At 34.4% G+C, this 72,089-nt stretch overlaps 5 protein-coding genes and 3 pseudogenes across 7 annotated transcripts; 4 read left to right on the top strand and 4 right to left on the bottom strand.

Moving 5' to 3' along the window:
• Positions 1-22,654: 22,654 nt before the first annotated feature.
• Positions 22,655-23,818, top strand: LOC143534395 (nudix hydrolase 17, mitochondrial-like). Of its 2 annotated transcripts, none has more exons than XM_077028897.1 (4): positions 22,655-22,749; positions 23,070-23,175; positions 23,310-23,393; positions 23,567-23,818. In XM_077028897.1, exons 1-4 carry the CDS (start codon positions 22,679-22,681, stop codon positions 23,789-23,791), a joined length of 486 nt encoding a protein of 161 aa, XP_076885012.1. In that variant the 5' UTR covers positions 22,655-22,678; the 3' UTR covers positions 23,792-23,818. The 2 variants fall into 2 exon arrangements, with proteins under 2 accessions (XP_076885012.1, XP_076885013.1); XM_077028898.1 differs by having other exon boundaries at positions 23,310-23,397; positions 23,571-23,818.
• A 9,149-nt stretch (positions 23,819-32,967) lies between these two features.
• On the top strand, positions 32,968-39,816 carry LOC143534394 (uncharacterized). The gene is made up of 7 exons (XM_077028896.1): positions 32,968-33,415; positions 34,958-35,095; positions 36,044-36,375; positions 38,406-39,150; positions 39,230-39,326; positions 39,412-39,466; positions 39,631-39,816. Exons 1-7 carry the CDS (start codon positions 32,968-32,970, stop codon positions 39,694-39,696), a joined length of 1,881 nt encoding a protein of 626 aa, XP_076885011.1. The 3' UTR covers positions 39,697-39,816.
• A 3,472-nt stretch (positions 39,817-43,288) lies between these two features.
• On the bottom strand, positions 43,289-46,010 carry LOC143534407 (light-inducible protein CPRF2 pseudogene; annotated as a pseudogene). Its single transcript, XR_013135546.1, has 4 exons — positions 45,739-46,010; positions 45,557-45,632; positions 45,352-45,477; positions 43,289-43,693 (listed from the first exon to the last, which is right to left on the bottom strand). The product of XR_013135546.1 is annotated as a light-inducible protein CPRF2 pseudogene (transcript).
• LOC143534406 (light-inducible protein CPRF2 pseudogene) lies at positions 45,735-46,796 on the bottom strand (annotated as a pseudogene).
• A 3,356-nt stretch (positions 46,797-50,152) lies between these two features.
• LOC143534404 (uncharacterized) lies at positions 50,153-52,163 on the top strand. The gene is made up of 5 exons (XM_077028906.1): positions 50,153-50,219; positions 51,024-51,193; positions 51,323-51,409; positions 51,544-51,702; positions 51,938-52,163. Exons 1-5 carry the CDS (start codon positions 50,153-50,155, stop codon positions 52,022-52,024), a joined length of 570 nt encoding a protein of 189 aa, XP_076885021.1. The 3' UTR covers positions 52,025-52,163.
• Positions 52,164-53,409: 1,246 nt separating this feature from the next.
• Positions 53,410-55,089, top strand: LOC143534393 (UPF0603 protein At1g54780, chloroplastic-like). The gene is made up of 3 exons (XM_077028895.1): positions 53,410-53,923; positions 54,054-54,246; positions 54,655-55,089. Exons 1-3 carry the CDS (start codon positions 53,510-53,512, stop codon positions 54,900-54,902), a joined length of 855 nt encoding a protein of 284 aa, XP_076885010.1. The 5' UTR covers positions 53,410-53,509; the 3' UTR covers positions 54,903-55,089.
• A 1,999-nt stretch (positions 55,090-57,088) lies between these two features.
• Positions 57,089-62,059, bottom strand: LOC143534403 (solute carrier family 40 member 3, chloroplastic-like). The gene is made up of 13 exons (XM_077028905.1): positions 61,914-62,059; positions 61,185-61,401; positions 61,047-61,110; positions 60,852-60,976; positions 60,653-60,742; positions 59,973-60,149; positions 59,791-59,865; positions 59,026-59,127; positions 58,840-58,945; positions 58,616-58,762; positions 58,055-58,161; positions 57,836-57,949; positions 57,089-57,406 (listed from the first exon to the last, which is right to left on the bottom strand). Exons 1-13 carry the CDS (start codon positions 62,057-62,059, stop codon positions 57,125-57,127), a joined length of 1,752 nt encoding a protein of 583 aa, XP_076885020.1. The 3' UTR covers positions 57,089-57,124.
• A 1,711-nt stretch (positions 62,060-63,770) lies between these two features.
• LOC143534392 (CENP-B homolog protein 2-like) lies at positions 63,771-65,638 on the bottom strand (annotated as a pseudogene).
• Positions 65,639-72,089: the final 6,451 nt, after the last annotated feature.

Below are 72,089 nucleotides of genomic sequence, written 5' to 3'. Positions count from 1 at the left end.
TGTGGTATTCACCCACCACAAGAGTCTTCAACACATTTTTGACCAAAAGGATTTGAGCTTGCGGTAACGACGATGGGCCGAATTACTTAGTGATCACAACTGCAAAATTCGCTACCACCCAGGTAAAGCGAATGTTGTTGCTGATGCCCATAGTCGAAAGACCTAGGTGAAATCTATCTTGCTTCATAGTGTGACCGTTCAAACCGATCTCCAAATCCGAATGTTTGAATCCCAACATGTCTCGGTCACCGAGGGTAAGATGCACGACGAAATGTCTTGTGGCGCTGAGCTTCAACTCGAAACTAAGCGTGATGGTTTGTTGTATTACCTTAATCGTTTGTGGGTTCCCAATCGTGACGATCTTCGTACTTTCATCATGGACGAAGCTCATAAATTGCGATATTCCATCTATCCCGGTGCAGATAAGATGTCTTTCGACTTACGATCCACATTTTGGTGGCTCGGTATGAAGAAAGACATTGCATTGTACGTCGCAAAGTGCCTTACTTCCGCTAAAGTTAAGGCCGAGCATCAGCGACCATCTGGTTTACTCATGCAACCGCATCCCGATTTGGAAATGGGAAGATGTGACCATGGATTTCGTGTTTAAACTCCCAACCACTCGAAACCGCCACGACGGAATTTGGGTTATTGTTGACTGTTTGACTAAGTCCGCGCACTTCATTCCGATCAACGAAAAGTTCTCGATCAATCATCGCGCCCAGCTATATGTTCAGCGTATTGTTTGTCGTCATGGGGTACCCTTGCCTATCATTTATAACCGTGATAATTTTTTTACTTCTCGCTTTTGGTCTTCTCTGCAAACCGCATTGGGAACTCGTTTGGACATTAGCACCGTGTATCATCCTCAAACCGATAGGCAATCCGAGCGAACGATTCAAACGCTTGAGGATATGCTTAGGTCTTGTGTTTTCGATTTAGGTGGAAACTGGGATTCTCATCTCCATTTGATTGAGTTCTCCTACAATAACAGTTTTCATATAAGCATCGGTATGGCTCCTGTCACAGCCCCCACCCCTGTACTCCGGGAGGGGAGCCGTGAACGTTGAGTGGTGGTATCAATGTTTATTAAAATAATTTGCAGTAGAATATTTCATCAGAACCGTAGTTAGGAAAATTAATTAGAGTTATAAAAACACCATAATTCTTATTTCATAAACTGGGATAAAAACCCATTTTTTTTATACAAACATAAGTTTTATGGGGATAAACCCTAATTTACAAAACACGTTTCTTTATTCTGGTGACAAGCCACTTATTTAAGCTGGAAGCCCGCAGGCATCATTCCTTTGTCTCTAACTAGTCACCTGAAACATGTTTAAAAATATTTGAATAGCAGGAAATACTAGTGAGTACATTCATTTAAATGACACATTTTACAGTTACAGCATTAAGATGTTTTTACATCTGCCTGCTTACAAATTACCGAAAGGTATTTGTCACTCGACCGTATCTGTGACTATGGTCATATTACTTATTGGCTAACACTTGTCCAATAAGTAACGTGTAATAGCCCAGTAGGCAAGCCTTGCATACAAAACCCCACAATACCATTAGTAGCCATCCCGTAAGTCTATAGAGACTTAATCACTGTAATGTAGTTTAAATCTTTTGAAAATATTTAAACTATCCGTCATGAGTTTGATGGTTTTGGAAAAGCATCATGACAGTGTTGGAAAATCAATTGTCTCACGCAAATGTGAGTTATGCAAAAATTTCGAATGTCTCACCTTGCAAGTTTATATTTAACAAGCCTTCTGATGTTAAGCACCTAGATTAAGCACAATGTAGTATATCTATATTAGTATAAACCCATAATTATAACGATAATCACGAGACATGAAACTTTACACGATGACACAACGTCATACGTTGTTAAGGTAGAGCTTTTGGATTCGTGTATAAGTTCCTTTCGATCGGAGAGGTACCATTACAACTACTCGGGTATAATATCAACCTTATGTAAGAAATATGAGAGAAAGTATGATTTTTGGGACGAGTTTGTGAAGTCCAGATTGCTGCCCTATTTATGCTTGAATTTGAGCATCTTAGCGTATCGCGAAGGAATTTTCGCGTATCGCGAAGCTACAGTAGGGTTGCCGAGTCAGCCCTAGCTATGCCACGTGGCTCGACACGTGTCAGGCTACGTGTTAATGTTGCGTAGCTTTTACGTCACAACTTCGCGTATCGCGAAGAAGCTTAAGCATTCTTCTTCGCGTATCGCGAAGGTTCAAAAACACTTAGGCGGTTTTACATCACATCTTTGCGTATCGCAAAGAAGCTTATGCATACTTCTTCGCGTATCGTGAAGGTGCAAAAACACTAGGGCGGCCCTTAAGCGGCTCACGGCGATGCAAGCGTGCGAAGTGCAAAGTGCGCCATTAAAGCACCACATTGTTTTACCCATCGCACTTCGCCCGAACCCGTGCTCATACCCATGTCCGAAGCCCGTGTGCGTGCGCGTCGGGTGCTTCGCACCGTCCGCTAGGACTACTGGGTGTGATTTGGCACATAAGAATATTATCATGTAAACTCTCTTCCTTATAAAGAGCTTACAAGTTTTCTAATCTAGCGATGTGTTACAAGAGTTAGAAATCCTATTTATACCCGATGAGATTGATATTCAAATATTTCACACCCCGACTAGCACAATGCGGAAGCGTAAAACGGGAATGTAACAGACATCTCTGGTATCAACACATTGTTTATTAAGAAACATTACAAACTAATTTACAATATATTACATCTCTTTGTTCTATCATTGTTTTACAGTCTAGGTGATACAAACAAAACTAGTTCGTTAACTATACATCCTTACTACTAACGCCCTTGCTTCTATTCACATAGCATCGACCACACACCTCAGGCAGTAATAGATCACTAAATCATTCCGATTTAGGTACACCTGAAAAGCAGTTTAAAACGGGTCAACTACTAGAGTTGGTGAGTTTCACGAGTTTCAAGAAATCAATAATGAGTATTCACAAGTCAACACTTGTAATCATGAAATAAGTATGTATGTATGTAAATGATGTAATTATGCTAAGCTACAGTGTAGCCTTGACTGTATGTGCTGCGTGCATCCATTTCCCACGCTCCATCAACCACTGTGGCCCCTTTCCGCCCACAACATGCCCCGGTAGCTATGTCTAACACTACATCGCCTGTTTGTATAAATATGGTCATGTGCAAACGAAGCTATGTGACACGACAACCAGGCCGATTCCGTTTGGGTTTGTCAAACCAATGGTACTATTCACAAGCCACCGACTCGAAGTTAATCACTGTGATCGTGGGGAATTTCGTGTGTTAGCACTTAGATAATTAACATCAGTACATGTTTCAGGTATGTATATGTAATCAAACATGCTTTTCATCCCAAAAGTTCGTAAAACAGTTTAAAAGTGGGGACATAAAACTCACGGTTTAGTCGACAATCAGTACTGTATCAGCTCGTGGTTTGTTTGGTCTACTATTAGTAGTTCCTATAATCAATATTATAATAATATTAATATTTTAATATTATTATAATCTCAATACTAAACTGGGCTGTATAACTAATCTGGGTGTAGCTGGAACGCCCAGAAAGTGGCAATAGGCTTAGGTTGTGATGTTGTTCAATGTCTAATACTTAAAACCGAACTTGGCTCACATTCTCGTTTTCCTAGCTGGGCCAAGTTGTTCGTTTACGCGTTCAGAAAACAGTTACGGGAAAATAAGCTTGGGTAAATGTATTGGTTAAAAAAATGATTAAGTTATAAATAAAAAGATCACATACTGGGGTCCCGGATTAGCCACGGGGCCCGTTTTCATTTACTCAGTTTGATTTAAGAAGAAACGCGCATAATCCACCCGGATTGTCCAGGTTTCTCATAGAAAAGTTCGTTTTCACTTAATTAGTCCAAAAATATGATTTTTGATCACTCTTGGTGTTTTGATGTTCCCGCAGGTTCGTTAGTCGCAAACTTGCCGGTTTTTATAAAAACTGAATTTGTTTAATATTCAAATTAGCATAATTAATTAACCGTTAATTATTAAATTATGAAAATATAACCACTTATCAATTAAAATATGTAGATTTTTATAAAAATATTTCTGGAATTTATTTACTGATTTATTAATTTATAAAAATTCATTTTATCAGCTATATTTCGCCTGAAAATCGTCCATTTACCCCCAAAAAATTTCCAAAAATTCCTGAATGCTAAAATCATGTCCCAAATCAACCTTTATCAATTCCAAAATGTAAAAAGCTCGTGCGATATTCTTTTCGGCCCAAATTTGGCTATAAAAATTCACACGAACGCAAATAAACAAAACATCTTTAAAATTCTCCAAATGATCCCAAAATTCATATGTGATCAAAATACATCAAATCTGAGTTCCCAGAAAAATTTCATAATTTTTGAAGTATTTTAGCTATTTTTCCCAAATAAACGTCCCAATTCGGTAATAAATTTGCCAAATATTCTCCGATGGTCACAAAATTACCAAATTTGAACAGGGACTTAATGACATGGTCCCTGATGTCCCTGAAAAATTTCAAGGCCTAAAAATATGTACATCACAACCTTAACCTAAACAGCCCGTAAGCGAGTGTTTCGGCATTACCTTAGCGGGTTTGGCTCGTTTCCGACTTTTTAATCAAGTTTTCAGGTTCTTGTGCTTCTAAGAAAGCTAGGTACAAGTCCTATATCACAAAACAAGCAATTTTTCATCAACATAACAGCCCTTAACTTAGGGTTTCGGTTAGTGCACAAAAACGAACTTTTGAACCGTAAAAACGTCGTTTCAACCCTTTAATCCGTGTTTTTGGCAAAAAAAAAACTATCAAAACAGGTTCCTTACCATGTTATTGATCAAAACATGTTTATGGACCATTGTTAGGATTTTTACACGGTTAGGAATGATTTTTAGTAACCAAGTCATGTTTTTATGATATTAATCAAGGTTAAACAAGTACAAAAGCTACTTATTTAAGCTCCTTACCTTAGGGTTTGAAGGTTTTCTGGAAAATCAGCTTGCAGCTTCTTGGAACTCAAATCTTATAAACCAAAATGAATAAACAAGCTTCCAAAACAAGTTTTATAAAAAGAATGGGGGTGGGTTGGGCTGGCCGATCGGAACATCATTGTGGCCCATGATGGGCTGTTTTGGCCCAATAATCTGGTTTCTCAAGCCCAAATACGAAATGCCCGGTCCAAATTTAGTTCGGGTTTGGTTTTTGGAGCGAAAAACTTATCGGGTGCGTTAAACAGCGTGAAAACGAGTGTTTTTCAGCTAGTTTTGTGTAAAATTATAAAAACATACTATATGTTTGTAAAAATCAAAAATATTTTCACGGATCACTTGAAACATTTCAAATAAGTGTTTAGTAAGTCTTTTTCGGCTTAACGGATGATACAATGCTTGGTTTGTAACCATCTTTCGCGTTTAAATCTATAGCGGGTAGTTAAACGAGCATATTTTCGTTTAACTTGTTTGCTATCAAACTAAGGCCATATTTCTAATATTTTAGCTTGTATAGATCGTATATCACTTATAGATGGCCCCCCGAGATATCTGGGTCATAACCCGACCTGTTCGGTTAATCGTTCGTTTGTTACGCAAAAGGCGTTTATTTGCTTAATCGGTAAATACGTACTGAGGTGTACCTTGTTTTGGCTCAAATGTCACAAAATATTTCTTCCATTTTCTCTGAAACACGGAAAAAAATCGTTGGCCTTCCATTTTCTTTCCTCCACCAATGTGGGATGGAAATTTTCCTTTATATTTCTTCTCTTTTCTTTCTCATTTATTCATTTCCTTCTTTGATTATTTTATTCCTTATTATGGTTTGTTATAGCTCCATTCGATGCACTCTATGGTCGTAAGTTTCGTTCTCCTATTTGTTGGAGTGATATTGGTGAAACCCAAATCACCGGTCCCAAACTTGTCCAAGAGACCACTGATCGAATCACGCAAATTCGACAAAATCTATTAGCCGCGCGTAGTCGTCAAAAGAGCTATGCGGATAACCGTCAACGACCTCTTGAGTTCAATGTTGGTGATCGCGCCCTTCTCAAGGTATCCCCTTGGAAAGGCGTTATTCGTTTCGGTAAGAAAGGTAAACTATCTCCTCGATATGTTGGACCCTTCAAAATCCTCGATCGTGTTGGAAGCGTGGCCTATACACTTGAACTTCCACAAGAACTCGCGAATGCTCATCCGACGTTTCATGTGTCTAATCTTAAGAAATGCTTATCCGAGGAAAACCTCTACATACCACTTGACGAAGTGCGCATCGATGAATCTATGCACTTTGTTGAGAAACCAGTGGAAATTATGGATCGCAAGGACAAAGAGACCAAACGTAGCCGTATACCTTTGGTAAAGGTTCGTTGGGAATCTAAACGAGGCGCTGAATTCACTTGGGAGCAAGAATACCAAATGCGAACTAAGTATCCCCATTTGTTTGATACGGATTCTTTTGCCTAATTTCGAGACAAAATTTTCAAAAGTAGGGAATGCTGTGATATTCGTCAAATTTCTGACTCGTATTTGTTAACCCGACCCGTTGGGTCGTCTCGATGTATTATCATTATTATTAATAAAGTATTCCCGACGTTTAATGTTCAACGTTGTTTATTTATTACTATATTTGATTGGTTACAAAATCCAGAGTCTTATCGTTAGTCGAGCCTTACGGGTTAATTGCGTAATTATCCAAAATCATAAGCATTCAACATAAATTATAATCTCTAAAAGTACAAGGACCATTCCTGTTCTTTAGAGTTTAAGTTAGGATTAAATGAAGTTATAAACTCCAGGGACTAAACTGAAACTTTTTAATTCAAATTATATTAATTTAATAAAAATTTCCCAACCCTTTCCCCCTGCCCTCCCCCCCCCCTCGTTTTTCCGGCCCAGCTTTCCGGCCACCGGAAAACATTTCCGGCCACCGCTAACACCTCTAAAATATCATTCTTTGACCCGTTTAATTTTAATAATGTCTTTAACTGTTAAGATCGTAATATAATCAACACATTAATTGTGAATTAAGAAACGCTAGAACATCGTATCCGGCGTACGACTTGCTAGATCATCCGCCGCTATTAAATCAAAGCAATTAACGCTTATACGCTCCACCAACTAGTATAAACACGACTCTAATCTCAAATTAAAATCGTTCACAAGTTTCTTTCTCCCTAAAATACTCTAACTTGGTCGTAGTCAAGTCCAAAGGCTTCGGCTCCGGCGAGGTCTCTTTCTCCGTCCAAATAACCTGTCACCAGGTAATTAAATCATGCATAATAATGTTTTTCGTTCAACAATTCAAACCCCTAAACTTAATCAATCAAACAAATAACAGAATCCGCAAATTAAAGATCTATGGTTTCAATGGAGATGATGATCCAGAGCTAATAGTTATAAATAATAGTTTTCATAATATCAATGAATTGCTTTGATAGTTCAATGGTTAAGTCATGGTTTGTTAACGGCGAGACCCGGGTTCGAAACCCGGGTCACTCATTTTAATTGTTTTTATTATGGTTAACTGTTGTATCTTAATCTGTTAGTATATAAAATATATCTCACCTTTTTACACTTAAAAACCAAAAATTTCCGTTTTCGTAAACTGTAATTAAAAATCATTTGTTAATGATAAAAGTAAACTTTAATTCTTTAATAATCATTTCGCTTAAACAATAATTTTAATACCAACTTATAAGGTTAGGTTATAATAAGAAGTATAGTTTTTGTAGGAAGAATAAGAAGTAATCTTATTCATTGATTTTGAACATGGAGGGTTGAGATTAGTTTAGGAGGAAATCAAGTGTGAAAATAAGGAGAAGGCATAAAAGGAATAACACATTTGTTGACTTTTTCTCTCTACATGCAAGGCACATGCTAAATTCCCCTATCATTTTAAAACGTCCATAACTTTCTTTACGACATTTTTATTGACAAACAAATTCACCATAATAACGAGTGTCTTTTTATCTTTTATATGAGTACTATATTGTTATATAAAATTAAAAAAAAATTAGTTGGTTTTTACATATTGTATTTACCAAAATTGTGTTTTACAAAATTGTGTTATACAATTGTATTTTGTATTATGTTTTTTTTTCATAGTGTTTTTTTCCATTGTGTTTTTTACATTGTGTCATATAATTGTGTTTTTTATTATGTTTTGTCATTGTGTTTTTTTTATAGTGTTTTCTCCACTATGTTTTTTTCATAGTGTTTATTGTGTTTTTTTCATAGTATTTTCCATTGTGTTTTTTTCGGCGACCGTTTTCCGGTGACTTTTTTTCGGCGACTTTTCGGTGAATTTTTCGTCGAAATTTTTCCGGCGGCGATTTTTATATTGTGTTTTACCAAATTGTGTTTTAAGATTGTGTTATTTCATTGTTGTGTTTTAATCAATTTTTTTATTATTATTTTTAGTCCGTTGTATTTTAATAAAATCATTTCAAAATTCCATTGTCTTTCAAGATCCTTTCCTCATCTTAATCTCATTGTCCCCAACCTAATCTCCATGACCACCATAGCCACTACAGTTCACCATCACACCCAATATTCCACAGCCGCCATTACCGTAGGTCACCACATCAAGCACATTTTTCCGTTAGTGGAACCACCATCAAAACAAATCTGACAACCGAAGCTTGTTGTAGGTCGTTTTTCTGGCGAGTAGGAGGTGGGTAAAGATGGTGGATGTTAGTGGTTGGTGCAACAAGCTAGTGGTGGGTGCGGCGGTGGTTGGATGTGTTTTTCGACGAGAAGGAGATACGTTTTTCCGGCAAGCAGGAGGTTTTTACGTTTTTCCAGGTTTTCCGGCTAGCAGGAGGTGGGTACGTTTTTCCGGCAAGCAGGAGGTGGGTGTGGCGATAGGAAACGGGTTGTGGTTGTGGTGGCGGTGGTGTTCTTTTTTTCATTTTTTGAGACCTAGGGTTTTAGGATGTAGGTGGCAATTGAAGTAAGTGGGTTTTTGAAATATATTTTGTGGACTAAATTACCCTCCTTCCTAGCCTTCTTAGGAAAATTAAACTTCCTATTTGAACCTAACCCCAAACTTATAACCTTAGTTCAAGTAATTCGAACATGCAAACCTTCTACCTTTTTCGTTTAAATATATATACCATAATATTAATCAATTTGCTGTTAAAACATAACTAATAATATTATAATTGAAAGATATAAAATATTAACAAACTCCCAATATAAGTTTACACCGTAAATAACCCCGTAAAATTAGCGAATAAGTATCGTATTTCTTTATCATAGTTAGTGCGGATCGCTCATCTCGGAGTTCGTGAAGCGTTTGGTTCTTTTGTCGTTATTAATCTTATCAACGCTTTCGGGTTCCCGTTTTTACCTCAATTAATAAGGTGAGTTTCTCACACCCCCTTTTTAACGCTTTTACTTTTGGGGGTATCATATATATCCTATTAAACGAAATTGATTTTATACTTAGCTATGAAACTGCAATTCATATCGTGGACTTGTGTGTTATATGTGCTTACTTGATTATGTGCTCAGCAAGTGGTTGCCTCAATAAGTATGATCATACGCCCCCCTTTGCACTCAGGACCATTTTGTTATGAGTGGAAAGGGATCCCCGATCTGAGTACGTTGGTTGTCACCGACTGGAAAGGACATTGCATGCGAAGTAGTTTAATTATTACAAATTTCATGGAATTGTATGGTTTTTATGTATTTGTACAAAAACTTGTGGGAACTCACCAACTATTAAATTAGTTGACCGTATTTTATATATGCTACAGGTACCATTGTTAAAGGCTGAAGATGAGAAGACACTTAGAACATTTAAGTTATTTAATAAACAAAATTATCATTATGATTGTAATTTGGATTTGTATTGTTACTTTCAAACATTGTGTTACATGTTGCTTGAAATGAATAAATGTTATTATTGCCACCCAATAATATTACGTGTGTTTGAACAATCTGTACGTCACACTTGGGCGTTTCTGGTTAAGCCGGGATGTTACACACACACATACATACATATATATATATATATATATATATATATATAGGATTATGTTCATTTCAGAAGTTTTCCTATTCTGAGAAGTGCGAGAAGTCCTTCTAGCCAATCATATAATTTCCTTTTTATTTTATATTTAATTAATTACTAGGGCATATTAGTAAAATTTTCATGATTTGTTTTTGGTAAATAATAAATAAGCTAGGAGTTTCAAACATGATTTTCTTTTTATCATTTTTTATATTATATTGATTGTTTTTTTATTATTTTGAATTTCTTTTCACAAATTCAGTTTTTTATATTAAAACAACTCATCATCATCATCATCGTACTCAGTATATCCCACCAATAGCAAAGCTATGGTAGGGTCTGAGGAGGGTAAGATGTAGACAGCCTTACCTCTACCCTATAAGGATAGAGAGGCTGCTTTCGGCGAGACCCCCGGCTCGATAGTAGTTTTGCATCAAGCCTTGGACATAAGGCACATAGCACTCAATCATCGGGACACCGACTGATCGGTGCATGTACCCTTGTCTTTCGGCTATCAACGTCACTACATGATGCCTGATTAACTGTCCGTCACTTTTAACGTTATTTTCACGAGATTAGTAAAATAACGTCAAAATTAGTGCAATTTCACTTTTGCCCACCCGAGGGTTCACACATATATACATCATATGTGCGCACCACAAGCAGGGCTAATATTAAAACAACTCATTCCTAATAATTATCCCTAGACATTAAAAATACACACTACACGTCAATGCTAATAACATATCCTATACACATAATACAACATATCATACACATTAAAAATACATGCTACACATCAATCTTAACAATATATCCTACACATCATATAGCATATCCTACACATCCTAAAGCATATCCTTTACATTAAGCAACACATCTTACACATCATACAGCATATCCTACGCATAAACCTATTTACATCTTATTTACAGTTTATCAGCAAACAAATCTACATCTTTTTTATTTTATGTATAATTTCAAGATTTTTATATAAATTATACACACACACTTCAAAATACCACATACACAATATATAAATGAACCAACACACGATAAATTAATTACACATACACAATTCAAAGTATCACCTACACAGTACATATATGAACCTACACATTACTTAAATGAACCTACATGTGATAAAAGATACACATACATAATTCAAAAATACCACATATAAAGTACATATATGAACCTACAAAGTACATAATTGAGCCTACACACGATAAAAATTAGAACTACCCTATTCGAAATACCACCTACACTGTACATATATGAACTTACATATTACATAAATGAACCTACATGATAAAAATTACACTTACACAATTCAAAATACCATAAATATAATACATGTATGAACCTACATAGTACATAAATGAACATACACATGAAAAAAAAATACACATACATAATTTGAAATACCACATACACTAACAAAATAAATAATGTAACTTTTAAGATAACATTTTTAAATTATGAATTTAATTAGTGAATTAATTAATTGTGAACAAATTAATTCCTAAATAATGTAACTTTAACATATTGTTGGTCAACGTTTTTTTTATGAATATTGAAGAATGTGTTAGCTTGTATAAACTAAAAAACGTGTGGTGAAACCCACAAATTTATTTGGTAATAAAAAGTTTTGGTAATATAGATTATATGATTTTTTTTTTTGCAGGTTGTGATAATTTCTTGAGAGCTTAAATTATTAGAATATTTTATTTGAGAGATGATATAGTTAAAATTTAGGAATGTAATAACGAAATGTAAGTTACAAATGTGGCTTTTACAAAGGAAAATACCAACATACCCTTTTTGTTTGAAACTCCATTAATTTCCAATAAGATGTTGAAACTCATAATTACACTATTACCATTTTAATTGTAGACCTTAGATCAATCATCATCAATGGTTATGATTAACTTCTCGCACTTCTCGCTATAAAATTACTTCTCGCAAGATCCATCCCCTATATATATATATATATATACTAATTAATAAATAAATGTTTCCTTATGCCACATGTCCTCTTTTTAGCCCATCATTCATTTCAATTTCCCGCCTCCCACCACATTCCTTTTACAAACCCGGTTCATATCCTTACCCGACCCAATTAACTATTTATAACCCGAATAAACACATTGGCGATTTTCCAGAAACCCTATTTCTTGTCGCTTTCCTAATGTTTAACATTCAAATCTCTCCTCTCATTGATTTGTCAAATCGATCCCAAATTCCAAAATTACTGGTGGCAATACTTTGAATTCATCTCCAGAAAACCTAAATCCGAAAGTTCTAATTTCATCTTCAAAATCACTGGCGACTAGAACTAATGGCTTTCTTCGATTTTTCACATATCATATCAAAAACCCTAAATCATTTTTCTGGAGTTTGGTAATGTTTCTTCGAGAGTGTAAATCAATCTTTAATTACAAGAAATGAATCTGAATCATCACCTACCCATTCATCATTTTTCTTGTGTCTAAGGTATCATATATAATAAATTCGTAATCTTTCTGAATTTTTAATTGCATTTATATTATAATTTAATCTATCTTATACAGGTTTAGCCAATTTTGATTACCGTGCTTACAAATATGTATCTGTACTAGGATTTTTTTATATGAAATTATAGTCAAAAAAATAGTTATGAAAAAACCATAGCGCCGCCATGTTCTTGACTGTGTAACAAAAATGAAACTATATTTACAAACTTTTTTTTGTCCGCAGGCCTATAAATCTTCTTTTCTTTTGACCTAATTTTTTTAGGCTCCTCAAACACTTTCACTGCAAATATTTTATGTTATACCTAAGCGTAAACACTTGCATAACTATTTGATGTTTGTTTTGTAATTTTAAATAAAATGTTCTTTTTCAATTTTATATATGATTTTGTACGATTTTGTATTCATATGACATATGATACCTATTCAATGTTCTTTTTCCAAAATTTATAAAATGCTTTTTCTTCTTAAAATAATAGTCAAGATGATGATTAAGTGATTTTGGAATAAATAAACCATATCTTATGTAATGTTTACTATAAATAACTTGTTATCACTTCTTATACGGTACAAAAATATGTTTCGGGGTTGATCTAACCCGTTTTGACTCACTGGTAAGTTTTCTATGATTGAATATATCATTTATGAATAGACATTATAATTAATTTATTATAGTATTTTTCGCATTTTACTCCCTAATTACAGTCCTCTAAAAACGTTTTCAAATATCAAAACTTGTCAAACTATTTGAATCACGTTTTGCTGTGTGAAATTCAAATTATTCAAATTACGACTTTACAATGACTCTATCTAATTTTGCAAGTTGACTGTGTTATTTAATTTTTGTGCGAACTTAGATGTCAGCCTAAGTTACATCTAATCCTTCAATTCAATTACAAACATATTTATATCAACAATAAATTTCGTGTTTTATTGCACAAATTATGGAAATTTGATTAATAATCAAAATAATTATTCTGTTTCCAAAGCAAACGATTAATTCATTAACAGCTTGCTAATTTTATAGTGTTATAAATAGCAAAACGTGATGACATTTTTATACCATATTAATTCATTAACAACTTGGTAATTCTGTAGTGTTATAATAGCAAAATGTGATAACATTATAATGGATGGGGTGGTAAATTTTCAACATCATTTTTATTTTTTTATATTCATCAATCACAACTTAATTAAACTTTCAGGGAATGAAGATGCAAGTAAGCCGGGTTTAAAACTTACTTTCCTAACTTTGAATCAGTATTTTTTAATAGGCATACACTTGCTGAAAATGTGCTAAAAGACAAGCATGTCTAGAATACCCAGAAAATCTCATTTCATTGGAAAACATCACTGATTTGCCGATTTATGATCAATGTATTAGTCACAAGAATTTTATTTATCTAATAATTGTAATGTTTGTTTGTACCTTTTTGTTTAATAAGCAAATTTATCTATCATGACTTTTCGTTATTAATATTTCAAACGGTTTGGAGTTATAAAATTAATTTCTTAAACCCGTGTTGTACACAGGTAGCTAACCTAGTATATATACATATAGGAGGGATATTTTGAAAACCATGTTGAGTTTAAAGAACTTAAGAACTTCATTCTTGACCACACATTTAATTAAATAGATTAGATTATATGGTTGAGAGTAAATGCGATTAAAAAATTAAAGTAGGAAAGACAATAAAGATGTATATTGATTACACAACTTTAAACGCCCGTTAACATATGTAATAAATCGACTCGGTGCGTAAAAAATTCTGTAATTTTTTTACGTATATGTAACCTACTTATATTACGTACATGTAAAAAAATTTCAAAAAAAAAATTGTTACGTTGAGTTCTTTTGAGTTCTTAAAACTCAAAGTGGTTCTCATTTCAAATCTCCCATACATATATATATATATATATATAGGGTGGAGTTATAATAAGAAGCAGAATATGTCTAAAAAGTGTAAGAAATAATCTGGTGCGTTAGATTTGATTATCTGATGGTTTAGATGGAAAGTGTGCTTTATAGACAGTGTGTTTTATTTTAATACTTGTTTTATAACACGCTAGGGGCATAATGGTCCAGCGTGTTATATTATATATGGAGACATTATCAATCTATAATTATCATTTTTTAAAACACATCACCAACAACATCACAAGATACATAACATTGTGTTTTAAATCAAAATAATCAAAATTCAAAAAAAAAAACACCATATTTTTATCCAAATTTAAAACACAATACTAAGAGCACCAAGAACTAAAACACACTAATGAATATAATTTCCTGATGATATAGCGTGTTATGTGTTAATTACAGAATATAATTAAATTTTATCCCCATGGCAGCCACCTCACCACCACCAGAAACCACCATCACCACCGCCGAAACTCTCTTTATTCAACCCTGAACCGATGCCACCACATTCGACCGCCACTTCTCTGGTCGTCCACCATCTCTGCCCGCCGCCACCTTCCCCAGACATACCTGTAACAATCTAGGGTTCTCCAAAACACAAACTGTTGGTGTTGAATTCTTGGACGCGAGGAACGGCGATGAGGTAGCGGTTACGGCGAGGGTTTTGTAGATCGATCGGGCGCAGATGAGTGTTTGGGTGACTTTAGGGTTATGGAGTGTAGATATTCGGATGAGATTGAAGGAAATGAAGATATAAATCTGGAGACATGAAACCAGTGTCACCGTCTTCGGCCGACACTTCTCTGGTCTTCCACCATCTCCACCCGCCGCCACCATCCCCACACATACATGCAACATTCTAGGATTCTCAATACACAAAGCATTGGGGTTGAATTTTCGGACGTGAGGGCGTCGGTGAGGCATAGGAGGAGGACTCCTTTGTCTGCCAGTGAAGGAGGTCATGAGAGAAGGACTCCATGAATAATTGATTTGATTTGATTTGATTTGATTAATAATAATTAGTTTCCAAATAAAAGAAATTTTGTGACGATTCTACCCTCGTGTGTTTGATTTAATCCAATAGTCAGAATCACTTCCTACACTTCTTAGGAAATTGTAACTTCTTATTGTAACCTTGCTTTCTCTCTCTCTCTCTCCCCCCCCCCCCTCTCTCTCTATATATATATATATATTAATTTTGAACATTTTGCACTCTAGCCTTGGAGTTAAATCAGTTAAACGAGTTAGGTTAAAACATAGACAAGGGTGGTTTTTGCAATAGTTTATTAGTTTAAAATTCGATTAACAAACAAAATTTAAAGTCGAGTGACAGGTAATGAAATAAATGATCAAAGATCAATTAAAATAATACATTATTGATTTTTTATTAAATAATAAACGCTCAAATAATATAGTACAAATTAAACGGGCCGGGCCGGGTTTTCAAGTCAAAAATTACGATTGTTACAAAGATGACATCTGCAAAAGGGCTTTCAAGATTCCAAATCTTGACCAAAATCAAAGATGATTGAAATTTGGGATTGATGGTTTATTGATTTGGTCTTCAAATACGGAAAAGACTGTGGTGATGATTTAGGTCACAAGTATGCGTTTCAGTCTGGAAATTCAACGTTCCTTAAAATTGAAGATGGTGAAGGAGACAATCAGTGATGGAGGAGAGAGAGAGAGAGAGAGGGGGGGGGGTTAATATATAAAATTTATTTATATTCTTTTAGTTTAATTTTTAAAATGTACTTTTTTAGTAAACTATTAAATTACCAATTTGTCCTCATGTGCAAGTTACATGACCTAACTTAACGATAGAATCTAACTGTGCTAGGATCAAATGACAAAAGCTATTGGATTTGTAAACGTAAAGGATAAAACATATCATTTTAAAGATAAAAAGATAATGAATGAAATTAGGTACAAACATAAAAGATAATATCTGTAATTCCGTTTCGATTTTTCTTTATCATGTACACCCACTTAGTGTCAATAACACTAGATTTTAGAGCATGACGCTAAAAGTGTCCAAGTACCATTTTTTACAGGTGTTAAATATTCCTTGGCCATGGGTTGACACCATTTTAGATATTGATTTGTAATGGTAAAGGTGGTTGGTTCAATGGTTATTTGGGAACAAATAAAAGCATGATTAGCAAACCCACTATACCTAATATAAGGTTTTGGATTTTGACGATGGTTTAAATGATGAGGACTTGGAGGAGATGGTGGTAGAGGGTATTAAGTTTGGAAGATGTGGATTGAGTGGTGTTTCTTTAATCAAGGTTTGGTGGAGAAGAATTTGCCCCGACATGTAAAGAACTTTCATAAACCTAAGGGTTTTTGTCTACTTGCTTGTTTCCTTTTGGTTTTCCTTTGGTTTTTCACCAATAACTTGGATTTGGAAAATTTCTGTTGTTAACAAGTTTTGTTCTACAACACACTCTGAATTTTGTCCTAATGGTGCTTCTTAGTGAAGCTAAAATGATGAGAATTGAGAAACATCATTATTAGATGTGGTATTTGGACCTCAAATAAATTGATTGATTCATGTTTATATCTCCAATGCATAATAATTGTGCTAACTTCTCAAATCATTTTATTCACAAAATGTTATAACATGATGTAACAATTTAAGTTCTAAAATAATAAAGCTAGATTTTATGTGCATTGGGTCAACCCAACCTTTGCCATTCTGCATGTTGTTAATTCCAATGCAAATTTTTCTTCTTCTGAGTTGATGTTAGATACAAAGTCTGCTTGTAAAACACTTATGCAAATTGTGGCCTTGCCATTGGTAAAACTGAAGATTCATTTTTGATATCATGTTGCATAATGCACTGCTCAACTTTATAAAAGCACCCACTTACGTAACGGTACTATATAAATCAATCTATATTTCATTTAGGATATTTCATTCTTTTATCTTTTCTACCTTTTAAGAATATCGCACGACTATATAGTATTTTTTTTTTCAAATTTAAATGTGTATCTATACGTTTGTAAATTGTAAATGTAACATCAATACATAAATTGCAAATGTAAAATATTCTAATATAAATAAAATGTAATTATTCATTATCAAATTTTCTTAGTTTTAGAATATTTTGTACTCAACCTATGTATCACACGGGTTTATAGCTTATGAATTTTGCATTTTCAACTTTTGATTATGTTTCTAAACATTGTACTTTGAATGCTATTTTTATTTAACTTTATGTTTGACAATCATTTGATTTCTTACCAATATTATTTACAACTAAATATCATGTTCCTGTCCCAAAAAACATATTACAGCTTATGTTGTCCTTTCAATTACATGTGTTTTTAAGACAATTTCAATATTTTCACCCGTACTATACACGCGTCAATAACCTAGTTAACTTGTAAAGTTGAATAAAATGTTATGTTTTAAATCAGGGATTTACACATACTTGTCTTTACAAAACATTATTTAAATATTACATCATTTTCTTTTCAAAATCTCGTACAAGGATTTCCAAAATATACAGCCACAATGTTTTATTGATACCTAGGGGGTCGTCATCGTTTCAGCATTCTGCCCTTGATATTTCTTATCCTTGTGTACGATTATCTGAAATTGTTTTTTCAAAAAACGTACGAATATATGAACATAAAATTCATTTGATCATAATTACTTTAGTACGTTTGCATACTTAGTGTGACTATTTCACCCGAGGGCACAACCATCGAGCACACTGGTATTTCCGTTCAATTTCACGTATGACTACCATTGAACACGCACTAGTCATGGTGTCTTTTATCCGTAACACGTGTATACTTTGGATCCAACTATACAAGCATTTATAGCCTAAATGCTTTTATAAATATTGATGGAATGATATATATGCATGCAATTAATGAAAAGCAACAAATCAATTTAAAATTAATAATACTGACTAAAACATTTACTAAAATGAAGGATACAACTCATAACATACATGAGTACCTAACAAGTTGGTTAGCGATGGTGCCGTTCAAAAAGAAAAGTTAGTTGGTGATGGCTACATCTTTTTATAATCTAAACAAATCGGAAATGATTATTGTTTTTCACTGTTCTCATTTAAAATTAAAAGCAAATGGTATGTTTGGTAAAACTAGCTGGAAGCTGGTTCTTTTTAGATATATTTAAATGTTTAATAGGGTAGATGGAGCTTTTAACAAAATGTATAAAATAATCAAAATAGGCATAACTAAAACAATAATATTGAATATACTTATTTTGGAAGGTTATTTAAGTAATTAAAATATTAAAAGATTGTAGCTTTTTCTAAGCGCTACTAGTAGGAGCTTCAAGCTTTCAGTTTATTCTCATGACCTAAAAGTTTCAAGCTCCTTCAACCAAACAAAAGTTTTAATTGAGTATGAGCTTTTTCTGAAAAGCTTGAAGCCCTAGAAAACTCCTAAAAGCTTCTTGCCAAGCATACCCAAAATATGAACAAATCGGTTTATTATTTGTGTGCAAGAATCACAAAATATAAATAATATGAAACTGTCAAGGATATAACTCATAATATATAGCATAAAGGAGCACCTAAGTAGTTACCTACCAAAATCCGAATCAACCATGAACGGTGGCTCGTCGAAAACTCTTAACTCTATCCACCACCACATCCATCACATCATCAGTATTAGATCCACACACTATCCCGTGTCGCCGCCAACCCCAGGTATGCTTCTTACCGATTCTTTTACTCTTTGTTTCCTTGGACACCATACTCCGGCCACCACCGTCTACTAACCTAGACCGATGAGCAACCCTACTAGACTCCATGTAACAATTAAGTTCCCTTGATATTCTCTCTATTTCATACATGTCCAAAAGTGAGTTAACAACCTTTGACTCATGGTACGGTTTTTGTGTTTGCTTCATAGCTTCTATCTTGTATCTTGTCGGCCTATGTTTGTAATCTTGTGGTCTTCGAAAATCGGTCTCTTTAATTGTTTTGTGTTCGAACCATGATCCACGTTCGTACCATGCCCAAGCCGCGGCCTTTATGATATCGTTTTGGTCGGAGCTTTCCTTTCGGCTTACTTGAATCACCATGATTAAACTAGAGCGTTTTTGCTGCTAATATCCGGTTACTTCAAATCTAATTTTTTGAAATTGATATTCCGCCAGATGTGTATATATTAAAGAAAAGCTCAACGAACATATGTATGGGCATTTAATATCATGGATGTAACATTAAATGAAATGTTGTTGGTTTAGACTTTTAGAAGGCCAAATTTTGGAACAACCTGTTGGTTGTGTTGGCCCTTGCTAGGCCACAACTAATAATAATGGTTACAGGGAAAACGTGTAATTCCTAGGCTTCAGAATAAATATGGTATATTTTTTAAGTAAAATTTAAATCATTTATTAAGTTTATTCTACCAATTAATACGAATTTTCTTTTGTTTCTATTATTTTTTTTTTTGTTATTCGAGTTTTCAGTTGAAATTGATATTTATGATTTTAAACCACTAGGTTTGTTTTTTTTATTGTGTTTTTTATTATTATGATTTAAAGTAAAAAAATTCAAAATCAACACCGTAAATCATAGAAATTTGATAGCCAACGAAATTCGTTGTTATATGTGGGTGAAGATACGTACAATGATCTTTTGTGAGAAAAGGGATGTGGGGGTAAAGGTTATTACCAACATATCACTCACTGAGTGTCGCATCCCGATCATGATCAACATAATATATATATATTCACTGATGGATCTTACCGATGAACCATTTTGACCATATCACTAACGAAGACGAATCGTGACGACTTTCTCACTGATAGATCATTGTTGGCTTGTCAATTTCAACCCTCTAATCCGTGTTTATGGCCAAAAAAACTATCAAACCAGGTTCCTCACCATGTCTATGATCAAAACATGTTTATGGACCATTTTTAGGGTTTTTACATGGTTAGGAATGATTTTTGGTAATCAAACTATGTTTATTTGGTATAAATCAATGTTAAACAAGTGTAAAAGTAGCTTATTTAAGTTGTTTACCTTAGGGTTTACAAAGTTTCCTGATGAAGAAAGGTTTTTCCAGAATTTGCTTGTGGATGAATGTGCAAAAATATCCTTGAACTAGTTTACATGTGAAAGAAATCAAAAAAGGGGGGGGGGTCCAATATTGCGGCCGCAAGGTTGTATGGGCCCCCTTGGGGGGCGATTGTTTCACTACATATCACCGAACATATACCACTGATGGATCACTGAGTGTTTACCAATTGAATACCAACCAACATTACCAATTACTGATCAACCGATATAGCCAACATGGCCACTAAATCACTATAATTTAAAGAAGAATTTTCACTAAAAGATTGTCTAAGGTATTTTCACCTATGCATGATCATCATTCTGCCACATAAAATTGTGTGTAATTCATCTTTTATTGTTGGTTTAATAAAATAAATAGACAAGCAATATTTATAGTTGGTTTAATAAAAAAATAGCATACCATGTGTTGTTCGGTAAAATAATTTCCATGTCTAGCACAAGTGCCATGTGTTGTTCGGTACTTCATCATTTGTTAATAAATCAGTCTTTTTTTAGTAAGCTTATAATAAGACTCAATGTCTTTTTATGTATACATGTAAAGTGAATACATGACGGCTACAAGATTAATCACTTTAGCTTAAGTAAAAAAACGAGTTTTGAGGATAACATCTACATAAATTATTATCGGTTGCCATGAAAGGTCGAAGACAGGTACAACAATTCATCAGTTCTTACGTGATTTGACAAATTTCCTACAAATTGTTTTTTGATTTTTGGAATAAATGTTCAACAATTTTTGAAGTATATACATCACGAAAAGATATGGAAGATAAATTCAAATCATCGAAGACATATATATATTGTGTCCAAAGATAAAAGATTATAGTGAAAAACTACTTACGGGAGAGATAACATAGTTTACTTATTCTAAAGAAACAAATATTGAGTTTTCAGTTTAACGAAATAACAATTGAAGAATATATTTCATCTGTAAAAGAAGTTCCTCTACATTACCAAACAAGCATTGGTCAATACAAGATGTATAGTTTAGACGCATATTCATCGTAACAAAATTGTTTTTTTGATATTTAATTTAAAGACACTACGTAGTTTGTCCTAAGGTATTCTTTTTTACAATGATTTTGTTCTAGTTTAGTGGTTTTTAAACTTATAATGGCTTTTCATCCCTTGTAAAAATTTTCGCCATGATTAGTAACTCAGAAAAAATATTCAGTATCCGTATTGTAAAAATGTTTTTAGGAGATCCCAATAGAATAGAGGTTAGGGAGAATTTATAAAGATAAATCACCATAACTAAGAGTGAGAAAACAAAAGATGGGGACAAGTGTGTATGTGGCTTAACATTCCAGCCCCTTTGGTTGTTGGAGTTTGGTCAAAACCAGGCTACGGGTAAGAGGCCATACAAGCAATCTTTTATGGTGACATTCTAAATACTATCGAAGTGCAGAAACAAGAGGGTATTTAATAAAATAAGATTTCGAGAAACAAAAATTATGGAGTTGATAAAGGAGTAAGCCATACTATACTTGAAGATTATATCTAATTATTATATGTCTCTTTTGTATTTGTTGGTGGGCCCACAAACCTTCGGCCTACTTATTGGCCTGGTTTGTTGGCTTAGTTTATATTACAATCGCCGTTGAAAAATATAACAAATATTTGATGAGTCTGTTACAAGGTAATTATAGAGAAAATTGGGTACCTGTGTTATAAAAGTGAGAAGATATTTACTTGCTAAGTTATTTGATTTTTAATACTTGAACTTATTATGCACCACAATTTCTAACAATTGGAATTTATTTATAATTAGTCAAATGGATTTTCTTTTATTATAGTTTAATCCATGATATGATAAAAGAAAAATCACGTTGCTATTAGAAGGTAGATGGGTAGGTGCGTTGACTAAAAGTATTTGACCTTTCTATTATTTATTCATCAACAAACAAACAAGTAGACCAAGAGGAGTTGACCGTTGAATATGCATGCAGCGTGGACTATAATAATAAAACACATCCGCGCTATTCCGACGTGCGCTTCCGCGCATTCCACCCCTATATTAATTCATCAGTCATCATTTTCATTCAATTCTCACTTACATTACATCAGTCTTCGATCTTCAATCTCTTGCTTGTTCTTTGTTTATTGAAGCAATATGGTATCCATGGTTGCTCGCAGAGGCCGCCAATTGCAGCGTTACAATCGGAACCAACGCCAAGTCGTTGGGTCAGTATCTCTCTATATTATCTATAATTTCATTCGTGTTTTTTGCTTTCTGTTGTGTGTTTTCAGTTTTTTTCCCCCCAAAATCGGGTAGGTATCTTTATCGGGCAGTTTTTATTTTGATAAACTTGATGACATTCTCTATTTTTTAAAAGTTCAAGGCAAAAATAATCAATTTGAAGAAAACTGGTTCGGAATTTGTCAAGTGATTTGAGATTTAATGAACTGAAATATGGGGAAACATAACCGAGAATCGTATAATTTTGGTGAATTTTGATTCTTTAATATGTTTAATGATATTGAGTGTGTTGAATTTGATGCAGATGTATACCTTACAGAATTAAAGGTGGTAATATGGGATCAGAAGATGCATTAGAAGTTCTTGTTATTAGTGCACAAAGAAAAGGCAAAGGAATGTTGTTCCCTAAGGTATATATACATTTCATGTATTCGATCGGTCAACCCATGAACATGACTCGTTTACACTTCTGCAGTAGATAGATGTGTACACTCTTTTATTAAAAAGATATCGTTAATTAACACGTGGTTTTTAACGTTAATAGGGTGGTTGGGAATCTGATGAATCTATCGAAGAGGCCGCGATAAGAGAGTCAATAGAGGAAGCAGGGGTGTTTGGAACACTTGAGGTTGGTTCTCATTCTAAAAAAAGCAAGTTTGACATAAACGAGCTGAGCCTGAGCCCAATAGAAAGGATCAGGCTCAACTCATTTAACCTAAAAAACTCGAGCTTGTTTATTAAAAATGTTGCTCTTTTCGCTATTTAAACACTGAATAACATATCTTTGTTTAACTTGTGTAGGGAGTATTGGGTAAATGGTGCTTCAAAAGCAAAGGGAATGATGCATACTACGAAGGGTGCATGTTTCCGTTACTTGTTAAGGAGCAACTCGACTTTTGGCCTGAGAAAAACATTCGTCAAAGAGCTTGGGTGAGCGTGTCGAAGGCTAAAGAAGTTTGTCAATATTCTTGGATGAAGGAAGCGTTGGATTTATTAGTGAGGAGACTCGAGTCCACGTACTCCTAAAAGTATTTTATGAACATATGTTTATTTGTAGATGATGATGATGTTTATTTGTAAATACGAAGTGATTTGCAAGTTATGAGCGGCCAAGAAGATCAAGAAAAATGTTTTGAAAGGTTGCATGACAAGATCAAAAGCAAGATCTTTGTCTTGAGTACACTCAATGTTTGATGTTTATATTTCGTAGGTTTTGTTTCTATAAAAATGACCATATATAAACTCTAAATCTTACAAAATCGTAATTGGTTCAAGTGGCTAATAATTAAGAAAATTAAGATATGTATTTTTAGTCTGATAGTTATAAAAATGACAATTTTAAACTGTTATTGTGATAATCAAGATTTTACATAAGAAAATGATAACAATGAGATTCTTAGAAACTGTATTTAAGGATGCCATGGTGTGGTATGGTGTCCCTAGTCCTCACTACCAAAAGTGAGGAGGTGCGGTGCCAAGATGAGTTTAAATCTTTATACATACAAGGGTTGAGGGGATTTTGGACAGAAGAATTTGATGCTCAAAAAATAAAAAGGATGCCACAGTGTGAGACTGTAAAGAACAAGTCTTACAATTTTGTGATTAAACATCTCGATATGGTTTTAAAATGAGTATAATACTTTATATAAATAGATGTAGAGTATTAATCTCTTAACTAAATCCGAATTAAGACTAATATCTGAACTAATACACAAATTAAAGAGTTAATTACAAATATGGTGCCTGTGGTAGAACCCCAAACGCAGTTTAAACCCAGTGGTGTCATTTATGCAGATATGGGCCCTGTGGTCAACAATTTTTTGCAATCGGGCCCGGCCGTTAACTAACGACTGTTACGTCCGTTAGTTTTAGGGGCATTATCGTATATTCACCATTAGCATAACCCCGGCTCCATTTACCCCCCCCCGCCCCACCTTCACAACTTACAATTCTAATTTAACCATCCCCTATCCCGTCGTCGTCCCCACCATGACTCCCGCTGTTGTTTCACTGTCGTCGTCTCCCACCGTCATATCATGCCTTCCCAATCAAACTGATGGCTTTTTTTTTATGCAATCGTTAATACCACGTTTTTCACGGGTATGGGAATTCACATTTTTCACTTAACTTCAGTTTTAGGTCGATACTCTGTAATTTAGACGGTTGTGTTATTGCTTTATAGCCTTGATTTGGCTGGATGTTAGCTTTGAGCACCTGGAACTTGAGTTTGTGGTTTTGGTGAAATCAAGTAGGGTTTAAGTAGTTGGTGATTTTGGTGTTTTGTATATTATTAACTTAACTAGTAATGACCTAGACTGGTAAGCATGTATTTTGTATTATAGTAATTAGGGCATTTTGTATCAACGACTAAATTGGTAATCTATTTATTCAGGGGCAGTATTGTATTAACTTATGTATGATTAATGTGGGTGTGATCGTGTCTGTATCTATGTATGATTGTTTTTATGTATATGAATTTGTAAAACTATGTGCATATGTATGCTTATATGTTGTATGCATAAGTAGATGTATGTGTAACTGTATTAAGGAGTCAGCTGCTTTGTTAGATTTTATTAGGTGTATGTATGTGTAATTAGTATGTATGTATGTGTGTATAATTAGTATGTAGAATTAGATGCATTTGTTGACTTTGTTTGACTTTGTAGAACAACAATAACAAACTAATTAGTTAAGGAATCAAGTGCTTACAATGTGTGTCTGTTTATTTATGCAGGGGTATAACAGTCTTTTTATGTATGTATGATTAGGATATAGAATAAGATGTATTTGTTGACTTTGTTTAACTTTGTATAACAACAATAATAAACTAATTAGTTAAGTAATCAAGTGCTTACAATATTTATGCAGGGGCATAACAGTCTTTTTATGTATGTATGTATGTATGTATGTGTGCGTATGTAGCAATGTAGGCATCTGTGTATGCTTATATGTAAGACCCCAAAACCCGGAATCAAACAGTTGGTAATCATACGATAAAATTCATACGTAAACGTCAAAATGAATTTGATTTATTAAAATAAGTCTAGAGTGGCATGTAGCGAAAAAGTTATAGTGTAAATCCCAAACCGAAAAATACATCCAAACAAAATTCTTAAATAAGTTTATGCAATAAATAGAAAAGTCTATTTTATTTTCATAAACGTTCTTCAACTAGAAATGCCTCCAGACGTTCGGGTAGCCTCGAGCACGTGCAAGCGGTATCCCATGTCTCCTCAAACCTGAAATCAATCTAACATATACACAAAGTCTGCTTAGGCTTAGTGACTTCATGTTTCTTTAAATAACATTTATATATCAATTAAATCAATAAATATAAATATAAGGCAAAAGTAATATTTTCCTTAGTCAAGCATGCAACACGGGCCTCCTCACCCCAAGACACTAAACACGAAGTCAAGGACTCAAGTAAATTCTCTTGCCCCAAGGACAGTTAAACTATTAAGGGACTCCTCGCCTTAACCTACAAAAAGGGGTATAAGAAATTTTATCATCTATTTGACTCGGTCACGGCTTATCAAAAACATTTATATCGGTGGCTACACACACATACAATTTAGTCAAACATCAACTAAATAAAATCCTCAAACATAGACAATAAATAAATATATAAGTTCAAACGTACACTTATAGTAAAGTCTATGCAATATCATCCAAACAGTTTAAACGAGTAAAAACGTAGTAAGGTGTGCATGCTAGCCCAAAACGTAAAAATATTTAAAAAGGGCATCATGAAACTCACCTGATATGGATCACACAATAATCCACAAGCTAGAGAACCACTAGGTAAACACTCAAAATCAAAAGCCTGCCAAGTTATAGCACACAACAATCACTAACTAAACCGCATCGGCTCGCTCGCTCTACGAGACATTCTAACATAATTGGATTGATCCGAAGCCCCGCCCACACTTATATTCATTTGCAATAGCCCCCCCCCCCCCCCCCAAAGCCTTTAATTGACCAAAACTCCCCTTTAATTAAAATCAGGGACAAATGGTCCCAAACTACACCCGTTTCAAGTTAATTGTGTCGAAATCACGTGTTAACTAACTGTTTTAGTAATCACCAACCAAGCAGCCCTGTATTGATAAGATTTAGTGTTCTTACAGTCAATACAACCACATGATACTACACGAACCAATTGGGTCAGCAATTCCCTTGTACAACACACGAATCAACGTTTAAACGATAATTCACGCTCTAACGGCCCTATCGAGTAATCACCAACCAAATCAGCCCCGTTTTAAAAAAAATCAATATTCTTCCAGCCATTATATCAATATAACACTATATGGTCTAATTGGGTTGGCCATTCTCTCATACAACATGCGAATTTCAAAATCCCTTAGCTAAACTGAACCAAAACACAAAAGAAGCGTTCTAACAAGATTAAACCAACACAACGCTCTTTCCTTGAACAAATATTCATTTACAACGGCCCTTTATACTACTTTTTTACATTCATCCTTCAACCAATTATAATCGGTGAGCAAAGGATTACACAACTTCACCCGGTTCACTTCGAGGATGCCGAATCCGTGCGTTAAGAACCCGATAGTGTGATTGTCAACCAATTCAGCCACAAATCATGAAAAACTCATAAAATATAATACAATAAGTCATTATAATAGTTTAGGAACTGAATCGATTGTCAATTTGGTCACACAACACACGAATCATAAAATCCCCAAATCTAGTCGAACCGAAACCCTAATTTTACAATCTTTGTAATTAGCCGACCAAATCAATTCTAATGACTATGAAATTCAAGCATAACGATAGGGACATAACTTAGGGGCTATCGGAAGAAAAGCCTTAAATCCCGAACTTCACAAGGTTCTCAATCCGTACAAACGACGAGTATGTTCGCTTATAAACAACCTATAAATAATGTTACCGATAAACGTCCTCAAACATCTTTCCCGAAAATTTTCCCATGACCAAAAATCATACCAATCAATAAATAAATGGTTTCACATATTCATAATTTCGAGTATAAGTTATTCTAAACTCACACGCACAGCATCCCAAAGTACCGACGCGAACAAAACTGAAATGGTCATAACTTGACCATACAAACTCTGATTCGCACGAATCACATATCCACGAACTCGTCTTGACATGCTGGACCTTAAAAAGTTACAATCATATGCTGCCTCTGCTCCCACAGCTGCCAGAACCAAAAACAGCCTCCAGGTTCGTTCGGTTTTGCGTGTTAACAATCGAATAGCTCGAAACCCTATCAAACGAACTCCGTTTTGGGCAAATAATATATCCACGCGTTCATCTCACCGAGTCCCACCAAAGCCACCACTTCCCTCCACTAGGAACTGCCACCACCGTCTCCGGAAAACAAAACAGTCTACCGGAAAATTGAACCGTCAGCCAGAATGCGAACCCTTTCTTGTTTTGCTCATAACTTGGTCATACGAACTCGAAATCAAGCAAATAATATATCCACGCGACCGTGTGCCACACCCCGACTTAGGGTCTAGGAGTGTGACCACCAGTTGGTACCTGTTTTGTAAATGTATAAGAGTTTTGGGTTAATTTTAGCGGAAGACTTAAAGGTTTAATATTAATTTACATTGATAATTTACTTGGGAATTAAATACCCAAGTTGAAGGTTTACAAAATATTGTTATTAAATATTACAAGGATTTGCATATTGGAAACTAAGCCATCAAGTAAGCAAACTTCTATCTCCGGGATGACTCTAATCCTTGTATCTAGTAATCATCAAACTTAGTTACCTGCAAGTGGGATTAAAATACGTCAGCTATGTGCTGGTGAATCGTTATGACTCAAAAAACATTTAAACAACAATTGTAATGAAAATATAGTTTTCTTGACAAGCTCAACAGATATATTGCTATACATGGTATTTGTAACACTGCCCTACACACACACAAGTCTCCAAGCCACGCAGCCCATACCGGAGAAACTATATATGACCATTAGCCCGCGGCCACGTAGCCTTTGACTGTATAGGCTTAACGGTTATATTTGGATCCAGACACATGTGTATTTAGTCTGAGTTGTTTTATTCTCTACTTTGTATTACAATGTTGATCACATAATCTCATGCAAATATTTGACCAACTCAATAAGACAAACAACCTGTCTATCTTATAGAGTATTAATATGTTTGACTGTTTATAAAGGTTTAACGTATTCACTTGTACGGTCGGTGTGATTGTCAGATAAACCTCATTGATTGAAAATGATTGTCAACCTATAACAAATAGGTTTGAATGATCACCTTGACGGTGTGTTTTGTTTAGACTGCATACCATAAGTCTGGTTTTAACCTTGATTAGGTTTAAGAATGTTTTGAAATCATGATTGTATTTGTATGACGTTTGATATAGCATGCTTTGGCCTAATAGAGTCTATCACGTTGGTAAACTTCTCCAGGTAAGTAAACGGGTCCCGCGGTTGATTGGGATTTGTACGAATTACTTACCTTAGGCAAGAAGAGTCTACTAATGATATCCCCCTTCCAGTTACTACATGCCCGTCAAAGTATAGTTTGGTATAACATTACTTCTTATTGAAGTAATGTTTATTGAAAACTGTTTGTGAATGCTTTTGAAAATCATTTCAAGGTTAAAAGCCATAGCCCTGACTGAGTCTAAGCTATCTATAATATGTTTGAAATAGCTTAACTTAGATCCTACCTTAGTGAATGCTCGGGATACTAGTACTAAGGCAGAGTGATTGTTAAATTGGCAGAACTTCGCTTCTAGCTAGCTTATCTACTCTATAGCTCGTTAACTCCTCAATACTTGCACGAACTTCAAGAAAACGGACCTCGGAACTTTCCGGCAAAGCTGGCACGCTTCCCAATACTAAGTGTGTGTTTGTGAGTGTGAAAATGGAATGAAATGAACCGAACCCGTAGCTGCCCTTTTATAGGCGAGTTTTGGGGACGTCGCGTAGCGCGATGCCATATTCCTTGGGCCGTCGCGTAGCGCGACGCCACAATTTGTAAGGTGATGCCACGTGTGTTTTCATTTTCTATTTATTTTGATCATTAACGAAACTCCAAGATTTAAAGTTTTCATTTAAACAATTTGCGAACTATACGGCTATATTACGAAAAATATCGAAGTTTTATAACTCTCATTTCATTTCTAACACTTTTCAAAGTTAAATGACCAACACGCAGTTATATTTTAAATTTAGACTTAAAACAACTTGAAAGTTGGAGGAAAATTTGTGTAACTTTAATTTAAATTATAATATTTTAACCAAACCAACCCAGCCCCTTCCCCTGGTCGCGTTTTTCTGGCGCCTTTTCCGGCTGCAGGAATCCGACTTCGGCGAGTTCCAAAACACCATTAAACTTGCGTCATAATTCAGTTAAAGCTCGGTGATCACTTAGTCAATAACGGCAAAATCATATTCGTCAATAATAACTCATTATAACAACGATTAATGGGTAAATCAATCCGTAACCCACCAGATTTTTAATAAAATTCCAATAATGAGCAATAAACATCATACGTTCTAATTAAACCTATATAAAGCATCTAAATCAACATCTAAACTTGCCCAAACCTTCAGTTCCATCTAAAACTCACTCAAAAATCCGTAATTCATTCATCCAAGTTCGTTTTCATGCAAATTCCGTTCACCATCATTCCAGGACTATACCAGGTAACATTTATACGATTTTGAATCGTTTCAAGCCGTTAAATAAAACCCTTAACATAATTTAAACGAACATTTAACGAATTTGTCAAATTGAAACCTAGGTTTAAAGAAGATGATGAACTTGTATGTTTGTATATATATATTTGTTTTATGTTCTTATACCAAATGAGAAGCTAGTTCAGATGGTTAAGTCTCCTGAGTTTGGCTTAGGAGACCCGGGGGGTCTGGCCATATTTTTTTGTTATATATATTTTTTTAATCGTTTTTCTTTAAATATAAATCAATTAAATTGTTAAAACTATTATAAATTAAGTAAAATTGTTTTTAAATTAACAAAAATCAGTTATAAATTATTTTGCCATTTTTACCTAAAAACTAACCTTCGTATTCGTTAAACCAATTAATATTATTTTATAATTCCATTTCGTTAATTTTATAATTCTATTTCGTTAACTTTATAATACGCTAAAATAATGATATTCGGGAATAAATTTAGACCGATAAAATCCATGTTCCATAAATATTAAAATTCTCATATTAATAATAAATTAATAGTTAAATACTATTAAAATAATAATAAATCGTTAAATTACCATGAAAGCTTAAAAATAATATTATAATGTAAAATCCCAAAGAAGAATAAATATATTAAATTAATGCATAAATTCTAAAATCAAATTACTTAACTTTTAGATCCCGTTAGTTAGTCTTAAATTTTTGTATTTTTAATTATAGTTTGTGAGGTTCGATCGCTTCAATTTCTTTAACGCGCTTTCGGTTTTGATTTCAAGTTTATCTTCAATTTCAAATGTGAGTTTCTCACACCCCCTTTTAACATTTTTACATTTTGGGGGTAGTGTATATCCTATCAATTCAGTTGTTTACTTATTCATTTACAAAACTACAATTCATATCATGGACTTTGTTGTTTACTTGATCACTTGCTTAAAACTTACTTACATGTGACATCCTCAATAAGTATGATCATACGCCCCCCTTTGCACTAAGGACCATTTTGTTATGAGTGGAAAAGGGACCCCCGATCCGAGTACGTTGGTTGTTACCAACTGGAAAGGACCTTATTTGCACGATTATTACACATGTCTTATGGAATTGTATGGTTTTATTATTATATATATCAAAACTTGTGTGAACTCACCAACTATTTGTTTAGTTGACCTTTATTTTATATATATGCTACAGGCACCGTCATTAGAGGATGAGACACGGAGACGATGCTAGAACTTAGGTTATATTTATAAATGGACAAGTTGTTTACTTGTTCTTATGATAAATGTTTTTCTTTGTTTACAAACTTGTGTACTTGATGTTCAAATTAATTAATGATGATATTGTCACTTAATAGTGTCCCGAGCAATCTGTACGTCACACTCAGACGTTTCCGCTTAAGCCGGAGTGTTACAGTTTTGTTAATTATTACGTTGCTATGGTCCACTGCCCCGAATTTAGAACGATGGTTGCTCGAGTTTATGTAAATTCAATTGTTTATAATTGTTCGATTATACTTTGCAACAAAAACCTATGATTTTTTTCTATAATTTTACTCTTTTTAGAATTTGTTTCCCAGGTGATAATACCGAGAAGACGAATACCTTATATTAGCAAGTGACATGACTATGGACCCATTGTTAAATGAAAAAAAGCAAAAAAAATATATTAATTTGGCATAAGAAGTGAGTTGGAATGTTGTGGAACGAGATCTCTACGGGGTTGCTCATGTAGTATAACATCAATTAATCTTCTTCTAAACAATGTTTTACATTTGTAAATAAATTATCTTGGTTAAGGAGGGTTAGCAAAGTTACACTAAACAAAATCAACAGACACAAATTTTTAAATAATTGTATTTGGTTTAGTGGTTTTAAAAATGCTGGTGTGTTTGTGCGCCAATTGTTTGGTGAGTGGGCCCTCCCCGTTGGTTTGTTTTTACCTTTGTCTTTCTTTGTTAATTCTTTTTGCTCCTGCCAAGAGGATATGAATGTGTTCTATACGCTATTCAAGTAATTGTCGATTGTAATGGTGGTTTGTTCAAACCGACATGGATTTCACCCAAATGGTTTGGGGTCAGGACGGGTTATAGTCAGAACGAGTTTCGCTTAGGTTGTGTATTATTGCGCCGCAATATGCGGTCGTCCATCTTTTAGTTTTAAATAAAAAGCAATGAAGATTTTATGCACCCATACACAACCAAAAGCCCGATGCAAATAAGTATTATGGCAAATAGGGGTTTGTTGAACATAAACTAGGCCCGTATTTTTATCCGTGTCTAAAATATCAACCTAAAATACACACTTAAAACATGAAAACTATGTAACCGAAACACGACATGTTAACTCATTTATATCTAAAAACGTGTCAAATAAGTTGATGTGTTGGTGAGTAGTGTTCCTCTCTCTCTCTCTCTCTCTCTCTCTCATCTCCCTACCCAAAACACAGTGTCCACCACCACCAGATGTCCACTCAATCACCTTCATCTCCAGTCCACCCTAAACCCTAGCCCAATGGATCCCCGCCGTGCCACCCGCACCGTCATCGACCCCAAAGTCCGCCACGTCGGATTCTTCACCCCTTCCGTCCCCTCACCCCCCTCCGCCAACTCCCTCTCCCCCGTCATCATTCCTCCGCCACGTCACTCCTCCGATCGCTTATTATCTCCAGTTAACCGCTCCTCCGTCATTCCACCTGGCAGTTATAATCCCTCCGAGTTTGCCTCTCCCAATTTCTTCCAGGATAATAATAATAATAATAATAATAATAATAATAATAATAATAATAATAATAATATTAAGAATGCTCGCTCTCCGGGCCCACGCCGGACACGTGGACCTGGTGGGACCGGCAAGGTGGCGTCTTCCTTGCCCGCCGGTGGTTTTGAGCTGCCGCCGGAAGTCAAACCCAAGAGTTTGACCACCGTTTCGGTTGTTAGCAGCTTGCAACCTAATGTCACTGGTATGTAGTGTTGGATCTTAGCATTCTAGTACTTAATTAATATAATACTGCTTTTGTTGCTGCTACTGCTAGTGTTAAAGTTATTATTAGGATGATTTCAGCCCTAAATTATCTGTTAATCATAAGTAGATGTGCCCTATATGTTTGATGCAGAGAGTATTATTTTATTGAAATCGTTGCCGTTACTTTTATCGTGGCCTTGTGTACGTGGATCTTGGTGCGTAGCGTATCTGCTTAGAAGTTATTATACATAAATTCTCACTAATTAATTAATTAATGTTAAGGATTTGAATTTTGAATCATAATTAAATCCACTATTGCTGCATTTGTTTCATTGTGTGGTTGACTCTAGAAGGTGGAAGAAATGGATTTGATGACGATAGTATTTATGTTAAACCGTAAACGTCACTAGTTACTGCTTATGGTTTTCTTTTTTTGCTGTTCTGTTACTATATTCTTGCTTATGACGGTATTTGTATGACGTTTTGCTATGATCATTTTGGAGCAAATGCACCTTTTTATTGCCAATCAAATAAATTTATACCTCGGTTAAATCTGTTTACATATATTGAACCTTGTTTTATCTTTTGTTTGCCCACTTATGATAAGGTGACTTCTTTTTTCTTGTTGGCAGTCTAGTATTCTAGTGTATGTATAACAGTAGAAGATATGTTGTGTATCTAGGTTGTGACGTTAGTTTGAAGATTTGTTCGGAAACTGTTGCCACCATCGGTTTGACTTTAATTAGAATCATTTGTCATCGTCTTCATTTGACCAGTTTTGACCTACTAATTTCTCTCTCATCCATCATATTTGACCAGCATTAATTATTTATCTTTACACATTAAATGACTTGAATCGTGGGCTACTATGCCAATCAAACGCCTCCAAAGCTTATGTCTTTGAGCTCAAATTTCTCTAAACCCTAGATTCTTGGAAGTTGAATCTGCTATGGAACCGCGCCCTTTGCGTAGTGAAGCTTTTGTCCCAAAAGTTCGTCAAGTTGGGTTCTTTGCCTCTTCTGATGATTATCATTTCCACACAATTTCTTGTTTATCGTCATTCCAATTATCTCGGTCTCCTTTTAAGATCTACCCTACATGCGATGTGCCCTGCCCTTTTGGTTCTATGGATCTTGAATCCTCTGTTTTGGATGAGGCTCCATCACTTGAACTTAGAACTGGAAATTTTGTGTCGATGAAGTCTTCTATAAAAATGATCAATGGTATGAAGATCTGTGTGTTTGTACAATTTATATAAAGTTTAAAAGGTAATATAGTGATTATCAGATCCATTGAGATGGACAACGCGCAGGTAGTAAATTGATATTAGAACGTGCAGTTTTGGTAGTTTTTTGTAGAATATCCAAGTGAGAAATGTGTTTTTTGATATCTTATGCGTATATAGATGAATGAAGTTATTTTATGTGTTTAATCGACAACATATGTCATATCTTGTCACTCTTGTGAATATTTGACTTTCATTAAAGTTAAAAGTTTTGTTCTTTGTGGTCTGATTCATGACTAACATATACGTTCTCAGAAAAGGCTGGGGAACAATCCATTGAATCTCAAGATGGAGTCGGTGCTAACTCAAAGCAGCCATTGAAAGAGAAGACATCAAAGGCTGAAAGGCGGGCTCTTCAGGAAGCTCAACGGGCTGCAAAAGCTGCTGCAAAAGGTGAGTCCATTTTTTTTACTAATTTAATCACTTTTTGTCTAATTTAGCTTTTAAGGGATCAAGTTCTGTTTTACTTGTACTTCACAGTAATCAAAGATGTAGTGTGTGTGTGTGTCGGCTTGTTTATGAGTTGGAAAGAGAGGAAAGTAGAGGGTTATGTTTTAATCATTTTTCGTGTACTTCACAGTAATAAAATAGTTGAGTATTGCCACATTTGTAAGTTTAACATTTGGAAAAGATTCTTTGCTTTCTTTCGTAAAAAATTCTTTCAAAGTTTTAGATTATATTTGTTTTTTTCAAATATTTTCTGTCCATATGAAATCTGGTAGTATTGTGGATGATTTGGTTGAAAAAATAGTTCTTGGATTTCTATTCGGGGATATGTTCTATGATTATTTTTATCCAATCATTGCCATTGGTGTATACTTTCTGGTCTGACAAAAATATAGATGCATACTCTTCACAGTCTTGGTTTAAAAAAAATTGTGCATAACGCGTGTGCGGTGACGAAAAGTTGAAAACGCATCACTGCAGTTCATGCACCACGATTCCATAATGTGCAGGTGGTGCGCTCTAGTGTGGCGCATTGGTATTTGAACAAATTAGACTGTTGATTTTAGAATTTATATACAATCAATTAATGTTTATATATTGATTTTAGGATTATGACAGATTTTGTATAGTCTAAACCACTTGTTGTTTACTGTTTTAATACCTGTTTATTGTTTGTGATTTTTTACTTGATTACATAACAGCTAACAAGTGGAAGTATAAACAAATATAGGTACTTGCTGTTACTTTGTTTGAATAACCTGTTTTCTGTTTTTGAATCAACTGTTTATTGATAATATGCCTCATTATATAAATTATAAGTGTGTTTTTATGTTTAATCATGTTTAAATGTTAGATGTTTATAAGTGTGTTATATTAATATACTTATAATTGCAGGAGGAAATGGGATATCAAACGTGAAAACAGGAAAAGCCAACAGTGGTCAAAAGAAAGATACTGCATCTGTTGCAGCAGCTTCTGAGAAAAGGGTGGTTGACCATAAAGAAAAAGATAGAAAGAAAGACGTCCCTCATCCACGAATGCAGTTTGATGATGCAACTCGTGTTGAGAAAGCTAAAAAGCGTGCAATTGTAAAACAAACTGAGGTCAGGAACAGAGTTGAGCTTTTTAGGCATCTTCCTCAGTATGAACATGGAACAAAGCTTCCTGATCTTGAATATAAGTTTTTCCGCCTCAATTCCAATTCAGTTCATCCTGCTGTTTACAAGGTACTTTCTTCCAACGTCACTGTGTGACATTTATATCTATCTGTGTGTGCATATATATATATATGTGCATTGGGGAGAGTTGGACGCAGAACACATTTTTTTTTTGTGAGAAGATGGTTAAAATGCATTGTTTGTTCATCTCTTTTAACTTTCTAAAAGATGCATAGACAACATTTGTTTATTTATAGAGCCTACACATGTGTAGGCATATTTTCTACACATGCATACTGATAGGGTTTGATAGATTATGATTGTGGTTAATTGTGAATAGATAATACAATAAGGCGAACGAACAACCGAACGATAAGTATTAATGAAAATGTAAAGAAAGATTACAAGAGATTCCCGGGCCTAGCCCTCTCACTGCATACGCAGGAGCCATGGTACTACCATCTTAAACCTAAAACATACTCTCCTCTCCCTATTAGCTATTAATCCCTATTTATAGAAATATTAGTTGCACTTAACCCCTCCCAAAATAGACAAATGTTATTTAAACTAGAATTAGAGCATGATTCCTATCACATACATATGTGTAGGTACACTTTTAATAGTGAAAGAACATATGAACAAGTTAGTTTTAATGGTTTTTTATGCATATAAGATAAGACATTTGTGTGCCATTGATAGAAAATAGTTTTCGTTCTAACAAATAATTAAATTGTTGTGACAACAAAAGGAACAAAATTAAATCTGTTAACTTTTTTTTTATCAATGGTTCATATCTTTTAAATCTTTTACGTCTTACATGCAAATGTCTATGTTTGTAGATCATCATCATCATCATCATCATCATCATCGTACTCAGTATATCCCACCAATAGCAAAGCTATGGTAGGGTCTGAGGAGGGTAAGATGTAGACAGCCTTACCTCTACCCCATAAGGATAGAGAGGCTGCTTCCGGTGAGACCCCCGGCTCGATAGTAGTTTTGCATCAAGCCTTGGACATAAGGCACATAGCACTCAATCATCGGGACCGGCTGATCGGTGCATGTACCCTTGTCTTTCGGCTATCAACGCCACTACATGATGCCTGATTAACCGTCCGTCACTTTTAACGTTATTTTCACGAGATTAGTAAAATAACGTCAAAATTAGTGCAATTTCACTTTTGCCCACCCGAGGGTTCACACATATATACATCATATGTGCGCACCGCAAGCAGGGCTAGTCTATGTTTGTAGATAAAAACCATTAAACTAAGTTGTTCATATGTTTGTTTTTTTCTCCTTTTTAAACGTCTATCTAAACATGCGTAGAAAATATACCTACATTTGATTTACTCACGTGTAGGTTTTATAAATAAATGAATGTGTTTATTTTCTAGAATGTTAGAAGAGATGAATAACCATTACATTTCAACCATTTTCTTCTATTCTATATTTTTATATACATATACCTCACACGCACACATAGGGTTTTGATCTTTTTAGAACTCCAAAAAATTTAAGAACTCCTAAAAACCAATCATTTATTTATATTTATTTACAGATTTACGAGGGTAGTTTTGTCATTTATTATATGTAATTTTGTGATATGTAATCATGAAATTACATATAATAAATTACAAAACTACCCTCAAATAATACTGCATATATAAAATAAATAAATAAAAAAAAATGATTGATTACTAAGACTTTTAAAGCACTTAAATTATTTGAATGCTCTGAAATGATCTTGAGCCTATATATGTATATAAGTATATAAAATAATAAATAAATAAAATGATTGATTACTAAGACTTTTAAAGCACTTAAAACTATTTGAATGTTCTGAAATGATCTTGAGCCTATATATGTATATTTGTGTATGTCTATCAGTCTATGTTTATATGTGTTTATATAAAATGATTGGCCATTCTTAAATTATTTGAATGTTCTGAAATGATCTTGAGCCTATATATGTATATATGTATATGTATGTGTGTATCAGTATAAAATATACATGTTTATACTTTATATATATGTATATATGTGTTTATATTGTCTTCTCTGACTAATGGCCTTGGTGATTGATTTATTTTCATCAGGTTGGATTAAGATATTTGGCTGGTGATATATCAGGCGGGAATGCTCGTTGCATCGCTATGCTTCAAGCATTTCAGGAGTCCATTATGGAGTACTCAGCACCACCTGAGAAGGCTCTCACCAGGGACCTAACTGCAAAAATTAATAGTTACATCTCATTTTTAATTGAATGTCGACCCCTTTCAATCAGCATGGGGAATGCAATCAAATTTGTTAAAACCCAAATCACCAACCTTCCTTTAACCCTATCTGAGTCGGAAGCAAAAACAAACCTTTTATCTGAAATCAATCGTTTCATAAACGAAAAAATATTATTAGCCGACAAGGTGATAGTAAGGCATGCTGTGACCAAAGTCAGAGACGGCGACGTCCTTTTGACATACGGCTCGTCATCTGCGGTCGAGATGATATTTCTGCACGCCCACGAGCTCGGAAAACAGTTCCGTGTGGTTATTGTGGATTCACGCCCGAAACTTGAAGGTCGTTTATTACTTAGAAGGCTTGTGGGAAAGGGTATTAACTGCACGTATGTTCACATAAACGCCACTTCTTATATTATGCACGAAGTCACTCGGGTTTTCCTGGGTGCTTCATCGATTTTGGCAAATGGAACAGTTTATTCTAGAGTCGGGACCGCTTGTGTTGCTATGGTCGCTAATGCTTGTGGTGTGCCCGTTATTGTATGCTGTGAAGCTTATAAGTTTCATGAACGGGTTCAGCTCGATTCAATTTGCTGTAACGAACTCGGTATGCTTCTTATAATTGTTTTCTTTGTGACTTTGAGCCATAAAATGTTAGTGATTATAATTTCATGTAATAAACGCAGGTGACCCGGATGCGATTTCTAAAGTTCGTGGACGGGAGGAGGTTAACCATTTGAAAGACATTGCAGATAATGAAAACTTGCAACTTCTTAATTTAACGTAAGCTCTATGCGTTAATTAAACTTATGTTTTTCTCTAATACGAGAAGATGATGATGATGCTTATAATGGTCATGATGAAACAGGTATGATGTGACGCCTTCAGATTATGTTTCAATGATTATAACGGATTATGGCATGGTGAGTTAGCAAATGATTTTTATTAAAAAAATAGTTTTTAGTGATTATTATTATTATTATTATTATTATTATTATTATGTGGCAAAATAAGAAAGCATATTAATTTTTCAATGGTATTAACTGTTATTTGTTTTAGTGATTAACCTGAGTTGATGTTTTTTCAGATACCTCCAACAAGTGTCCCTGTTATCGTACGGGAATTTCGCAAGGAGCAAATATGGAGCGGTTGAGGTTTGAGTTTTGGAATTATGATGTTTTTTATGTTTTGTTTTTTTGCGATTGAGACAACCAACTGCGTGAAGAGTGCGATATTCTGCCTCTCCGAGCTTTTTGAGCCTCTTGGATCGTTCCTTTCAGACTCCTCTTTACTTGGAACTTATATTGTACTCATTTTTGTTGTGGTTGGGATTTTGGAGGAGTATTTAGTGCAACCTTTTCTGGTTAATGTTGTGTTTACTTTTGGATCATAATTTTGCATCAGTTGGCATATGGTTGTGATATGGGTGTATACATGCGTTACCGTATAGTCATATTCGTATATAGGTAACCAAAGTTTTTTGGGTTGGGTAACTGGTTCAGTGTGTAATCTGAAATGACAAAAAATATTCTTGCTCGTGAAAAACCACCAATGATATTTGCTGGGTGATGTTTTGATGGGAATGACAAGACAGTTCACTTGGTAAAGCTTTTCGTAAATTATTTAACGAACTATTAGTTATTGTGTTTATCGACCTTTTAAATAAACAACCATTTATAAGTATTTTCAAGTGTCCCATTTGAAATTCATTAGACCGAGTCTGGTACAGCTATTCATCTTTGTGCATCTTACGTCACGTGATGTTCTGTTAGCTTTTCAAAAACAAGTATAGTCAAAACTCTTCTAAAAGCTATGTGGCAATACTCAACTATTTTTTTTTATTTTGCATTTACAATTTTTTTTAATAAAAAATAAACAAATAATATTTCACTAAATAAAAATATTATATTTTACTAAGATAAAAAGTTAAAAACCATAAAACTATTACACTACATGCTATAGATATTTTAATGAGCTAACTTACTCAAAATATTAACTCGAGAGTAAGAAGTTAAATATTTAAACAAGTTGTCTACACGATACCCACTTATTTACCCTTTTGCCCTTGTAACCCTAACTATATATCATGAAGTTAAAAGAGCAAGCTCCATGTAGCTTGTTAACACCTAACAAGCTAAAATTTAAGCTCAACTTCAACAAACATCAAGCTAGCTAATTAAAATAAATAAATTTTAATATTTGATTTTTTTTAAATCCAACTAATATTAAGTGTACTAGTTGGCTTATTGAATATATTATATGGAGCTTTAACAATCATATATATAAAAATAAATTTATAATCATTATACTTTTGTTTCTTTAAACGGGTCAAATGGGCAAGCTTACCTTGGCTTTAGCTCGACTCGTTTAAAAAGGGATCCAACTTGAATCGGCTTGTTTTCTAGCCCTCTTTTATTTTAAATTTTTTATTTTTTGTGAATGAGCTTTTTAAACCACCCTAGCGCGCACACATGCATTAACTTATGTAAATAAAAACAAACATCTTAGTAGTACTGAAATATCAAGATCTTAGCCGATCTTCCAAATTATTTTACATTCACAAAAACCAAACCACCTACATAACAAAAACTAGACACTAGTTCCATTCATAACATCAACTAAAATTGGCTCATGATCAGGAAATAACACAGGATCAATAATCGGAGATGTAGAAAAATGCTTCACATCACAATAACCGCGTAGCACATTACTTTCCTTAACCGGGATACCAAGAAAATTCAACAGATTCACCCAACATTCATGCGTTATGAACTTTATTGCTTCACAGCAAGTAGCCCCGATATCCATAGTGCCATTGTTGAAGTAAGCAGCTATTTCATTGCTACAAGATCTCACATCATATAAAGCGGTCCAACAGTCACCGATCACCGTACCATTATTCGTGTTGTTTGTTCCACTGCCACCGAATGGAACAAATAAGTTCCTTGATGAGCCGGTGTACGCCAAGATGAAGCATGTGGTTAAGGTGATCAATGGTGTTATTATGTGACGGTAGGATGACATTGCTATGAATGAAATGAAATGAAAGGTGTAGTGTAGAAAATATTAGGAATGGTGAAGGTTTATATAAACGTTGAGGGGTCGTTTGGATATATAAAACGGATGAAATCATGAAGATGAAGGTTAAGGGGCTGACTTAATTATACATTTTTGTTAATCAATTATGCATTTATGCTTAACTTTAGTGATTTTTGTCATTTTTGTCTTATTTAAATATTAAGTTAATTAAACTCTTACGAATCATAAAATAATATAGTAAATATTTGGAGCACTAAGGTAATTTTTTTTTCTATAAGAAGTCTTTGGTGCAGTGATATTAAGGCATCAGATAATAGTTGTTATCAGAGTGGTAATGAGGGTTCAAGTCTTATGGCGAACAATAACATGTAGTTTTAAAAGTATGGTTAGAGAATATGAGTTAACCATTATATGAAGGGTAAAAAAAAGAAGCTAACAACGTTTTAATGAAATTTAAACATTGATTTAGTATAATAACTTCATATGATTATCTAAACTCCAACAAGTACCGATTAATCAACTATGGTCAAGTCAAACCACTAGGGATACAAACAAGCCAAGCCCGAGCCTTAAGGTACTTGAGCTTGGCTCATTGGGCTTTTCACAAGCTCAAACCCGGCTCGTATACAAAAGTTGAAGCTTAAGACGCATCGACTCGGCTCGAGATAATTTAAGGAAAGTCTTAAACGAGCCAAGGCTCAGCTTGAGCTCATCGGTGTCGTGTGAAATTAAGTCCAAAATAGTTTAAAATGTTAAATACATAAGGTTTGCTTATGCTCGACAAGCCTAAACGATCTTCTCATACAAGGCTTGAACTCGGGCTCAATAAATAAACGAGCTTTATTTAAGGCCCAGACTTGAAAAGCCTCAACTTGTTTCAAGTTTTTATCAATCCGATCTCAAATAGCTCGTGAGAGGCTCAACTCGTTTTTTTTAACAACACAAACACCCTAAAATCTACCCCAAAAGCCCACCTATTGCTTAGGTGCACATTGATATAATTTAAACTTGCTCTCTTTAGAACCCGGAACCCTTTGTGGGATTCGAGCCTTGCTGATTTAGTGAAAATAAACACCTAATGTCACTAGACAAAATAGGTACTCTCTAGCTCTATTTTCTATCTAAATTGACCAAGTCAACTAAATAGATATTCAATTATTTCAAGATCTTACTTAGGGGCTGTTTGATAGCCTCTTAATGGTCATTAAAAGGCTACCTCTTAATAGCTCATAAGCCATAACCTTTTAATGGTTAAGAGACAGCCTTAAATCTGAATGGTTACGAGGTTATCTCTTAATGGTTGGTTACCTCTTAACCATTCAGACTTAAGACTACCTATTAACAATTAAATTAAAAGGTTATAAACCATTAAGAGCCTACCAATTTGTCTAGTGACATAAGGTGTTCATTTTCATTTGTTAAATTGTCATCAGGGTATAATTCTCGAAAAAAAAACGTCATGTCTTAACATCACAGGAATGTAACTTACATCACAATAATAAATTATTTCGCATAACCATGTATTTCAACAATATTCCTTCCCAGTTCCCATTTAACATTTTTACATAAATATCAAGTATACTTTGTGGATCATTTCAATAGACCTGCAAAATTAGGCTACCTGATCAAGCCACTGCACATAAATACCATACGCTACTGTCAGAGGTAGCCCTTTTAAAGTATAATATATTTCCCGAGTACCACTACTACTGCTTGCGGTCTCCACCACGTTGGGCGGTCCCACAAGACGAGCCAACATCTCCACAAAACTGCTTCTGTAAATGTTCCAAAGTTGCCGCATATTGCATTGAAGTTGTCCTACCCATCTTCTGTGCACCAGCTTCTGACATCACGGGATTCGGTTGTTGAACATTCTCGACTGGTGGGAGGTTTAGCATGGTGTGGTGAGTCGCTGGTGTTATGTGGTGGTTAGTGGTGGTAGAAGACAGTTGGCCCTGGTGGAACTGTTGCTGATTCATGTTATCTGTGGATGCATCAGATGGGATACAATAATATGAAGGCATGGGACCCATTGTTGATAAATTGGATACGGGTTGAACCATTGGGTTAAAGCCCGTAATTCTTTTCACACTTTCCTCAGCCATCTTCACCTGCATATATGTTTGATAAAACTCAGGATTCTACCGCAAGGAGATTGTTGACCCAAATCTTTGACCCGTGTGCATGAAGTGTAAACGAGCCAAGATGCACATTAGCTACTCAGGATTAGCTTGGTAAAAGCTCAAATCAAGCTTATACGGGCTCTAGCTCGAACTCAGGACTAAAATGGGGTTCATTTAATAAACAAGCTTGAGTCTGACCTTCGTACACTAAGCCTACTTAGACTCGTGAGCCAATTCTTTATATACATATATAAATTTTACTTCTATAATATAATATATAATTACATAATAATAATAATTATTAGTACTTACATAAATATAACAAAAACCAAATAAAATATACTATATTATATAGTAGATACAGTAGTGTGAACAAGCGTGTTGCTTGTGACTCGAGATTGGCTCACAAATACGTCAATACGAGCCCGAGCCTGAGCTTCACATACCAAACTTGACTAACCAACGTCGCTCACGGTAAACGAGCAAAGTTATTTATAAGAATAAATTAATTTATATTTTGCATAATAAATATACAGTTGCATACTTACATGATAAATATTATTATATATGAAGACATGATAAAAAAATCTACATGATGCATATTTTATTATATGTTCCAAATTATAATTACAATTATAACACACACACACACACACACATATATATATATATATGCATGTATATGCAATTAATGAGGAAAAATTTTGGATATCGGTCAAGGAACGATACATGATATATCGTTTTTTGTAGTGAGATATCGGTTATATATATATATATATAAACTTAACACGCTAAAACATTCATAATATTAATAGTAACATCAAATGTGTCGATAATTAAGATTTAAGACATGATCTAAAATCTAAATATCTAATCATTAGACAGGTTTGGGATGTGTTTTGGGCCAACAGATCGGCTTGGAATGTGTTTGGGCCAACAATTATTAATGTGGACTGCAGTTGAGGTATTAAACTAATAAAAATGGGCCAAACCGATATCTCGGCGATATCACCGATGTTTGTGACTCAAAAATATCGCCGATATATAGGTAAATATCACCGATATTCTCAGTGCCGATACAAAAACCGATATCTTTTACCGATACGCTAGCCCACGAGCGATAATCGATATATCGGCCGATTAAACTACATAGAATTATATTCATAATTAATTATGGAAACGTATAAGCAAATTAAATAAATATTTTATAAACGTACATAAACGAGCCAAGCTTGAGCTCTTTTAGATTTAAATGATTTGAACTCGAGCTTGAGGCAAGCTCAGGCTTGGCTTGCATACACCCCTAGTTATATACTTATATATAAATTGCAACTATAATCATATCTAAAAAATTAACTAGAGAAATACATGAATAATAATAAATGAGCCGAGCCCAAACGAGTTCAAGCTTGAGTGATTATTCATGAGCTGAGCTTTAGCTTTAGAAATAGAGCTTGAAATTAACCGAGCTTGAGCTTTAGCTGACTCTCTTAAGTTAAACGTTAACAAGCTGAGCTCAAGCTCATGTGAACTCAAGTTTGGCACAGCTCGTTTACATCCCTACTTGTGCACTAAGGTTCTTATCAGGAAACAAATATTATCGAAAATGAAAAAAAAAGGGGGGGGGGACAAGAAGCACTACTGACCTTTGCTCGCATAGTTTCAACATCAGCTTTCAGCACTCTATTATCAACAGCAGCTTCATTATACTTTTGGTTTATGTCAGAAAGACGCTTCAGTAATGTAGAATTTTCAAGCCTCGATTTAGAAGCCTAAAAAAGTATATAAAATGTAATCTCATTTAACCTTTAGTCTAGTTTTATTGTAAAAAAAAACATTTAAGAAGCAGACCTGTGTCTCAAGCTCAGTCAAATGGTCCTGCTTTCTTCTTCTTGAACGTCTAGCAGATTCCCTATTCGATATCATTCTAAAAAAACAAAACCATAATTATTTTATTAACAGACAAAAAGAAAATGTTACCAGCTTAACCCGGCCTGTTTTAACTTACACCCAGTCTGCCTGACCCAGCTTACCTTCGAACGCGTTTTACATCTGTAGGGTCTGCATTCTGAGTTGTTTCTGTATCTCCATCAAGCTCATCATCATCTGATAGTTCTCGTGATGATCCACTTGTAGCTAATTTCACTGAGATTACAGTGTTATTTTGTATAACAGGCAATGAAGGGATTCCAACAGGTCCATCTCCAACCCCTAATATTATCAACCCAATGCAAACAAACTAACACTTTCAGCTCATAAACTCAACAAAAATAAAAAAGAAAGAAAAAAAGTTACACAAACAAGTTATACGGCAATTGCGAAACTAGTTGACTCAATTGTTGTTTGGCACCAGCAAAGGGTCCCAATCAAGAATAAAATAGGCTACTTAATGACCTAGTTAGGTTTATTAGGTTTCTTGTTAGCTAACGTAGAGTTAACACTATTAATAGAGAATACCAGGTTAGGTTTTCTCAATAGACGTTTGTGTGTGTTTTTTGTTTTGGCGAGTTATATCAACTCGTTCTTGAAAACTAATAAATAGCTAGTCTTGTATGATTGGATTTTGTGGTCAATTTGTAATAGCGTGTTAAAAATATATGTTTGATAAACAACAACATTACAAATATTAGATTAGATTGGTAGTATTAGCCAGGGTTTAACAAGTTAAAAAAGAAGTAACCTTTAGAAGGAGGTTTTGATCCATTGTCCTGTTGAGTTCTTTCAGCAGAAGATTCCTAATGCATTAATTAATTAATTAAAACAGATCTTAACAAATAATAATAAAATATAAATAATATAAGCAAACCCTAGTTAAAGCAACAGCTGCACGGGCGAGATTAAGATGAGTCTTGAGGTATCTCTGGTATTCTTCAGAATCAATCGGAACACTGGGAGTCGTATTAGTAATTGACTGATTGTGATTGTTTGGTATAGACGAAGAAGATTCTGATTGGTGTTGGAGGAAGCATTGGAACTGCCACTCGGACATGCTCCGATTCATGGTTGACTTTTTAGTTGATGAAATTGAAATGGAAGAGGATGATTTGTCATCGGCTGCGGGAGTCACTCGGAGATGGTGACCAAAAGTCATCGTCCACTGAAAACATCCCACGATTCCTTTCTCTCGATCGATACGATTCGTACGTTTTTTTTTCTTTTTAATATATCATCAGCAGGGGAAATGTTTTTTTTTAAGTTTTTTATTTATTATTTAAAAGATCAATTCCACGTCATTCGACTTATATCCTTCTTTCAATTAAAAAACACCCGTTTGAAATTCAAGAAAACACTTAACAACTTTAAGTGTTCTGTAACGAAGGTCCGTTGAGTGAAAAATAGTCGAAATATTGGACATTGGTAGATATTTTTAAAGATATGATTATTAGTGGCCAAAACACAAAATATAAGATTATTTATTTTTAATTTGCCTATAAATATAAATGTGTTGTATTTGATTCTAAGGTCAAGGTATTTCAAGCCCAAATATGTTTAAACCCAATTAAAGTTTTCTGTAAAATCTGATGGAACATGAATGTAGTTTTGTAATTTTACAATTTGTTAAATAATTAAACTAAAAAATAAACGTATATATAACACTCTCTCTCTTCTTTCTCGCTCTACTCCTTTCTCTCCCTCTGCTCTAATCATCTGCTTCACACACTTCATTTTATCTTCATTAACTCACCAGCAATTTCAACTAGAAATCATGCCCTATATACGGTCAAATAATGCATGACACCACCAGAAATAAGCAGATCAACTCTTCGACCACTGCCTCTTCTTCTATAACCGCCGTCGATCTCCGCTTCTTCTTTCGTGACCTCCGCTTCTCTCTGCATCTTATTCTGACCACCGCTTACACACCACTCCGGCCACCGTTTCCACCAAATCTGAATCCGGGCATACCGGATCTGAAATTCTGAGCCAACCCACCATCAAACTGACCATAAAATCCGTTTCTTCATCTCCTCTCTTCCCGCTTTAGATCACCAGGTCACCTCTTCATCAATTTCAGCTATCAATCATGCTGCTAGTGTTCAACGGAAGTTGATTGGGCTGTTGCTCAAACAAAAATTGTTGTATTTTGGTCAAATTTATGGACTAAGGTACCGATGTGGTTTAGGGCGTCTGATTTTACAACGCTTTTGTTAGCCCCATCTTTTTTCAGGTGCCAATATCGTTTCAGGTCCGGGTTTCAGGTTGTGTGGATCGGTGGTGGTGGCGGTGCCGAAAAAACAAGGGGGCATTAAATAGCAAGTTGTGTGAGAGAGAGAGAGATAGAGGAGTAGGGGATTTGCTATAGCATTCTCATTCAATTTTCCGTCTTCATCTCTATAATTGCACATCTCTATAATTGCACTAAAAACACCACCTTTTTTCTCTCATTTTCAATTAAATAATATTTTTTTATACTTTTATTATTACCTTTTCTCTCTTATTTACTCACAACCACTTTCAAAAAATTAAAAAATTATAAAGATGAACAGTGTGCTTCTCTAAATTTAACCATGAACAGTAACATTTTTTCTTTCCTTTTTTCACAATCATTTTTAACCATCTCTAAAAAAATGGAAAACCGCCTCACATAATTTAGAGAATCCACTGAGAATGCTCTTATGGTGCCGAAAAACGAGGGGTCGCCAGATATTAGGTGAAGTATGATGGTGGTTGGTGAAGTACAGTTGAATATACCGCTATAGTGGATTAGTGATTCAAAAAGATAATATTCAATAATTAATTAATTAAGTTAGTATTGTGTTTATTAAAAATACAATTCATTTACCCTTAAAATTTTCTTTTAAATAAAATGAAGAAATGACTGATATATCCTCATGCATTTTTCACATGATGAGATTTAACAAAAAAGTATAACTGTGTTAGAGCAAAAAGACTTAACATGAAAGGGATTTGAAACATGTGATATGTTTTCTGTTATTTCTTTTGTTAAAGGACATTCATTGAAAAAACGATCAAACATAAATGATGTCTTTTGTTATTTTATCTTGCTTATATTGTTTTGAGCTATTTTTAGCCAGACCTTAATTTACTGTTAACCGACCCATAACCGACATGCCATAAACTTCGAAATTGATTAACCCAAACCGCCTTAACCGACCAGTTATTGTTATCTGCTAACCAACATCTAAGTTATGGTTGTAGTTTTGAACTATAGCCAATTTAAATCGACCCATTTACACCCCTACTTTTTTTTCCTGTCACTCCGCTATAGGTATTATGTTTTGCTTTTCACTCCACACAAAATACTTTAATTTCAATTGGACTTTAAGCTACGTATACTTGTCTTGTGGACCTTAAATCTAAACAATTTTTTTTATTTTTTTTATTAAAAAAGTCACTTAGTAACATTAATATAGTAACATTGAAATCTACGGCTAAGATGTCGTGGGTGAAAACCTCAATGCATGGCCCGTGAAGCTACGACTAAGATACCATTTTTGAGTTATGCTACACTTTTTCCCAGTTATGACTTATGAGATTCATTAAAACTTCAATTTTGTCCCGATTCATCCGGTTTTATATGTATCCATTAGCAAACATTATACTAAAATTGATTAGTGTAAGATTATCATGTTTGAGTTGAAGTTAAAAGCTCTTGCAACTGATGGGGTATGTAGAAAACTAAAGGGGAGGGACAAGGGATGGATAGGTTTTCTTAAATTTTAACTTGTTTTAAGAATGCTAATGACTTTGTTAAACTCTTTTTACAACAATAATAGTGGATGTAATACGTAAAGGGTTTAAGGGATAGAGATAGCACAACCGATTTACAATGGTTCAAATGAATGTTCACTAATACACTCTAAGCATTTACTTGATCGAGAGTTTTCTTCACTAGACGTCTCCCTAAATTGTAGCGATCAACAATTACACATTTTACTCTTTAAAAGAAGTGATCATCTTTGTCAACAAGCTATATCAAGATCACGCATTACAATTCTTTAGTGGTTCACCATGTCAAGACAGTGTAATCTCTTCAACAATAATAACTCTATATTAAGATAGAGCTTCCCAACTCAAATACAATAACACTCTATGAAACTTGCAATTCTGCCCATAACCTAACACACATCTTTAACATATGCAAACTAGAACTACAAGTTCCTTAACATATTGTTAGGCGCATATAATTAAGACACGACCCGCTAATTTGTTCACGCCGAGGAGACGTGGAGTGGGCGACGGGACTCCATCCATGAACCCGTTCACTTGTATATTAAGAGACTAGAAATGATAATCTTTCCAAGTTATATGGGGCAAGAGGTAAGAAAGTACAAATTGATGGGTTAAATGTGAAAAACCGCATAGGTAGGAATAGGAATAGGAATAGGATGATGATATTTATTTATTTTTTATTATTATTATTATTATTATTATTATTATTATTATTATTATTTTGTGAGGTGTGGTGAAGTGTGGTCAGCATTCATGGCGATTGCAGCTCTTCCTCTCTTGCACCCAAAGCTATCAGCACCTATTCAACTTCCGTCTAAAGGTTTCTTTTTCTGTCATTTCATTCAACTAGGGTTTAATTTAATTTAAGATCGTATATTCATGAATGATTTGATTTAAACTGAAAGCCTGGTTACATCTTGCAATTTGTGTGATTTGGAATTGGTAATATCACTTAGTTTTGGCTCACCTTTATCTTAAGTTTCTTGGGTTCATTTTGTACATGTGAAATTGAACTCACCAGTATCAAGATTAGTAATAGATTGATAACGCATATAGGGTAGAGTAGTATTTTTATCTACTCTTTTATCAGAGTGGATTGACTGACTGACTGTCTGTTGTTATTGGTGACTGATTTTTTCATAATTTCTAATTATGGAACTTTATATAGCAAGTGTTTAGGAATTAAGCAAAATAGAAAAAGAGGATTTGCTTTGGAAATAAGGGAGATTTAGACTTGGCTAATAATGTTATTATATGTGGCTTAAATGCTCTTTGTATCCTGTAAGTCTCTAACTGTCTTGTACAAGTTGAAAATTTGAAAGTTTTGGTAATAGATCAGTAACAAAACCTCTACCTTACCTGCAAAGGTTGACACTCTTGAGTTCCATATTCATTGTTCAGTTGATATAACAAAAAGAAACATTATTGAAACTCTTTTAAAAACTATTGCCACTGCTTTAGTATACTAGAACTTCATTTCAGTAATTCTTTTTAATCCATGTTTAAACACAAGTGTGCATACACGCAAAGTTTTATTAGATATGGAATATGCTTGTTATGTTAGGTTTCATTCTCGTTTTGGCTACTGCAGTCTAAAACAATTTTAATTGTCCTTCATTTCTTCTACATGCAGAAAGAGTTCGTTTTTATAAGTTTTCAACAACCAGAAATCCTGCTTATTCAACAAAAGAATGTCATGGATTCATATCAAAGAAGACGATATCCATAGCTCCCAGATGCAGCAATTCCTCAAGCTCTGATGGGCCCACGGAAGAGTCATCTAACAAAACCAAGGCAAGTTACACTCTTCCTTTAGTTACCTCGTGCATATACATCTTAATAACTTTGTCATTCTTTACTTCTTTTATGTTGTATATTTCTGTATTGCGTTTTATGAGCTCGTTTATGGCTTGATGCTTGCAGGTTCCATTTGGGTATAATCGAAAAGATGTTATACTTATTGGACTTGGAGTTACATTTCTCGGCATTGGTCTAAAAAGTGGATTAGAGGTATCCCTTTTAGCAGTTTTGAAAGCGAACATTTTAGTGGTTGCATTATTTTTGTAATATGAGTATTAAATATAAACAAGAAGCTTGTGTTCTAATTGAGTTGTTGACATGATGTATGTGTTGATGTTTCGCAGTATCTTGGAGTTGATCCTCTACAAGCTGGGAATGTGGTCCAGTTAGTGTTGGTGTTAGGCCTTACAGTTGGATGGATTTCAACTTATATTTTCCGTGTCTCAAACAAGGAAATGACATATGCGCAACAGTTACGTGACTATGAAATGAAAGTTATGGAGGTTTGATTTCTGTTTTCCAATAGTAACTAGTAAATGCTTCATTTTATTATAACGTTATTTGAGCTTTTATGTTTCATTTGTACATGGAAAACTAACAACTTTTGATAAGTAATGTATAAAATAGAGATACAGCTTTTCATTATCTTTACATAATGATATATGAGAGCTATTTTCATTGATTTCTGTTATTGGTGTTATGTAATTTGAAGTTTGTGTAATTATGTTTTGAATGCAGAAACGGTTGGAGGGTCTTAGTGAAGCAGAACTAGAAGCGTTGCTTGAACAAGTTGAGGAAGAAAAGCGTATAGCGAGCAGTGATTAGTTAAGTGCGATTTGTGCTATCCTTGTCGGGTACTACCATAGTTTAGTAAATCATGATTACACAATCAAAATGTTATATACGACAACGTGCCTGCAAACTATCTTTATGCTGTCAATGACTATTAAAATTTTATTTATATATAAAATAAGTGTAGATACTTTTTCAGAAAGATAATATAAATGTAGACAAAGAAGTGAAAAGTAGAGCATCGTCTTATGTTTAGGGGCTTCTTGAAGCCAGCTATGCAGGTTAGTTTTGAATTACTTTTGATTGGACATGCATATAGCCTTCTGACAGATGACTAAGCTTGACAAAACAACTGGGGCGGTTCAGGTGACAGGCCAAAACGGGTTCAGGTTAAAACGTGCCTTTTTAAAAATATCAATTTGGTGCAAATCAAAACAGCTTGTGACCAAAGTCGACTTTGGTTTAACTAGGTCCACATCGTTATTTTAAAAGGTGAACAAAGAAACTTATATGGTGTTAAAATCTGTTATGTACATTAAAAAAAATGATTATGAATATTATTAATTTAAATTGTTAGTAGTTTGTGCTCGTTTGGTAAACGTAACACAAAGATGAGTTGAAAACAAGCTCGTTTGGTAAACGAGTTGTAATCACATAGTAAACGGATAATATTCAATTTAATGCTAAGTTTAAAGGATTGAGTATTTAATACTAATTTTAAAAGGGATTCCAATGGTGAGCAGAGGCACCATTGGATTGCTTGGGACAACATTTGTCAATCCATGAAGGAGGGTGGGTTGGTAATTAGACAGGAGATTTGCATGCCAAACTTTGAACGTTTAACTTTCAACCAAATGCACGTTACTGTACCGCCGCACAAAACTAGTATTTTTTTAAGCATACAAGTTAAGTTATTTAAACTTAACTCAGGCAAGCGTTTGATAGAAAATCCAATCCCGACTTTGCTTGGGACTGTGTGGCATCAGGTGACACATGTCTGACTACCCATAGTTGCTTACTCGAATCAAAATCAAACATATAATATTATATAATCTTAAAAAAAATATTAATAAATAGCATGTTGAAGACGTAAAAAAACTGAAAAGTATTACAATATACAATAATTTTAAGTGCCATAGAGTATTTGATATTTTAGATCGGGTTACAAGGTGAGTAGTCTATGATCGACTTTCGAGTAATGACCATCACAATGAGTAATTTTACCCGATCATAAACGAGCATATCAAAGAAGTTTAACTACAAGAGTGTCCGTTATCTTTAGTCAAACGTAAATTAAGTCATAGTATAGGGACATAATTGCAAAATTCTGTTTCTATTTCTATATATAATAATATATAATAGACAAGACGTTATCCAGAAAATCATAAAACTCACAACAAACCAATCCATAGCAAACAAATCCAAACCACTCATAATATCATTCCACTTCATACACCAAAACCATTACATGACTAGAACAACAACAACGTCCATATGCTCATCAAATAATCTTTCCAAATGGAAACCATTTTAGCTCCACACTCTTTCTCTTCTCTTTTCAACCTCAAATCCTCTCTCCAACAACCCAAATCAAACCCCAAATCAATTTCTTGCAAACTCAAGAAAAAAGATTCAATTTTTAAATCTTTTTCAACATTTACCAACAACCCAACTTGGGTTTCACATGTGCAACATGGGTTAGCTGCTTTAGCTATCTCATTGGCGCTTAATTTTACTCCAGTTTTGGCTACTGGGTCTGCATTTGCTTCTGAATTTGATGTGCTTAATGATGGTCCTCCCAAAGATACTTATGTGGTGGATGATGCTGGTGTGCTTAGCCGGGTCACCCGAGCTGATTTGAAGAACTTGTTGTCGGATTTGGAGTACCGGAAGAAAATTCGGATCAATTTCGTGACTGTTCGGAAGCTCACGGTTAGTGCACGCCAAATGTTCGATTAAATGTCACTCTTATTTATTCAGTGTTTGTATTTTGATGCATTTATGAATTTAAAATCGAATGAAAAATGAATTTAACTGTTGTTTTATAATTTGATCATTGCAGAGCAAAGCTGATGCATTTGAGTATGCTGATCAAGTGTTGGAACGATGGTACCCGACACTCGAAGAGGGAAATAATAAAGGAATAGTGGTACTTGTGACCAGTCAGAAAGAGGGTGCAGTCACCGGAGGCCCTGAATTTATTCAGGCCGTTGGTGATACGGTTCTTGATGCCGTTGTATCCCAGAACCTTCCCGGTAACCATCTAACATTTCCTTTTTTATGAGATAAATTAATAATGAAACATTTATCTATTTGTGTGTTTTGGAATGTTAATTATAATTAGGGATTATTATCACTAGCTTATTATTAGAATTTATTTGCATTTAACCCACGAGCCCGTTATACGTTTGTCAAGGGTTTATGGCTTGTTTCCCGTATACCTTTGTAAATACAACATTCAGATAGTACTATCTGAATGTTGTATTCACAGGAAACAAAAGAGAAACCCTAGGCAAACCTATAACGGGCCAGTGAGCTAAAGACAAATAAATCCTAATAATAAACTAGTGATAAGAAACCCTAATTATAATTAACATGCAATATGATGCTTATTTGTATAACTTGCATATCCTCAATGTTTATGATATTTGTGCGTTTTGTAGTGTTGGCAACGGATGAGAAGTATAATGAAGCAATTTATAGCAGTGCTAAACGTCTAGCTGCAGCGATAGATGGGCTTCCGGATCCTGGGGGCCCGCAAGCTAAAGAAAACAAAAGGGAATCCAACTTCAAAACTAAGGAAGAGACGGCTGAGAAACGAGACCAGTTTACAATTGTTGTTGGAGGTTTGTTGGTTATTGCTTTCGTTGTTCCCATGGCGCAATACTATGCCTATGTCTCCAGAAAGTAGTTGTGTCTTGTACCTGTCACCGGCGATGTAATTAAAAGTTTAAAGTTCAAATGTGGATCCGTTTAGTTTCTGGTTGAGGGATACTGTGTTAGTATTCATTCGGCTTTTGAAATTGTGTGGGTTCATACGACTAATATGTAGATGTAATAATTTGAACTTGTTTGTTTGTATACAGTCGATTTGAGTTGTATTTTTCTTGAGCAGGCGAAACGAGTTAAAACTGAAAAAGTAAGTTATATGAAATGGGTCAAATTGATAGGTTAAGATCTCCCAAAATTTATTAAAATATATTTACAGAAATCCTTTAGCTAATTTGATGATATTGAACATATTTATTAATCATCATAATAAAACGGCTTCGGCTGTTCAAAGGTGCAAAATTCAAATGTACAAGCAAAAGAGTGTTTGATCTTGTTGTCATTGATATCATATGCATATGATTGCATTTGGTTTAGTCCAGGAAATTGGAATAATCATTGACTCGGTTAAGATGTGTGGAGTACAAACTAGATCAAGTCTATTATAAGTTTGTGATCATGGAACCTTAAGGGTTCTAAGTGATCCCAATACCATAAGGGGTTCCAAAGGGGCACCGTCCAACCCTGGTGAGGTTCTGGCGGTGTATCGAGGAGGTTTAAAGGGCAACACCCCTAGCGGAGGTCATGCTTACATATCTTAGGGCATTTTGTTCAAGTCAATATGAAAATGGATGAATTTGGTTGACAAAAGGATCCCATCTAGGAAAGATTTAAAGCACACATTAAAAAAAATAAAAGCGAAGAACTTTCTTTGACTCATTTGGTGACAAGTCCCAGGAGAAGAATGCGGCTAGAGCATCCTTTGCGAACATGGTTGACAATGATGGCCATTTTTAAGGGTAAAAACAATTATATTAAGCAGAAGTTTAAGCAAACCAACGAAGCATCTAACCAGAATCAAAAACTAGTTTGTTTGAAGCGTGACAAGCCTGGGCTGGGCTGCCTGGCCACTTCAAACAAGGATTGCAAGGCTTGCAAGAATATTAGAATAAACATGTCAAGGGAACAAAACATGCAACCCATTCGGATTCTAAAACACACAAACAACTCGGTTTAGAATTAGGTGTCACTAAAATCTAAGGCATTTTATATGCAGGACGACTATGTTGCTTGGTTGATCTAGGAGCAATATACGATGTTTTATTCTTTAGGGAACATATCCCTCCATATATCCCACTTAGCCTTTTCGCTAAGCGTTGGTGATGTAATGCTTTAGGTAGCAAACCATCAAAGGATCATGGCAAGAGGCTACCTGAGGATTAGAATATATTGTATTTGATTTAAACATAACGTAAAAAATTGGTCCCAAAACTATGGATGTTATCCACTAACGCCATAACTACAAATGTTATAACATAATATACTAGAATCGAGTCATACGTCTTTATATAACTAATGACCTATGTGCTCTTGAAGCATGTAACACTTCACCCCGGAATGGAATGACGAGTCATCTAAGTATAACAATTCTTACACACGTTAAATCATAAATAATCTTATACTAAATCAAGAACCAAAATATTACAATCCATTAAATTCCAAGTTTTAGAAAACTAAGATTAATATATAAGATCATCTCCAATGAAAGATAAAAAATTCTTACAAAAAATTTTGCCACTTCAGCCCACTACTTCCTCTCTTTTAACTTCCTCTCTCTTCATTTAATGCCCACTACTCAAAAAAAATTCTCTCCTCAAATATGCACCCGTAATCACAAAATTTTCACTCCTCTTTTACCTTCTCTCACGTCCAAATCATCTCCATTTCTTGATAGGAACAATATAATCCAAGGCTTTAGGTCATCCGTGGTGGTAGATCAAAAAAGAGAAAAATGTCTCATCACGTTATTATAACATAGGTGAAAAACATCCCACATAAAAAGACTTCAATGATTTTAATAATCATAATGATTAAGATATTATTAAAAAAAAACATAAATGAAAGTAGTGGGATGAGGTGTTTTTTTCTAATTGGTTGATAAAATAAAAGAAAAAGGTAAGCAGAGAGATAATTGCGTAAGAAAAATTATGAGACACTGGCCTTTGGTGTAAGCGTTAAGATTATAAATGGAGAAACATTCTAAAAAGTAGTTCTCAAGAAATAATCTAACATGCTGAAATTATCTTTTTCTAAATTAAATATCCAATGAATAATACTTACACTTGAACAATATTGAATTTGAGGTCATAAAGAAAAAAGACTTGTTTGTACATCTGTAGGCTTGGCTAACCACTGGCAGAACAACCATGCCGCGGTCACAACCGATAAAAGTGAAAGCATTGACAAAAATCCAAAATGTGATACGTCATTTGCGATTATAACACCACCCAATAGTATTGACTCTGCTAAACTGGCGACTGACATCTCTGTGGCCCCAATAAGATTCGCTTTGGAAGCCGGGATCCCGGTTTGTAGAATCTGTGCTCCAACCACCGAGTACGACATGTGTCCCAATCTTGATAACACCTGCATATAGAAATATTTGTTTAGTTAAATGTTGAAATGTAACAGGTCAAACGGGTCAACTTTTAATAAAAGTATAACAAAGCGTTTGCAGCCTCCTAAATTGTCAAACTCATGTATAAAAATATTTGTTTAGTTAAATGTTGAAATGCAACATGTTTAACAGGTCAACTGTTATAAAGGTATAACGATTAACGAAGTGTTTGCAGCCTCCTAAATTGTTTTGCTTAGGAAATCTGGATAAACAACTTATAAAACTATAAAACTGGCTCATAAATCATATTGAATGTTAAATTATCAGTTTGATATTAAAGAAAATATACAAAAAACAGTGTGTGCATGTCAACTCAGTTTGTTTTGACCCCTTTTACCCAATCCTCTGATTTGTTCTTTTGACCACATAAAATTTTCATATATCAATAAACGACTTACAATAAAACCGAGGAAGAATAAAAGTGCGGTCTGCTTTGAAAGGGCCCCACTCCAATACACACCAACCGCCATTGTAAGAAATGAAGCTTGCAATATGAGTCCAGCTGCTCCAGCCTGCAACGACAAGTCAATTACAACTTTGATGTTTTTAACTAAATCGCTTTATTAATGAAGTTAATTGCTGTTGCTACAAAAATAGGTTTTGTAATTAAAGCTTACCTTTAAAATGCCAAGTTGCTTGACCATTTTGGCAGACATGAATGTTGCTCCAACACCCATAAAAGCACATAAGCAACTAAACCCTCCGATAAGAGATGGGCTTAAACCTGAAAAAGATTAAGAAAACCATATCCTAAACATTAAACCGACAAATAATGACCCAACACGACCCGCTTAGCATATTCATCTAAACGTGCCAAGTGGGTTGGTGGGTAATCATCAACTTTTAAACTTGTTAATCAGGTTGGTGGGTTGTAAAAACTAGGTTAAACGGGGTCATATACATGTTAGTGGCTCGGCCCGTAACTTAGTTACTTAAACGTGTCAAACGGGTAATCATAAAGTTGTAAACATGTTAATCGGGTTGGTGGGTTGTAAGGGTTAAACGAGCCATAAGCTAGTTAGTGAGTCGACCCGCTTAACTAAACAGATTGGCAGGCCGACCTGTTCAACTAAACGGGCTAAACAGGCGAAACACGGCTTGCTTAATTAAGCAAATCGACCTGAAACCAGATTTTCCGTGTCATGTTCGGTCGTGTTTCATGTTGGAAATAACCATACCATGCTGTGTGAGGAATGCAGTCATTAAACCGCCAGGGGCAAGAACGACATTAAAGCATAAAAGTACATAAGCTATGCTAGCAGGAAGAACCGGCTGCTGCAGATATTCATCCCACCCTTGTTTAATAGCAGCCACACTAATCTCCACTGATCACCAAAAACCACAACATTAGTAACAAAAACAAAAGCAAAAACAACATTAAACATATTAGCAACTCGCTAACCTAATTTATCAACTTGTGGCACAGGTTCCTTGGATCCCGTTTGTGGACATTTAGCACGGTCAAGAACACCGCACGAAAGCTTGTTGGTCAACCACGTGAGACCAATCTAGTTAATAATAATACGTGTTATTCCAATATAAGTGCACACTATGCGATATTTATAAACCTAAAAATCAACTTCATTACCACAGCAGGCAATGCCCACATCATTAAAGCAGCAGCAAGCTTCAAACATGTTATGGTTTCATATTTAGATAAAAGAATTCCAAACAGTGATGCTCCAGCAATCTGAAATTAGGGTAAAGTTGATAAGAATTTATTAATTAACTACTTTTAAAAAATGCATCAATTAGTAATGCATATAATATACAAGTTGTTCAAGTTATTAAGTGAAATGTACACCAATTATGCATATGGGTAGGCCTGTAAACAAACCAAATGTTCAGTGAACAGTTCGTAAACCGTGCAGCGTGAAGGTCATTTACTTAATAAACGTACGAACATGAATAAAAAAATTTATTCATTTAGTTAAACGAACGAACATGAGCACATGTCTCGTTCGTTCATTTATGTTCGTGAACGTTAGATTATGTTCATTAGTTTACGTTTACTCGCTCACGTTCATTAATAATATTTTGGCCCATTACAACTTAGTATGTTTTAATAACTTTTTAGGCCCATTACATTGTTCTTCACATTACTTTTAGCTGGTTTAAACTCAGTTATATTTGTTCATCTATGCTCAGTTATATTCGTACGTTTATAGTTTTTACAAACGGATGTTAGCGAACACAAACATGTTCATTTTCTTAACAAACGAACACGAAAAAGAAAACTCCATTTGTTTTGCTGTTCTTGTTCGATCATTTGTTCGGTTAAAGTTTAACGAACGAGCATGAACATGCTCGGTTCATGTTCGTTTACAAGCCTACATGTGGGAGGTAGAATCACCTCACATAGGAGATCAATACGACTCAGAATAGCATTCGCTTGAGCAAGAGCAATTGGTCGGTTTGTTCCTGCTAACTGAACACAAAATTTAACATTATTTTGGAGACAATAAGTTTCATTAACAGTTGCTTGGGACTGACTATTTAAAGGTAAACAATAGCAATAGCAATAATAATACTAACCAGAACAACCCAATCACGTTCGACTGCAACACCGAGGGCAAGTCCACATAGTCCTTCTACAGCCCCGGCTAATACTAATATTATAAACCAGGGACGCGCGAGCACTGAGGTTTCAAGTGAGGCATGTGCCATGTGTGCTTGAATTATCATCCCAGCTGATAACAGTTGTGCCGACGCCTGATGCACTCAAACAGGTATTACAACTTTGCAAGTAAATTCGGGCAAGACATAACCAGATGTTAGAGGTGGCAGTTTTGACCTGTTTGCTTATAATTTGGTCGATTTGGGTTATGCTCTATTTGCAATGGGTAAAATAGGTAAATGAAAAAGATTGCTAGTAAGGAAATGTAGTTTCAAAACAGAAAACCTCTTAAGAGTTGTATAATTCATAAATTTAGATTTAATGCTGTAAAAACCAACCCGTAACTGAAAAAAACCAAAATGATTGAATCGAAATAACAGAATTCAAACAAAAACTGATGGTTTGGTTTTATGTTTCCGTTCATACACACCCCTACCCAACCCTAGTCACTAATTATTTATAAGAAAGTAAACAAAAAAAAAAACATAAAAGTGTTTCGAGAAAACCCGTCAAATACAAAAATCACCCCTTTTGACCTGAACCTATTACCCAACCCGTCCGTTTTGCCACCTTTATCTTCAGTTAATTAAGAACTAACCTGAACAGTAGTCAGAAAATTGTAAACAGGTACACGGGGAAAAAGGTCCATAAGTTTGCCAACTAACGGTCCTCCAGCAATAACTGCAAGCTGTTGCAAAAGAGAGAGAAGTTAGGGGGCCATGGATAAACACAACTAAACCCGAATACTAATAAACTAATAATATATATTCAGCACAACTCATATGGGTAAATAAAACCTTGGTGCAGAAACCCATAACCGCAACTGGAAGAAGGCTCGGATGAAGCAATGCAATAGCAGCAGGCCAGGCAAAGTTCCATAAATGTTCAACCATGTTTCCAGCTAGACAACTTGCATATAATGCTGATAATAACATAATAAACCTTACATTAGTAACAAGAACATATGAGCATATTATTAGTTTATTACTTACCATATAGGCCTGCTGGATGTGCAGGCGTTGCAGCAATCACATCTTGTTCCTCCTCTGAAAGAATCTGAAGACGGAAATGAACAAATTTAATATTTGAAATGAAAATAGACAAAAATTTGGAAGGTAATAAACATGTACCGGTAATGTTGTCAAAATCATGTCTACAGTCCCTTCCACCAGTAAGTTTGTTGATTCGGTGTCGTGGATTTCAGGATTAATATGAGTGATTGGAACTAAACAACTTGACGTGTGTGGTGAAGAATCATGATCTACTTCTTCAGTTACAACGGTGTCTAACACCTCAGTGTTAATCATAGAGCATCTTGTTGTATACAACTTGTTCAACCTGCAGAAACTTGATTTGTTATACACATTCTACTTATCTGCACTGTATTATAATACAATTGAGGAGAACATCAAAAGTGTCTTTAACGAATTTTACTACGTTAGTTATCTTTTACACACACATGCAAATTATGTAACTAATTACAAAAAAAGTAACCGAATAATATTGATTACAAAAACCATAAATTAGTTAGACTACAACTTCAATTTTGTAGTCCAACTAACAACGAAATTTATTTACCTGTTTAACTAAATTCTGAAAACTGTTTTTATTTTATAGCATTTCATATATACTAAAAGTTATAATCTTTTTTTAAACTTCAAATCTATATGATACTGGCGGTTCACGTGCTATTTGATTATGTAAGAAAGAATCAAATGCTACTTTATATTTGCCTAATTACATTCTAAGCAATTAGCTTAATTATTCCGTAACATAACATAATTACAAATAATCCACAGAAAAAGTTACATAACCCTAATATAATAGATTTACTCAAATAAATGAAAATCATGAATTACCTTAGATTAGGGCACCGTGGGATGAATTGCGAAGGTAATGCGGTAGACGGGCCACTGTAATAATGGAATTGACGACGAGACAGAGACGTAAACATCTTAATTGAAGATAATCTGGTCGTTGGAGAAACAAATAACACCACCGCCATGACTGAATTAAACACACTGCTTTGGCGTTGAAGCAGCTCTTCGTTCTGAGTAGAATAATATGACTACTCATGCAGCTGCATTAACTGATGATATGCTTCCGTACGTCGTAATTGCAGTCCACAGGGAGAGATGATGAACCAATCTAATCTTATCCCAATCTAAAGCACTACTACTAGTTGTGGATTTAATGGCGGATGGATGGAAACCAAAATCCTCCAACTATGACGTGTTATCTTATTCGCCAGGATTCTCCCCTACCTCCACGTCACCCAAATAATATATTAATATTCCCACTTAGATTTTAAATTTTGTGTTATAAATATATTTTATTGTGGTTAGGAATATCTAATGTAGATTAGACTTTTTTTTCAAGCGACGAATTAGGCTTATGATGGTTCAGTACGAAGCGATGACGACGGGGTTCACGAACATTTCCGACAAACCTGGTGCGTTCGCTGACGAGCTGAAGTAGTTTCCGGCAGTGGACTTCCGGTGGGGTTGAATGTCGCCGGCATTTAAAAGGGGGGAAGACATTTAAAAGAAAAGAAAAAATTAAGAAAATTACAAAATTACCAAAGTACCCTTGACGTAACTGATAAAATAGACGGAGTTAAAAAAAGTACTAAAAATGCAAGTTTTTTAAAACTGGGGTAGTCATTTGCATAAAAGAAAGTATAAGTACTAAAGTTGCATAGTTGATCAAACCACATATACCAAAATGACACTTAACTCTATTATTTATATCCATATTCTGAAGAGAATTTTTTTCCATATAATAAGCGAAAGAAACGATAACATTATGATCATTGAGAAAAGTATATAATTTATTCACAAGTAATAAATAATATTATTTTATTTATTAAGATCTAATGTAAACTTGAGACATGGAGATATTTGTTTAAATTTTAAAATAAGCTACAAGTTATTTGTACGTGTGATATAGTTATGATTGGTTATATTTGATATGATTGTATACAAACCATATATATTTTCTTGCACCGGATGAAAAAGAACTTATTTGCAAAATTTTTTTTTATAACTCGTTTTATATTGTGACATGTTATAATATCATAAGTATGTAATTTGACTTTATGTGTACATTGTATTTATATACATAATGTTGAATGGAACAACCAAAGTTATGTTTATTATCTCTCTAGTGAAGGAGTATAAATATACCTAGATATAACACCAGAAGTGTTATACTTTGCATATCTCATTATTCATTTATAGATGGCCGTATGATTTAAGACCAATAAATCTCACATAAGTCGATCATGTAATTATTTCTCAATTTATATTATGTGAGTAGAAAGATTATCTTCCGTACCTCAAATATGTTCTTTAAGTAGTGACATTATTATATGAGCATGAAGGTTTAAAGCGACTTCATACATGTATTCGAGGAAATAATGAACCTTGAAATTTGTTTGGTTCTAATCCATTCGTTGAAGTGAACGAGACTATAAAACCAATCATTGTATATATCATGATCACGAACATGATTGAGGAAACTGTAATGATAGTCATGTGAATAATGAGATTGACCACCATAAGTGGCAAAGATACAGTAGAAACTCGATAAATTAATACTCGATTATTTAATAAACTCTCTAAGATAATATTTTTTGCCGGTCCCGACTCGGGGATAGGGTGCTAAATTAATAATTCGTTAAAATTATAAGATAATACATTTTTGATAATTTCTTTAGACCCCATATAAAATATAAATTAATAATTTCTTATATATAGCATATTACATGAATGATTTATGAAGGTTTCTTGAAAAATGACTCAATTGTCTTTTGTTTTTTTGTTGAAATCAATTTCCCCTTAAATCTTGTCTCTAATTTTCCTTAGCATGGTAAGAACTTCTGGTGTTGTTTTCTCATAGCTCAACAAGAAATTGTTCAATGTGATTGCCGCTTTAATAGCTTCGTTTCGCGAAGGGGGCTCCATTGTAGAACTTTCATCATCTTCTTCATCGATATCATCTTTATTAATTCCAATAACGCTTTCAATAATTTATTCATCAGTCAATAACTGTGCAACTACATTTTCTTCTTGGTGAGTCAGAACATCTTCGACATCCATTGCATTGCGATAACCCAACTCTTTGATCAAATTCTGGAGTTCTTGAGTGCTTTCAGCACCTTCATCTGAGTTCTCAAAAGTCATGTTATTTGTTGATCGAAGTTTACAATGACGAAAGCAGTTCGCAATTGTATTTGCACGAACATCCATAGTCCATGCTGAAATTGCAAGATTCATTGCGTCTAATACATTTATTTTTGCTGGATTTGGAACCCCTAATTCATAACCCTCCAAAAGACTTCTATAAAATCGACGACGATAATGCATCTTAAAAGCTCGTATGATCCCCGCGTCACAAGGTTGAATTTTTGAAGTTGTGTTTGGTGGCAAAAAAATAATTCAACATTTCGTAATCCTTCAATAATTTTTGGATGAGCAGGGCAATTATCCACAATCAAGAGAATTTTTCTTCCAACCATTTTTTTATCAAGTTGGCGAACATATTCTTCAAATAACACACCAGTCATCCAAGCTCGTTTGTTAGCACGGTACTCACAGTTCAGACTGTTCAAGTTTACATTCTTGAAGCACCCTGGTTTAGCATATTTCCCAATAATCCATAAAGGAAGTTTTTCCGAACCGTCCTCATTACAGCAAATAGCAACAGTTAGTCTTTCCTTGTCTTGTTTTTTCTCTTTAAGCTGCATTGTTGCAAGGGAATGATCCGGTTGAAGTTTAAAAAACAAACCTGTTTAAGATCAAAACATGTAAATAATTACATCACTAAAGTACAAAATATAAAATAAAATAATAAAAAAACAAACTTGTTTCATCCATATTAAAGATGTCTTTCATTTCAAACTGATCAACTTTGTCTCTTATGGATTTTAATTTGTCCTCCATGCCCTCTATTTCAACAGATCCACTCTCTCCAAAACGCCGAAAATTTTTAATTCCATATCTTGCTTTGAACTTTCCAAGCTAACCAATAGAAAAAGTAAAGTCTAGAGTATCCACTGGATACATATCTTTCATGAACTTTTTCGCCTTCTCGATGATTAGTTCACCTGTCATATTCACATGTTCTTGATATTGAAGAATCCATTCATAGAGAGATTTTTCTAGGTTAGGAAATTTTGCCGGTTTGTGTCGCTTAACATCGCCTCTTTCGGGAGCAAGTGAGAGATACTCTAAAGACCGCTTAACTGTATTCGATATTGTCGCTTGACTCACCTGCAAACCATAGTTACTATGAACCCATTCTTGCAATTGCTTTTGAGTGAGACTTGGATTATCCTTGTTGTGCTTGCATAATGCTCTTCGAATCTCGTCTGTCATTGTTGTTTTTTTTACCCCTTTAAGATGGGAAGCCATGTTGTGTGTATGATTTGTTTGTGTTAACCTATTTTGATCTTGTATTTATATAGAAAATATTTTTAATGTCTATAAAGTGATACATTGAACACAAGAAGCATAATAAGGTGGGAGATTGAAGGTTTCTTTCAAATTGGGCCGTTCATTTGATATACATGCATTGTATACAATAATTAAGTGGAAGCTTGAAAGATGTTTGTAAACTAAGTATTCTACTATAAATTTATAAAATATTAATTAATATACAAATTAATAATTATTAATTTATCGATTAATTAATAACTCTTTTAATTAATAAATTTTGGTGGTCCCAAGTGTATTATTTTATAGAGTTTCTACTGTATTGATCATGCGAATAACGAGATCGACCAGTAGAAGTGGCAAAGATGTTGATCATATATGAGAACAAATTATGGCAATATAAAAGTGAAATCATATGATCACTTGAGAAGATGACACAATGCTCTCTCATAAATATAGTCATGTATTAAAAAAACATAATACATATACGATCATAAACCTGAAGTTTATGGATCATGCTTATCTAATGGCATGACTGGTTAGACCACACCGAGTCAATGATGTGAATTTATTGAAGAACCAAAAGATTCTTCCCAATAGTTATACATGTAATATTGCTCTTAAGGGGAATTATTCATTTACCAACTAAAGGAGGGTGTGAATCCCTAAATGTTATGGAATGAGAAAAGGATACACATTATCCTAACATGATACCATTTAGTGTTTTAAAATCGATGCATCGTCTAAATGGCTATCAATTTCTCAACATGAAGTTTGTGTGATTTGTGGCTTAGCTAATGAGATAGCAAGCACCATATTCTAGATTTTCATATTTATTTGGTAAATCACTATTACAGACGAATTGATTTTGTTGAGACGATCATCAAAAGTCTACAATTGGTTGCAACGACAATGATCATGAGAGCAAAAGTTCATGTTTATTTGAGTATTTATCATTTTACATGCATTCACATCGAGCCAACAAGTTATGATACTTCCTCCCCATTGCAATTGGTTTTGGTCAGTAACCAAGTATTTCTCATCTAATATTTCGTGTGTGTTATATGCTGAAATTAATCCACCAAACGCACAAATGAGACCACAAAGGAAGTTGGGAATTTATGTCGGTATTAAATATTATGATTAAATACTTAGAACCATTAATGCTCCAATTAATATTATTACATATTGATAATGAATCTAACGTACGCGTGAGGCGTGATAAACTAATCGGTTCTAAAAACAAAATTCCTCAAAAATTGGAGCAAGTAATGAAGATGGTCAAGTCGAGGCACAATAAAAAGGTCTCTTAAGGAGACATTAGACATGATGGTTCTGGAAGAACCCCAGGTACCTGAAAATAAAGAGATCTCATTATATATTATCATGTCTACAAGATATATGGAATCGAAATAAAGTCGATGTCGTTATAATTTTGTATATAATATAGCGCTTGAAAATGATGAGGATCAAGATTTAAGATCTGCTTATGAAAAATGTGGTTGGCCAAAGTAGAAAGACGCAAATAGGGCAGAGTTGAATTCTCTAAATAACGGAAAGTTTTTTGGACCAACACTCCATACAACTAAAGTTGTAAAATGTGTTAGATACAAACGGATCCTTTGTGTGAGTTATAAAAATTCAATTAAGTGATATAAGGCAAATTTGTCACACAAGGACTTGCAAAGATCCAATGATTGATTATGAGGAGACGTATTCTCCAATGGTGGAAGCAATGACTTTCTAATACCTAAATAGTCTGGTAATACAAAGAGAGAATTGATACGTGTCTAATAAATATTGTGATTCAGTTGATACTGAAAGTTTACATGAAAGTCTAATAAGAATTTGAATTATCAAATCATGTAAATTATGTTCTCGAGAACACTATGACTCATGTTGTATACATATTCATATTTGAATACGTTATGATTACTTTATATGTTAAATATAGCTGGAACTCCTGAAGAGTTCCTAACACGTGAATGCTTTAAAGGTTAATTGAAACATCTTAAGGATGTAATTCTTGTGCACCAATAAGCATACATAGAAGAAATTGTACCTAATGATTATCGTATCTTAATAAACAAAGAATGGTACGATATGGGTTTTGATATATGATATATAAATTAATGTGTCAAATGAGCAAGTTCATGTAGCAAAACTCATGAGGAGTGAATGCACATCAATAATTGGTTAAAATGGAAAGAATTTTGTGATGGATTGAAAACGACTAAGCATCGGCATGAAAGCATACAAGGTTAAGATATTGCATGTGGACTAAATAGTCGTATTCAGTGTGGCACGTACAATCAAGAAATATTTTGATAAAGAGGGAGATAAGTTGGATGTAATTAGTCATAATTTTATCAAAATTTTACTCTTAAAAGTTTATATAATCACAGTTTACAGTGATGATGTATACATTATCAAGAGAAGCTGCAGAACTTTTAGAAGGAGAATTTTTGAAATACCTTGACATAATGTGATTACTACTCGACCTGCAGTTTGAGTATATGAGTAATCATATGTTTATCAATCCATCAAAGTACATTTAATAGATGTTGAGACATTTTACTGAAGACAATGTTCATTCTTTGAGTACGTAAAAGGATGTCAAACAATGCACTATATATCATTTCCTACCTGAATATGAAATATTATTAGTTCGGAAATACTATTAAATGCATAAGTGCGTTATGTCGTATTGTTAGCTATATATGATTATTATTTTCTTTATTTATATTTTTTGACATGTGTCTAGCTAGAAGATATCGGAATGGGTTAAAACATATATTTCAGTTATGAAAGATATGTGTTTATATTTTACTAACCTATCAAAACAAGTTTTGTTAGTCTTGTCATGCAGAGAAACACAATAGGGCATCAATACAATAGTATATGGTTACGAGATGACACGAAGAAGTTTTCACGTGAAGATCATGCAACACTGTTCAACTTAACAATTCATATGTTAAGGGACGAAGACACAAATACAGAAGATAATTAATCCTAATTTTTGTAACACCCGTTAATTTTTGGTTTAAAGATTTAAAGCTTGTAAAGTATGTATATTTCTCGAGATTTAACCGACATTTCTCGGAAACCTTCTCATCATCCCGGTACGTTAAATCATTTAACTTTTCTTTCAAGTTGCCATATCCTTCAATTTGGAGGGGCTAGGATGAAACATTTTATATTATAACATAAAACTTAAAACCCTAACCCCCCCTCACTTCCTTGTCCGATCGGCGCAGTAGCAGCCACTCCCATCCTCCGGTTTTCTTTTTTTCAGCCAAGGTTAGAGCATAAAACTTCAATTGAAGGTTAGTTCTATGTTTCCCCAAGTCTTTTACACCTTAATTGGCCATTCTATCTCGCGTATTGATCGATAAACGGCTTGTTCTAGGCTAACCAGGTGGCTGTCCAATTGAGCAATTTCGGGACTTTTTTGGTGGAGGTTTTTGCACCAACATCTTCCTAGGTATGTCTAGTATAATATACTTTAAAATCTTGTCCATTGGTGTTCGTTTGATTGGTCAACTAGTTGTAGTTTGAAAGATAGTTTTCGGTTGTCTAGAATAGTGATTTGTTGCGTTTAACGCGAGGGATGAAGTAAGTGATGGCCAATTCAGTTCGGATAGCTTCGGTTTAATATACGGGATGTTGGAAAATGATTTTTATAAGTATTGGGGTTGAATTGGTTGTCGGTTACTCAAACAGGTCGGTACAACGCGCATTTGCGTTTATTGAATAGTTGGTGCGTTGTACTGGCGAGTTACCGACCCATTCGAATCGTGTAGCGTCGTGTGGACTCGTTAGCTGTGAAATTATCATAATGGGTCAACACTGGGCTGAGTTGGATGTTAATCTCCTAAACAACTCTTAAACGCGTGTGCTAGTCTCACCTAGTGCTTCCGAGGGTAATTTGGGAATTCTTTATTCCCGGGAGTATCTAAGGGTCGTGTTGGTGAATGTAAGGCCCCGGGGGCTGTTATTATTGAGTTTGATGAGGTCAAGACTTTAGGTAACTCGAACCATGTTAGAACGTCTCGTAGGATAAACGAGTCCTTTCGATGTCGTTAGCAATGTTTGTATGTAAACTGACAGGCGTTTGAGTTTTGGGGATACTTAGGGGTTCTCTGGCTCGTGGTGAAATCGTGCCTTGTGTCAGGTGAGTTCATGATGCCCCTTTTTACTCTTTTTAAGTTTTTGGGCTAGCATGCACACCTAAGTGATTTTGCTTGATGAAGCGTTTAAATTATTTTGTATGGGCTTACTTGTATAGTGTAGGCCTTGGGATGATAGTATTGTATGTTTGTACATATTTTATTGTATGGCCAATAATTGGCGATGTTAATTAGTCGTTATCGACTAAGGATGTTTACGTATGCCTACTTTGTGTTTGCATACATTGGATGAGATGTTACGTGTTTGGGTTGTACGTGTGCTTGACCCTGATGTTATTATTTGGATGATATCTATAGGGATATAATTATATGGATGTTTATATATATATATACATATATATATATATATATATATATATATATATATATATATAAGTATGATTACTTATTGTTGATGATGGCCTAACTGTTGTATCCCGTTTTATTTTAAAACTCTTGGAATGATTATTATTATTATTATAGATGTTAATTATTAAAAACTTGAACTCACTCAGCTCAAGCTGACTTTGTGTGCATGTTAGTGTGAGTTTCAGGTTAGGAGGAGGACGCATTACCGCTTGGATGTGCACGAGGCTAGTTGGACGGTGGAGGGCATATTTAGTCGGAAGTTTTTATTAATAAACACTGTTCTTTTAAACTTTTACTAAACACATTGAAACTTGGTTTTGGGCATAATTCCTGGGTTTTGGGTACTTTCTTTTAATAATTATGATTTTTTGCTGATTTATACTATGAATTGTTTATTTTAATGGAATGAGCTGTTTTTGAGTTTAAGTATTTTGTAAGTATTTTGTATGAATACCAACTATAGGATTCCTGGGATTCGGGGTCTTACAATTTCATCCTAAACCCTAATTATCCAATTGATCAATCCGTTCATCGTTTGTTTAATTAATATTAGGGTTATTGATCAACATATCATAACGAACTCATACATATAATCTATTACCTTTATCGATGTTTAAACACAGATTAATTTGCAGTCAACAGGGCCGGCTATAGACGATGATGAACAGAGTACGAACAACCAATAATAATCCAATTAACCGAAGGGGTTTGTTTCGCCGGGTTGTAGAGAAGGTGCAGAAGAGGTTAATTGAGTTACGATCAAGTCTAGGTTATATAACAGATTTTAGGGTTAGTCGGTTCATAATATAAATAAATTCGTATCATAAAGGATCTTGTATCTTAAATTGTTAGAACGGTTAGGCCGCATACAGTGAAGGAAATCAAAAACACGATTTGATTCCTAGTTTATGACGATAATTGTGGCACAAGTTAACTAAACGGGTCACGGGTATGGTTAAACAGGTCTTGGATCACGGGTTAAAGGGTTCAGGGACCAAGGATGATAAATTAAGTTTACAGATTTTGCAATTTAGTGCTTATAGATTCAAGGTGGGAACAATATGGGGTTTAAGTTAAATTTTGGGTTAAAAATGTTTATTTTCAAAGTTAAATATATATAAAGTAAAGAAAATAAACAAATATAAATTGTATTACTCGATAAATGCGATCCTTTTCGGTGTTAGAATTTCCTGAGTCTAAAACGGGTCGGGTTATGAATACCAAATACGGGTTTGGAAAATCCGAGATGTTACATTATTAATGTTTAATAATGTATGAAATAAATCGTTAGGAAATAATTTTGTAAAAAAGTTCAGTTGTTATATAAAAATATGTCTTTTGTATATGATTCTAAAATAGTGACACGTCAGCCCATAACCGGGTTGGGTGTTACATCATTAGCCATTATTGATCGTGATCTATTTTTTTAACGCATGTGGAAGTTAATTAAAGAATATACATAATCGATTATAGCCTTAAATGTGAAAGCTGCGTACAACAGTTGTTTTTTTTAAAGTGTGGGATTGTAAACATTATCGCTTCTCGATGTGCTACAATATGAAAATCTCCAACTCGTCTTTTTCAAGTCGGCCAGTATTTCTTTTTGGCCAATGTGGTTCGTCCGAGAGACTCCTATGACATGAGTGTAGCGTCTCAAAGAAGTTTACGAGTTTTAGTGTTCGGTTCACCACGAGTCCACACCTAGCTAGTAGGTTTGCTAGGAAAGTGTGTATGCATGGTCTTCTATTTTTGGTACCTGAAGCATGCATGTTTTGAGTGACGATTGTTGTAGTCTGGTGGGTGTGTTCCTAAAGGTGTAGCTAATCTTTTATTTTTTATTATCGTATTAACATATTTTTCCTAATTGGTATAGTTAGATTTTCCTATCCTATCTTGTTGTAAATTGCATTTATATTAGTTTTGTTTATGAATAAGAATAAGACACGGTTTCTACCGAATTACAACCAACACATCACTCTCTTCGGACCGGGAACTCATGAGAAATTAAAATGTTGCACGTCTCCCTCTGGTTATATATCGTTGTGTACGTAGCAAAAGAAGG

Source organism: Bidens hawaiensis, unplaced genomic scaffold (assembly GCF_021521415.1).
Source record: "Bidens hawaiensis isolate Kalapana, Puna unplaced genomic scaffold, B.hawaiensis_p1.1 tig00010163_1, whole genome shotgun sequence".
Taxonomy (NCBI): domain Eukaryota; kingdom Viridiplantae; phylum Streptophyta; class Magnoliopsida; order Asterales; family Asteraceae; genus Bidens; species Bidens hawaiensis.
The sequence above is the reverse complement of the archived record's forward strand: the minus strand, read 5'-3'. Positions and strand labels throughout refer to the sequence as shown.

Coding starts and splice junctions, on each gene's coding strand:
- LOC143534395 (XM_077028897.1), top strand. CDS start 22,679: ATGGTATCCATGGTTGCTCGCAGAGGCCGCCAATTGCAGCGTTACAAT. Junction 22,750..23,069: donor AACCAACGCCAAGTCGTTGG/GTCAGTATCTCT, acceptor AATTTGATGCAG/ATGTATACCTTACAGAATTA. Junction 23,394..23,566: donor GGGTGTTTGGAACACTTGAG/GTTGGTTCTCAT, acceptor TAACTTGTGTAG/GGAGTATTGGGTAAATGGTG.
- LOC143534394 (XM_077028896.1), top strand. CDS start 32,968: ATGGATCCCCGCCGTGCCACCCGCACCGTCATCGACCCCAAAGTCCGC. Junction 33,416..34,957: donor CTTGCAACCTAATGTCACTG/GTATGTAGTGTT, acceptor ATACGTTCTCAG/AAAAGGCTGGGGAACAATCC. Junction 35,096..36,043: donor TGCAAAAGCTGCTGCAAAAG/GTGAGTCCATTT, acceptor TTATAATTGCAG/GAGGAAATGGGATATCAAAC.
- LOC143534404 (XM_077028906.1), top strand. CDS start 50,153: ATGGCGATTGCAGCTCTTCCTCTCTTGCACCCAAAGCTATCAGCACCT. Junction 50,220..51,023: donor TATTCAACTTCCGTCTAAAG/GTTTCTTTTTCT, acceptor CTTCATTTCTTC/TACATGCAGAAAGAGTTCGT. Junction 51,194..51,322: donor AGTCATCTAACAAAACCAAG/GCAAGTTACACT, acceptor TGATGCTTGCAG/GTTCCATTTGGGTATAATCG.
- LOC143534393 (XM_077028895.1), top strand. CDS start 53,510: ATGGAAACCATTTTAGCTCCACACTCTTTCTCTTCTCTTTTCAACCTC. Junction 53,924..54,053: donor TGACTGTTCGGAAGCTCACG/GTTAGTGCACGC, acceptor TGATCATTGCAG/AGCAAAGCTGATGCATTTGA. Junction 54,247..54,654: donor TGTATCCCAGAACCTTCCCG/GTAACCATCTAA, acceptor TGCGTTTTGTAG/TGTTGGCAACGGATGAGAAG.
- LOC143534403 (XM_077028905.1), bottom strand. CDS start 62,059: ATGGCGGTGGTGTTATTTGTTTCTCCAACGACCAGATTATCTTCAATT. Junction 61,402..61,913: donor CCACGGTGCCCTAATCTAAG/GTAATTCATGAT, acceptor TAACAAATCAAG/TTTCTGCAGGTTGAACAAGT. Junction 58,763..58,839: donor GCCACAAGTTGATAAATTAG/GTTAGCGAGTTG, acceptor TTTGGTGATCAG/TGGAGATTAGTGTGGCTGCT.